Source organism: Triturus cristatus, chromosome 5_2 (genome assembly GCF_964204655.1).
Source record: "Triturus cristatus chromosome 5_2, aTriCri1.1, whole genome shotgun sequence".
NCBI lineage: Eukaryota > Metazoa > Chordata > Amphibia > Caudata > Salamandridae > Triturus > Triturus cristatus.
Window position 1 is genome coordinate 611,961,929 of NC_140588.1, and position 72,089 is coordinate 612,034,017.

The window sequence follows — 72,089 nt, forward strand, 5'->3', positions numbered from 1 at the left end:
TGATTGGATCCTGCCATCGCCTGGTGTTCTGCTCCTTACTGGTCTGGGGGTGCGCCTCCTTCCCCTGTTAGCCCTGCTGCCCCTGTCGTGCCCGGGCCGGTGAGGGCTGAGGGGCGACCATGGGCAAGCCAGACAAGGCTCAAGCGCGGCTCACGTTTGAGACGCGCAAGGGAGGCAAGTCGTCGCACTCGTTGGCTTCGGACTCGGAGTTGGAGTCTACCACGCCGGCCCCCACTGCCTTGGAGAAAACGCTGTCGGCAATTCAGGCCAGCCTGCAATCCATAGATGGCAAGATAGAGGCCCTCAGTGGACGCATGGACTCCATTTCCGCCAAGTTGGACAGGCAGGGGGTGCGCTTGGGCGAGGCGGAACAGCGCATCTCGGATAACGAGGATGGCCTCAGGCAGGTTTCCGACAAGACCGCGGACATTGCGAAGCTGCTGGCAGTGATACAGGCCAAGAACGAGGATATTGAGGCGCGTTCTCGGCGCAACAACGTACGGATTTTGGGTCTGCCGGAATCTACAAATGTAGGCAGGTTTGAGGATTACATCGAGACCATGATACGGGACGTCTGTGAGCCCACGAATCTCTCAGCCATGTTTGCCATTGAGCGCGCCCATAGATCCCTGAATGCGCGTCCGCCACCGGGCGCTCCACCGCGCCCCATCATAGCTAGACTGTTGAACTTCAGGGACAGGGACACACTGCTCCGTATCACTCGCCAGAAAGGCACGATCAACTACCAAGGCAATGTCCTCTCCTTTTTCCCTGACTTCACTGCTGCAGTCCAGGCGGCCCGCAAAGAATTTCTAGGGGTTAAAAAACTGCTCATGAAAGACCATGTCCCTTATGCGATGCTGTATCCGGCGCGTCTCCGTATAGGCAATGATGACGCGGCTAAAATATTCACTAGCCCGAAATCGGCTATGGACCATGCTAGATCACTGAGGAAAAGGCAACAGCACTCCGCTCCTACCTCCGAGATTGATGATTGACTGAGATTTCATCTCTCCGCTGCTAGATCCGCGTTGAGGCCTGCTCGGCTTGCACACTATGTGGTTGCCTTGGGTCGCATGTCTGCTGACTTCTATCTGCTGTTTGCTGCACTGCTGTGCTGTGCTCGTGCTAGCTCTCCTGTGACTTCCTGACGACTATTGCTATGTGCTGTTGCTCAGGCATGTGGCCGTGGCTGGTTCAGGGGCCGGCTAGGTGTCACCTGCATGTACTTTCAGCCCTTGGCTATCATGGTGCGGGATGCGCCACTGGGTCTCGTTGACTGCCACACACGTGGCGATGCTGTTGTGCTGCGGCTGGGGAATCTGAGCCGCACGCTGGGCGGACATATGGTGCCTCGGGTGGTGGGCTAATCACTGGGAGCATTAGACACAGAACGGCGGCCCCCTCCCCAAAAGACTGGGAGGTGTTTGCGGCCGCTACGTTCCCCCAATGGGTGCTCCCCACTTTTCTTTCTCACTGTTGAGCAATGGGCTTGTTTTTGGTTTTGTTTTTATATTATGTTGTGTAGGGGTGGGGATTATCTTTGGCAAAGTTGGGCTGCTGAAGTGGGTGGTGGGCGGGGGTTCAATACAGTTCCGGATGCAAGAGGAGTACGAGCCTGGAGCGTGGGCTTGGATGATGAGGCGTGGTACGAGTGGTGATGCGATGTGGAGGATGACAGCTGGGGTTGCAGTGGGACCACTACTTGGAGACAATAGGTGAAGACTACAGATGCTTAACCTGGAATGTCCGCGGACTTAACACCCCAAAGAAAATCAGACAGGTCCTGCACTACTTAGGCACAATGTCCAGGTGGCGTTGCTGCAAGAGACGCACCTCACTAAACACACAGAGGCCGCGATGGCGTGTAGGTGGGCAGGGTTTCGGCTCGCTTCCTCGTACTCAGCTTATGCGCGAGGGGTGGTCATACTGGTCAAAAAAGGTGTCCCTTTCCAACCGGTGCGTACGTCTACTGACTCAGAAAGGCGCTGGGCGGCGGTACAGGGCAGACTAGGCATGACCTATGTTACGATTCTAAACATGTATGGCCCTGTGGTGGATGATCCCTCCCCCTTTGCGCAGATGCTCGCTGCGGTGCGCTCCTGGCCGGATGCTGCGATACTCTGGGGGGGAGACCTCAACACACATCTCAATCCACAGGTTGATAAATCAAACCCGACGGGTGCTCGCACGCTTAGAGTGGCTCAGTGTGTTCGGGAGGCAATGGGGGAGTTGGGATTGGTGGATGTTTGGAGGTTGAGGAATGAACGGACTTGCATAGGCACACACATCACACCGGCCCACAATAGCTGGTCCCGACTGGACTATTGGTTGTTGGGAGAGGAGACTAACAGATGGGTGCTCGATGTCCGCAACCTACCACGCACACTGTCAGATCACAGCCCCGTATATCTGCACCTGCGGATTCCGGCATGCCCCCACCGCCCCTTCACATGGCGCTTTCGCGCGGAGGCACTGCAGGACCCGCTATACGCAGATACTATTAGGGAGGCCATAGTCAACTATTTCGCTGAAAACACGGGCTCCATGGCTAGCCAGGCGTCTCTCTGGGAGGCGTTCAAAGTGACGATCCGGGGGGTCTGCATTGGCACCACCGCAGGCATTCTGAAGGACATACGGGGGCAACTTGCTAAAATTGAGACTGCTCTTGCTGGGTTGGAGAAGGACTACTACGCGGCGCCGTCTACTGCCACGTTGGCATGTATACAGGAGCTGCTTGTGGAATATGATAAATGGGCGGACACAGAAGTAAAATACAAGGGGAAGCGACATGTGGCTAGAGCGTATGGAGAGGGTGGGCGACCTGGCAGAAATCTGGCCGCTAAATTACAATTTCGAGCAAATCATCAACAAATAGACAAGATTGTGGATGCTGCTGGAACGGAGCATTTCACGCCGCAGGCCATTGTAGACCAATTTAAAGATTGTTATCAGACACTTTACACGACGCAGGGGGAGGTGGACGGATCGGCTCTGTCGGACTATTTGTCGGACATAGCATGTGCGTGGCTCTGCGACTCCCATCGGGAATATCTATCACTGCCAATAGATGTACATGATGTCCGAGAAGCTATTATTTCTCTTCCCAACAAAAAGGCCTCAGGGCCTGACGGCCTGTCGGCCGAATTCTACAAGACTTACGTCGACCTACTTGCCCCACATCTACTGGAACTTTATGCTGAGGCGCATGAGGCTGGCGTCTTGCCTCCGTCTCTGCGCCAGGCCATGATCATCACTCTCCTTAAAAAGGATAAGCCGCCCTCCAGTTGCGACTCCTATCGTCCCCTATCACTGATGAATCTGGACGCAAAAATATTTGCTAAAATTCTGGCCACAAAACTGCAGCCGCTAATGACCCGACTGGTGCTCCCCGATCAATCCGGGTTTATACCGGAGCGATCCACCTCTCACAATCTGCGGACTATTTTCTCCATGTTCCATATCTTTAATCCTGAGTTGCCGGCGGCTGCTGTCATGCTGGACGCGGCTAAAGCCTTTGACTCCGTTGAATGGCACTATATGTTTTACATACTATGTAAGATGGGTTTCCCAGAGGTCATGCTGCAGTGGATTCGGCTTTTGTACACGGACATATCGGCGGTGGTGCGCGTGGGTAACCACACGTCTGGGCCTTTCCGAATTGCAAGGGGTACGAGGCAGGGGTGCCCGCTGTCCCCTTTGCTGTTCGCCCTTGTTCTTGAACCGCTGGCTTGTAAGATTCGGCAATGTCACAGGGCGTCTGCCCTCAATTTTAACCATCGGCCAGTTGGAATATCAATGTACGCGGACGATATGGTCTTGTTCATCAGACATCCCCAAACACACTTAGCCCCGGTCCTCCGGGAATACATTAAATTTGGTCTGTACTCAGGGCTCACGATAAACTGGGACAAGTCGGTCGTCATTCCACTTACGGCGATTACGTCCCAGCCCCACCTGGAATACCCTTTGATTTGGACGTCAGACCCCGTAAAATACCTCGGAGTGTGGGTCCATCGTGATCCCGAGGTAGTGATCAGGGAAAATTACGGTAGGGCTTATGACACGCTGGTGCGGCAGGTGGACGGCTGGCTGCGTCTCCCCTTGTCCCTGGCAGACCGCATCGCTGTGATAAAAATGGTTGTCCTTCCGCGCTTTCTATACTTATATTGCAATATACCGATTAAACTGGCTCAGCAATTTTTCGCACTGCTGCGTGCCCAACTACTGCGCTTAATTTGGGGGGGACGACACCCTAGAATTAGCTGGAAAACACTGACCTTGTCATACGACAGAGGGGGATTCGCGGCGCCAGACTTCTACGTGTATTATCTCTGCGCACAGGCGCAATATGCGTACTATTGGTATGAACCACACAACTTCATTCCGCATGTGGCGGTGGAGGATGGGGACGCCCATCCCACCCCACTTCGAGGTATGCTCACGCACACTACCCGACACACGCCAGGCGCTGAAATTAACACGCTGGACATGACAATTGCGGCCTGGCAGGCGATAGGCCGTAGGACGCAGAGGCTGCCGCTGTATGCGCCGGCCCTGCCATTGGCGCACCACGCTGCCTTGTCGGTCACGCGGGAGGCGGGTCCTCTAACATCGCTTAAAGAAGCTGGTATCACTCATATGCAAGACTTGTACCCGCAGGGACACTATCTAGAGCAGAATGATCTAGCCTACATACAAAACCCCACGCCTTTGTTTGTGTATACTTGTCACCGTCTCAAAAAGGCCATGAAAGCTCACTACCCCTGTTTCCCAGCTGAGCCCCCCACACTCAAGGCACTGCAATTGCTGTTGGTAGCTCCATCTAAGAAGAAACTACTTACTAAATTGTACAGAGCTGTACAGGAGGAGACGGTTAGCGGCCCCGATGCTAGTCTCGCAAAATGGAATGCTATTCTAGATCCCCAGCTCACGGATGCGGATTGGGAGCGGATTTGTCAGCTGACGGGCCGCCTGACCCCCAATGGCAACCTGCGAATTATCCACTTTAAATTCCTACATCAAGTATACTATACCCCAGCCCGACTGCACAGAATGGGGTTGAGGGAGTCGGCTCAGTGTAGACGATGTGGGCAGGAAGATGCGGATTTTCTGCACCTCGCTTGGAGCTGTGTGCCAGTGTTTGAGTACTGGGGAGAGGTGCTGACTCACATTCATAAAATGACGGGGGCTCTGCTTCCATGTGTGCCTGCGGTGTGTCTGTTGGCTCATGTACCTCAGCTGAAGGGCGTGGTGGGCAGATTTGCGAGGATCGCTCTTCTGCTGGCTAAACGGCGCACTCTGTTTACGTGGGACGGTGTGGCCAAACCAAAATTAAGTAAGTGGCTGTCGGACATGGTATATTGCAGGGAAAACTTGGAACTGTATGCAGAGGAGTTGCCCGCCTCATCCCAACCGAAAGATATTTGGGGGCCGCTCAGACATTTCCTTGCTGAGACAACACTGGCTGATGCTGAATGATTGCGGTTATGTCACGTATATTGATAGGGGTACTGCTGCGCTGTTGTTATTAAGGCGGGCCCGCAGCGGGGCGCGCGCCGTGTTTCCAAAGTGCACACTGTGATTTATGACTCTGTCCGGAACTGTACTGTTGTTATAACGTTTTGTTCTTCTGTATGCTGCTCACAGATGACTGTGAAATGTACTTTATTTTACCTAATAAACAGATTTAAAAAAAAAAAAAAAGTTTGTTGAAGCCATGGTTTTCAGCAACTGAGGAGGAGCGAGACAGAGACAGAGGAAGAAAGAAGGGGGCAGGGGGATCGGCAGAGCAGGAAAAGTGAACACTGACCGATCTTCAAATAAAAAAAGAAGACAAAACGAAAGAGAGGGATGCCATCTTAACCCAATGAAGTTCACAGCCCTCGGTTGCAACACACCGTTATTTTCAAGCACATATTTTAATAACAAACAGCTGTGATATTTAGGGTAATATAAAAACCAGAATGGGCAAGAAATCCTGCAAGTTCAGGGAGACTTCAGCTTTCCTTGTGGCTAGGAATAGGACAAACGAGACCCTTCCCTCATTAGCAGTCACCCACCACTACCCCAGGACCAGCCTGTCTTTCGTTATAGAAGCACTGCCTGTTTTGAGACGATTCTGCTGATAACATCAATTTTGCAAAGATGCTGTAAGCCTCATAATAACATTCCCATGGACAGACCAACTCTGCGGTCCCCGGACACCTGCCCAGGTGGAAATGATTCTAGCAAAGAGCTCATCCTGCCAGTGGGAGCATCTTTCGTAATCTATGGCACGTCCCGTAAACCTGGAATCATCTGGAGTGGGTGATGTTTTATGTTAGACTTGGCATCTTGTGGCGTGTTTTACCTGAGTTTTTGCTTTCATACCTCCCGGTTTTGACTCTGTTTGTGCTGGCTCAGTGTTTCTGCGCACTTTTCTCACTGCTGATCAGTGGTAAAGAGCAAGTGCTCCTGTGGTAAAATGTGTTCTGGATTGTTGTTTCCATGATTGGCCTATTTGATTTATGTGTCAGTCCCTAGTAAAGTGCACTGAGTGTGACAAGGCCTGTAAATCATATGCTGTTGGTGGGCTGCAGCACTGGATTGTGCCACCCATACAAACAGCCCGTAAATGTAACTCGGGCCTGCCATTGCAGAGCCTGTGTGCAGTCTGGTACTGCCATGTCGACTTGGCATGTGCACCCGCTTGCCAGGCCCTAACCTTCCCTTTTCTTACATGTCAGTCACCCCTAAGGTAGGCCCAAGGTACCCCTGTGGGCAGGGTACAGTGTATGTGAAAGGTAGGACATGCCCTGGTGTGTGAGCATGCCATGATAGTGAATTACTGCCAATTTCGTTTTTCACTATTGCAAGGCTGCCTGTTCCCCATAGGACAGAATTGGAAGTATGTTTATAACATCTTAAAACACATGACTGGCCCTAGGAAACAGGTAGGAAAATAAAGTTTAGTATGCCTGAACTCAGAATCTAAAGATGCATCTTTTAGTGAAGGTGATTTTTGCGTCTGGGTTTGAAAATACCACTTTTAGAAAGTAGATATTTTCTTGCTCAGCCATCCAGCAGGCCTCTACTGGATTTGTGGGTTGACTGTCTGGGTTTTGCATGACAGGGGCTGGGGAGCAGCAGTGGCTCCGGATAGTCTAGGTGGGTTAGGAAAGGGCTAAATGGACCTGGGTCGTATTTAGAGTAGGGGGAGGAGATTTCCTTGCACCTGAATGGGCCAGGTCTGCCTCTGACAATGCCGTCTTCACCTCCTGCCAGGAAGCCACACCGGAGAAGGCAGAACTGGTTCTGGCTGGGCACAGACACTCTATGCCTGAGGACAAAGGATTTTGGGCTATAAAACTTTAGAACTCTTTTGGACCAAGAAGACTGCCAAGAAGAAGAATTGGAGAAGCGGTGAGGAGGAACTACCACTTTGCTGAGTGCTTTGCTGTGTTGGCCTGCAGTGGCTGCTTCTGTCTTGGGCAGTGAAAAGACTGGACTGAACTTTCTGCAATCTACTTTTGTGAGTTTCTCCAAGGACTTGATGTAGAGCTTGCCCCCTGTTCAAGAAGTCTCAGGAACAGCAAAGACTTCAAGCTCTTCTGCCCTCAGCACTGAGAACTGTATGTTTTGTGCTGCAACAGAAGAAAAAGTAACACGACGCCGCTGCCAACTCCATGTCCTGAAGGCACCGCAGAGGGCACCGCCGCAACGCGACCCTAATCTCACCAACGACGCCTGCTGACGCTGCCACCAAGCCGCCGCTCGCATCACTACCTGTGGGCACCACACTCTGCATCGCTTCACTTAACGACTCCACCTTGGTATCCCCGATGACACTGCTCCATGCCGAACTCGACGCCACTGCTTGCACAGTGTTTCAAGGGCACTGCTTGTAAAGTTACATGACGCACCGCCCTCATCCTGCACCGCAGCCTTGGCCTACCGGCGCCATCAATGCCATTCGTCAGCAGAAGACAGCGCTTCAGCAACGACGATTCCGCTGCTTGCACCATGACCTGCCAGCACCATGACCTGCCAGCACAGTTACAAGCACCGCATCACTTCGCACCATGACCCTGGTCTCACTGAAAAGGCCATCTGGCGCCGCCAACGAGCCACTGCTCGCACCGCGACCTGAGGGCATTGCACGTCGCACCGCTGCACTTCTCACCGCAGCACCCGACGCCTGCTGACGCCAGCGATCCTGACTTCAACCGCGAGGAGTTCGATCTGCAACACGTGCGACTTCAAGGGCCCGACGACTCCTGCACCGACTTCGGGAACCGACGCCTGCGGACGCCGTGCTTGCGGAAGCTCAATGAGAGGTTGCTGATGCCCTGCATTTCTAAAGGTACTGTTTTGCTGGTCTTCCCGATGCCGTAGCTGGCCTGCGATGTCGCGGTCAGCCAGAACTGTTTACATTTGTTAGTTCACGACGCCGTGATGGCCCCAGAGGGAGCAATTGACTTCAAGGAACTGTTTTGCAAGGTTATTGTGATAATTGAAGATTTCTAAGTACTGTATTGTGGATTTTTATAGTTTTTGGTCTTGTTTTAAGTATCTAAAAATATTGGATATTTTTCTAAACTGGTGTGGTGTCCTTTTGTAGTGCTTACACTGTATTACTGTTGGTTATGTGCAAATGCTTTACACACTGCCTCTAAGATAAGCCTGACTGCTCGTGTCAAGATACCAAGGGGGTGAGCAGGGGTTATTTTAGGAGTATAACCCCCTTATCCTGACTAGAAGTAAGGGTCCCTACTTGGACAGGGTGGAAATCATTGCCAACTGGAGACCCACATTTCTAACATTTCACAGTTGCAGCACCCAGACACTCGGGGCCCGATTCACAGAACTAACTTAAGACAAAATCCTAAACTTACTACCATTTTGGTATTCACAGAAGGCACTTACTCATTTTGGTATTCACAGAAGGCACTTACTCATTTCGGTATTCACAGAAGTTAGGAGTCCTAACTTTAGGACTCCTAAATGCCTTCTGTGAATACCGAAAGTCTTAAAATTAGGATTTTTCGCAGTTTAGTAGTAGTATAGTTAGGACTCCTAACTTTAGGACTCCTAAATGCCTTCTGTGAATATCGAAAGTCTTAAAATTAGGATTTTTCTCAATTTAGTAGTCCTAAATTTAGATTTAGGACTACTAAATTGAGAAAAATCCTAATTTTAAGACTTTCGGTATTCACAGAAGGCATTTAGGATTCCTAAAGTTAGGAGTCCTAACTATACTACTACTAAACTGAGAAAAATCCTAATTTTAAGGCTTTCGGTAGTCACAGAAGGCATTTAGGAGTCCTAAAGTTAGGAGTCCTAAATTTAGGACTACTAAATTGAGAAAAATCCTAATTTTAAGAATTTCGGTATTCACAGAAGGCATTTAGGAGTCCTAAAGTTAGGAGTCCTAACTATACTACTACTAAACTGAGAAAAATCCTAATTTTAAGACTTTCGGTATTCACAGAAGGCATTTAGGAGTCCTAAAGTTAGGACTCCTAACTTCTGTGAATACCGAAATGAGTAAGTGCCTTCTGTGAATACCAAAATGAGTAAGTGCCTTCTGTGAATACCAAAATGGTAGTAAGTTTAGGATTTTGTCTTAAATTAGTTCTGTGAATCGGGCCCACAGGCTTTAAAATAATTGACAACCTCTTAGAGATGAGATATAACATCTCCCCCAGAGCCCTAGCCTGCTCGCGAGTGTCGGTATTGACTCAACTTTGTATGGGGTGTTCACTGAAGAGAAACCAGAGGGAGAGTATGTGGTTCAGCTGTCAGAACTGCCGACTCAGAAGCTGGGGACCAGTGTTTGACCAGTGTTCAAGCCTCGGCTCAATATTCTGTAATTATTAGAAAATCACTTTATCTCCTGCCTGGGATCTAAGCAATTCAAATTAAACATAAAAAATAAACCGCGATCTAGGAGGGGTATCAAGCAGTTATGGGGGGGTGCAGAGAGACAAAAATAAAAAAAACACGTTTGCAGCAGGCAAGCAGTGAAGCATCTGAAACACATGGTGCGGAGAATCATTCCAGATCAATTCAAAGTAAATAAGCTGGCCAAAAAGTAAATATAACATGGTAGAGGGAAGTGCATGAACAGACACCCTTAGAACGCGTCTGATGACTGGCACCTTTGTTTTCTGGTAAGGGGAGGCTGGAGCCTACAACCCGAGCAATGCCCGCGAAGGACTCTGCCAATCCGCACCCGAAGGCGCTCTTTAAATGGCCTGGGTCTCCTGCTGTGCGGGGAAGACCGACACCTTTGTTTTCTGGTGAATGGAAGCTGGAGCCTACAACCCCCACCAACTCCCGCGCAGAATTCTGCCATTCTGCGCTCTGAGGTGCTTTTTAAAGAGCACGGGTCTCCCGCTGCGCTGGATGCACACATGCACACCCGGGCAAAGCCCAGGCCAAGGGCAGGCCTTCCACGCCTGTCAGACCCCGAAGGAGACTGGGGCTGGGCCCCACTCTAACATGTGCGATTTCAGATGCCCAAGTGTCCAATCTGCAGATGGGGAAACAAAAGTCTACAACAACTATGCTAGGAGGTGAGCCCGTCAACACCTTAGACTCCTTTTTAGGTCTCGCTGAGCCAAAAGCTCAAAGAGACATTTTGTATGTGGGATTTTCAAAGTGCTACCCACAGTCTTTTGGCTGGCCTAAACCTTGAGTGCACGATCACATGCACGTGCACAGCTGCTCCCACTCCCCCCTCCCTTCTCTATAGCTTTGGCTCCTTTGTTTTTTATTACACCCTCCCTTCTCTCTCCGCTCTTTTCACACTACCCCCTCCCTTCTAATCAGTTTCCTTTCTGCTCCTTGGATTGACCTTCCCCCTCCCTTCTCTCCCCACCTCATCGCAGCTTGTTTATTCGCGCGGTCGTGTCACTTTTCAGCTTTAATCAGGCTCCTCTGATGGTGGCATTCCCCCCTCCCTTCTCGCCCAGCCTTTCGGCCACGCATCTGTTTTCGGTCACCGGTAGTCAGACCAAGTTTCAGGTTCGATGCAGCCTTTTGCCTGACGGCTCAGTTTCCACTGATGCAAGCTGCATGTTCGCTGCGTTGTACAGAGCACAGATCTATTGAGGCTATGGTGTAAAAGGAAACAACATTTACAAAATCGCCCATGTGTTCACCAAGGCATGCCATCAATATCCACAATCAGGAATGCTGATGCCTTTTTGTTCCGGAGCTGCAGCCGACAATGCTTTTTATCGACATTCACACCTGAAATAAATTAGCTCAACTTGCTGGTAACTAGCTGCACATTAATTGCGCTCCAAATTCTGTACATGTGACATCGTAATTGCCAACCGCTTTTTACCATCGAGTCAGCTTGTTTCTGAGAGATCCCAAATATGTTTAAAAATGTTCACAATCAAATAGCAAATTGCTTATAAAAATCTCATTCGTGATAAAATACAGAAGCACTTTTTTTCTTATGATTTTATTCTTCCTCTTTATCCAGTAAGGTGCCTGTAAAGAGATTCCCGTAGGGGTGTAGCCTATTTCAACATAACAACCACGTATTCCGATGTTCTCTCTCAAAATGAGCACAACATGCGTTTTTTTGTTGTAGCATTTGAGAGCTTGTTGCACCAAAATCTACGCAGTGCGGCATTTACCGGGCATTCTCTCTCCATTAAATATCAGCAGGTTTAAAGTGGCGAAATTTATCCAGGGGTTTGAGGGGAGCAGACTTTTCACCCCGTCCCTCATTATGAATGGCATGTTTTTTTTGTTCTGTTTTTTTTGTCATTGAGCAAACGAGTTTGCACAAGACCGGAAGCACGACTTTAGCAATAAATATGGCCATCAGCCGCCATTTTACCTCGGTGAATGTCGGCGGGTTATAAACTATCAAAATTATAGAGAGCAAATGCCCGTGCAGACAGGCGCATGCGGATTTTGGTGCGGAAAGGACCAAACCACACTTAGGGGCATATTAACAAGCCAGGCGATACAATTCCAATTGAAACCCATGTTAAATGTGAAGGACGTCTAACATGGGCTTCAATTGGAATTCCATAGAGCATATTATCAAGCCCATTATCGCCGCTTCTAAAGCGGCGATAATTTTATCGCCTGGCTTGTTAATATGCCCCTTTGTTCCCCTTTTTGGTAGAAAAAAAATCACACATGCAGTTATTTATTAGCTTTAATAAATACGGATCATCTGGTATTGTTTTCATCTTTAAAAACCCCTCACAACCACTGAGCCACAGGGCCTCAGTAATTAGTTACTGAGTGCCATAACAAACACTTCGCACCACTTGTAACGGCTCTCCCTGCTGCTGGGGAGAGATTGTAAAGTGCAGGGCACACAAAATCGATGTTTGAAATGTTCATAGTAGCACTAAGGTCACAGTGACAAATATATACGCCTTTTAATACATGAATATATGTGAGTGTAGAATGCAATCCGTGCCTCGTATCTCTAGCACTTACAGATGACCTCTCACAGAGCAGATTGTGGTGCAAGTGTAGTGTTCCATGTACACTGGCATTCTTCAACACTACGCTGTTACAGGCCATAACTACCTCAGGCCTTCTCAGTTCACACAACGGTAATTTGACAGAAGCTTTTTTAGTGCATTTTACTCGTTTTTTGAACGTGACGTGCACAAAGAAATCAGAAGTGGTCATTTTTTACATAAAAGTAACAAAGATGAATGTAGTTCTGGTTTCCCTATTTTGGGGGCATGCACCTCTTAGCAGTACATTGGTCTGTGGTGATGACCTGTAGAGAGGAGGGTTATCACATCCTGGTATGGTGGGGAGATGGTGTGATTTGTTCCTAATATACCCTAGTGTATACATTATGTATTGTATGTTCGTGACTCTACCTGGTTGTCGAAGGTCAAGAATCTTATCCATGTACTTAACCCCCACCACATGCAAAACCTCACACATCACCAACCAGGTACTATACTCTGGCATTAATTCTCAAACCTTGGTGGCCACCGAGAGAGAGAGTGAACAAGTGAGGAATACATTCCAGTTACTCATCCCTCAATCTGGCCCATATAGTTTTCTCATAAAGTCTGAAGCATCTTACTGATCTTACTCATTTTTGCCTAGGAGAACCGCCACCAGCTGTCATAGTCAGGGCCGGCATTAGTGCTGTTGGCACTCGGTGCGACAACCAATTTTGTCGCCCTGCATCCTATGACCGCCTCCTCAGATTCTGTCACTACAAACAGGACAAGCATTTGCAATGCAATAGGTTTCGCATTACGCAAGTATGCGCTATTGACATTGCAAATAACAATGCCTTTTATTTTTGTTTTCATTTTCGTTTCTAAAACAAATAAAAGGCATTGTCATTTACAATGCCAATAGCTTAAACTCGCGTAAATGCGAGACCTATTGCATTGCAAATGCTTGTTATTAAGAGCTACTGATGTATTGGCCAAGGAGATTCAATCCGTTGAGCGTATACTCTCCATGGGGGACTTGGGGTTACCGGGACAACTAAGCAAACCTGTAAGTGAGCCTTTAGCTGTGACCGTAGCTGACCCATTGCTATCTATGCCAAAGCCAGTCATGTCTCGCTCAAAACGCCTGGTTGCCTGCACAGAAAGTATCATACTCTCACCCCCGGTACCCATAGAACCACCCACGAAAAAGAAAAAGGGGGGGGGGGGGGAACCAACTTCAGCTGCTCTCCATGATCCCATTGCGACCTCTGTTCCTATTTCGGACATTTTGATTTAAAAAATCGAACAGTGAATTACAGTCTTACTCCAGTCGCTTGCAGACAGACTAACTAGAATCGGGGCTAATATAGCGACTCTTTGTTTAGCAGGGAAAGGTCCACTCTCTTCCAATTCATCGGCCGAAGTAGTAGAGGCAATCATTCCTAATGGTCCAAACTCTGCATTCTTGTGCCCCTCCACTAACCGAATGGATTACCTGGTCCATGGGAGAGTGGACACTAGTAGAAGGCCTAAATGTTCTTATCCAGGAGGTATGACAGCAGGGTACCACATAACTCCGGCCCAACCTTCAATGCAGCAACTCAAACATTTGCAGCCACCCTTTGCTAATCCTGATGCCTCACAGGGGATATTTAAGGGGCTGTCATCGGCACCAAGAAAATATGATGGAGAGAACGCATTGAAAAGAGGTGGCGAAATAGAATGCCATACAAGCCTGGCCCTTCCTCCAGCAGCCTGTCCTTATGTTGTAATTCTGGCAAATGTCCCCAAACTATATAGTAACCAAAAGGAAACCACAGACCAATTGATGTCTAAAGCATGCCATTGGATTACTAAACATATGGGAGGGTGGGGGGAGATATTGTCTCGAATTTTATTGGCAAGAAGGGTGGGCTGGGTAGGGGACACGAAGAAATCCATTGTGGGGGATTGTGTGTTGGTTCATTTCAACTCGTACCAACTGGTTCAGAAATTGTTTTATTGGCTTACGACCAGGCCATCATCGTTCACTCAAATATTTGTGCTGCCGCTGGGCATTTCTTTTATAAACCAGTTAGGGCCAGCCCTTGGAGACAAGAGCCCGCGGCCTCTCTCAGTCTTCCCCACCCTGAGCCTCAATGCCTTCTGTCAGGACAATCCTTAATCTCTCTCCCCACCCACAATCAATTCAATGACTTAGAGGATTGTGACTGACAGAGGATGAACAGGAGAACTCCTACTCCTGTTTAAAGCTGCACAACATCAGGACCAGAACGTCCCAAGCCACTGATCGCATTACGTGATCAGATGGATAATGTTAAATTAATTATTTGGAATATTGCTGGTTTGAGCTCCAAACTATCTGATCCTGATTGGCTAAAAATAGTCACCTCCTATGACCTGATCTGTCCTCAAGAAATCTGGTAAACTGGACCAATTAATTTAAATGGTTCCCGCTCTTTTTATACCGCCGCCCTTCCATCAAAATCAGGTCATGCTAGGGGACGGAACGTGATTCTGCTGAAAAATACCCTCAGTCTGGTAGTCCAGTCATATCATAATGATTCACCTTATCATTTATTGTATCTGAAAGGCCCAGGCGGTAATACAGTGTTATTAACCGATTTCTATAATAACAACTTCACCGGTGATATGAGGAAGGTTGTTGGCCAGTTGGAAGGGGAAATGAATGTATTTTTAATACGTTAAAACAGACTTCGAATATCTTATGGGTGGGTGATTTTAATGCGCATTGTTGTCATTTTTCAAATTTAACAACCTGTGGCTTAATCGATGAGGCAGGTGAATCTTTATTTCATTTTACCCATAACCACTCTGGAGACGCTTTGAATAGATTCCTCGTGATTAACAATGCAGAGATGCAGAATCCTATAGATTTAAACACAGTTATGTTACAAAATACGTTTGGCACACCAACTCAGGGTTCAACCATCGATTGCTTATTAATATCAGACCCCTTAAAAAATGTCATTTGCAACATAGAAATAAGTATTTTTATTTTAGTGATCATGCTGCTATTATTGGCGAGTTGGAATGGGTAGGAATCCATCCAGAGCAAAACCCACGATCTCCAGGAACAAAGGGATCATTCTTAAATGGGACACAATAGATAAAGCATACATTGTTCCCGCCATGGTCACAAATAGGCAAAATGATATTATGACCTGCCTAAAAGCAGAGCCTGATCCCATCTAGGTAACTATGGCCTTTGAATTGATGCTATTTGAGAATAAAAGCCTCCTTACTAGAAAAAATCCCACTGCCAAACTCTCAGGCCCTAGATGGTTCGACCACGCTTGTACCAAGTCCCTATCAGTCTTACACCAGGCTCTTAGAGCCACGCCTAGAGATTTGGAATTAGTCAAACTTCTCTGCCTCCGGTACAAAGAGGCCATGACTATTAGAATGAACAACCTAAAGGAAGAAGCATAGGAACAACTGCATTCAGCTGCCATCTCTAATGATGTGAGGGACATTTGGAGAGTTATCAACGCTCCCTTTCTTAAACTATCTACAGCCGCAAATCTGGATTGTCATGTGGATGAGGAATCTTAGGTTGTCATTTTCCATCAATATTTGACCCTAAAGCTGAGGAATTGACTACCTAGCAGGCATTTACTTCTCCCTCCATTAAACCTCTCCTCACTTTTAACCATCGTGAGATCAGAGCAGCCCTCATACAATGTTCCAGTAATAGAGCCACCGGCCCGGATGGTACTCCGATAGATTTCTTAACTGAGCAGCCAGACTTATGGGGTCCGGCGCTGACAAACGTTTTTAACGTAGTCGCTAGAATGGGTCCACCAGACTCATGGACGAAATCTATTTTAATACCCATCTACAAGAAAGGAGATAAATCTGAGCCCAAAAACTACAGACCAATTTCTCTTCTGGACAATACTGCAAAGCTTATGGTTCGGGTTTCATTGAACAGACTTGTGGAATGGGCCACCTATGACAATGTTCTGATTTTGGTCCAATACGGTTTCAAACAGGGGATGGGCACTCAAGATCAGTGCCTCAATTTATGTCTGTTAATCGCTAAGTATACCAGAGCCAAGCAGGGGAAGTTATACTTCGCTTTTACGGACTTATCTGCAGAATTTTACTGCACGGCACATCAACATCTATGGAGGATAATAAAGGAAATAGGTATCGATGAGGCAATCATCCTCTTTATAAGGCAGCTTTACTCCTCTGCCTGTGTCCGTTATGGGAGGCAGGGAGAGTGCGTTGGCGCGTTTACAATCAATAGTGGCGTTTGACAGCGCTGCGTACTCACCCCATTTCTCTTTTCCATCGATACTAATGGGGTAGAAGCTTCCCTGGCGGACTCAACATCAGATGTCCTCAAGATCCATAAAGTATGCACTCCAATCCTCCTCTATGTAGATGATGCTGTGTTAATTTCCTCCACGGGCCTAGCCCTACAAAAGTTATTAGAGGTCTATGTGAAATTTATGCGTAATTTGGATTTAAATACCACAAGGCCAAGTCCTTTATTTTAATCACCGGACAGAAAGATAGGAAGGCCCCAAGCTTTTGGCCATATAGATGGCCAAAAGGTAGCCCAACTTTATGCTTTTTCTTACTTAGGGGTGACTTTTGATAGACAACTAACTTGGGCCAATATGATTACTACAAGAGGTTAATTGCTAGAAAAGAGTATAACCACCCTACACTCTTAAAAAAAAAACTAGGGGTGAAACCCATTGATATGGTCAAAAAAGTCTACATTGCTAAATCCGTTTCAGTAGCAATTTATGGGGCAGGTATCTGGGGTTACTCGAACTGCTCAGCTCTGCAGATTATGGAGGATATCTTCTGGAAAAAACTAGTAGGCCTCCCAGTAAGCTGCTCAAAGTTTATATGTCACGCAGAAATCGATGTTCCATATATAAATGACACAATAAGCCTGGCGCCAATCATTTTATGGCATTCTATCTGGAGAAGAGAATCTGTTCCCATTACTCAGAAGTTAATAGAAGATTGTCTCTCTCTGGAACATGCCTATAGGAGTCCATGGACAACATATATCAAAAATAGTCTCTCTTCCCTTGGCCTAGCGCACCTATTTGTTTCGCCAAGTGATTGATCTGAAATTTCAAAACAGGAGATCAAAACCTGTTTTCTCACATACAGGGCAAATGAAAGATGTAAAACTAACTGTCTAAAAGTATCAGTACAATCTTACTTAGAGGGACTGATTGTCCAGGAAGGAAAATCCTCATATTTATTCACAGTGACAAATTTATGTCACCTATTTCTCTTACTTAGGTTTTGACTCAATCTTATCCCTTGTATGCTGGCCCATCAGCAGGAATCTTTTCTAGTCATGATCTTCCATTCTGTCCCTAGAACGGTGTCTCCACTCAATCAAACTTCCGCTTTTTTTTCTTTTGTAAATTTTATGTGGTACACCACAAAAAATTCATATTGCCCGTTATGCACAAATATAATTTCACACAGTGTTGCATAGGAATGTATTTTTTTACAATCACTGCCCGATCCCCTCGTCTGTCACACCGTGGCGTCTTTTCTATCCTTATCATGGAAAACTAGGCGACTGTATAATACCAAAGAATGAATTATATGCTATGTTTTTATTAATTGTTTTTAACCGATTGTTCAGTCATCATGAATGCTTTCAGGGCCGTACTGGCCGTAGCGGGCACCGGGAATTTCCCTGGTGGTCCGCCAGGGTTGAGGGCGGTTTTGGAAACCCTGGTGGGCCGACTTTGTTACAGGGCCGTTTTTGCAGCATAACTGCAATATCGGCCGCTGTAACAAAATCGTCCGAAACCGGCTCTGGCAAACAGCTCAGCCGCACCCCCAACCTCCCGGTAGGTGGGGGGGCAGCTGAAGACTTTGCCAGGGCCGGTTTTGTTTCCCAGTCCGGCCCTGAATGCTTTGTATGTTTTCAATGTATACTTTTAGATGATTTTTTTTTTAAAATGTTGTACTTGGATGGATGTTTTTATCTTTTCACATTTGTACTTTTATGATCTTATAAGTATTGAATGATATGAATTGACTGACTGATGAGTAGGAATCCCAGAAATGCAAATGCCAATTCTGTTAGGCGGGAAGCAGCTGCCATTGCTGAAGCTATCACTTGAGTGCTGTGTACATTAATTAAGTAAAAGGTTTTCCAAACTGCTAATAAAAGCTCCTGAGTAAGGACACAAGTAAGAGGGCCAGTCCTCATGGGAGGTAAGTAACAACAGAGTAAAGGGAGCTTCTAAGGAGGGAGTAATAAGCCTATTAAAAAATCAGAAGCAAACATTTACAAAGGATAGTGATACAAGCCAATTAAAAATATGGGCAGAGAGTGGGTGGAGATTTAAGTCCATACCTGAATACAGTATGTCTCAATGAGACAGCGCAAGCACTGCCTAGGTGCGACCTAAAAAAGCGGGGCTTTACAAAAAGTTGAAATTCGCTAATCTGGGCCACTTATTTTCGGGCTGCTCGGGTCTGTTTTTGGTCCCAATCCGGCCCTTTACTCAGTGGATTTGCTGAGTGTCGCGATAACCTTCCATGTCCAGCAGTAAGCAAGGGCTGGTTCCATCAACGTGGTGCGCACTGGACGTTCTGCTGAACATATGCATGTAAAAGATGGAAGGAGACGGTGGAAATAGTTTTAGAGTAATACATTATATGTTAATACGTTTTTAAACGAACTCCTATTTCTAAAATGAATGATTGTGACTGCGTTCCCCCGCAGCTGGCGCTGAGAGGGACTCTCGTCACAGAGACACACAGCGCTGGCGGAGCCGATGGATACATAACCCGCTAGAAGATGCTTCGTCCCTGGGCGAGGACACGTCAAGATTCATCGAGGCAGGCAAGCGCGCCTGTGACCAGGACCTGCTCTAGGGCGGTGCGATCAGTGCCACCGCACCGGGCGCTGACTTGGGGTGGGGGTGCCATGTTTGTTTTAAAAGCACCAGATGCAACGTTCCTTGTCCCAGCAATTTTCAAGCATCAATAAAAATGTCTCGATAACTCCGATGATTAATGTTCTTCCTCTAGAGAGACTGGAGCTTTTTGACTCATCAAAGCGCAGAAGGTTAATATGCTGGCTGCAAAGAAGGTGTCCCATTCAGATCACAAAGTGCATAAGCTATAAATAGGTCAATGGGTCATCCTTTAGTAAGGGAGATCCTTTTGTTACTTGCAATTTAAAAGTTAATATCCTAATATAGAGCAGTGAGCTATTAACTGTCGTTAAAGAGCTGCATGCAAACTGCAAGGAATACATTACAGCTGCATGTTTTTCGCCCAGTCTTTCCTTATCCTAATATTGCAAAAAGAGTTCATTTGGGTAGAAATCAATTCTTATTATAAAAGAAAACCCCCTAACCATGGTGTTACATTTTAAATTCTGAATTTGTGCTTTTCCAGACCAAGGACTCTAACTATACATACGATGACATGTGACTCCTACACCTGGTAGAACTCTGTCTTATATAATTTTTCCTATACACTAATTTACACATGTAGATTGTCTCTGTGCAAGGTGTGTGTGATGTAAAGTGTTCTGACACCTTAAACAGGTATGAGTGGCGCTATAAAACTAAATGAATCTAAGAGACAGTGGTTATGGAGACTTGGGGGGGCATTGTCAAATGGTGGTAGTGAGGGAATCCGTGGTGAGGTGGTCGGGGCGCCAACAAACCTTGTCGCACAGAGCGCCTTCAGTACTAAAGGCGACCCTGCCTGTGACATACAGAACACTGCGCAGGGACTTCCCTGACCTCCCAGCATCCGGGTCACGCACCCTCGCTTTGCTATTAGCCTACGCACTGGAGCTGAGAAATGACAGAAATACCCCCGAACTGTGTTTTTAAATGAGCGCTGCGGTTTCCGGAGCTCGGAAGTGATACTGTCCACACCGCTGCCTCGGTTTGTGACGAGGCGGAGGCAGGCAGCATCTCTGCAAGCTAGCCTCATGGACCGTAACGTTTGATTTTGTAACATGTCACTTGTAATTTTTCTCCTTATGTATCATTTCTGCTCCTATTGTGAAGCGCTCTGACACCTTCGGGTAAAGTCCGCGCTATATAAAAACGCATTAAATAAATAAATAAATAAAAACTCTAAGGTGTGCAGGGCAGCCCTTCAGCATCCATCAGTCTGCGGAGGACCCGCGAGGGCGAGTCAGCCAATCCCGGCACGGTCGATGGGCGAGGCCTCTGCCTGTGCCGATGCGAAGCGCAGGGTGTGGGGCCAGCAGCACTACAGCGGACCCCGTTATTTCCGGCAGCTACACACCATGCACCTCGCGCTATCACGGAGCCGACAGACTGCAGCCTTCCCTCGCAGGGCTGCCGTTTTATAGCATCGCCGTGGCGAGGACCACAAAGGAGGAGTGAGAAGCGAAACCTCCGCCAACAATACACGGTAACAATGGCTGGCCGTGCTGCCTTCTCTCTATCAACGACTGCCAGTTCGGCACTGAATCACTGTTCATTGAATGCATTGTGTTATCTGCCATAGAGAGTTCATTGCTTCCTTCCCACTTCATGTTGATGTACACAATGCAAGCTATATTTCGGTGTTCTGGTTTAATTGACGCATGTGGAGCACTGGGAGGGGATTCTGGATATCTCGGATAACTGTGCCAAATAGACAATATAGTTTGACTTTATTGGAATCACATTAGGGCTAACATAATATGTCTTATTTATAAACTGTCTGCAGTGCTGGTGTTTCCTGTCAATTGTGTAGCGGGCAAATAGTTCAAGGGTCTGATTGCTTCACACCTAAAATGAGAATGCACCAGTTTGCACACCCCTCCAAGGCGTAGTGACGGAGAGCTTTCTTTACACCCCACTGTGCTACACCTGCCTATGACCTATGCACCCTTTAAAATATTCCCTTTGTTGGTTTTAAAAAATTAGCTCGGTAGGTTTGTGTTCGAACACCTTGCCAAAAAGGATTTTATTGGATCAAGTCAACAATGCATAAATAGATTCTTGATACTTAACAGGGCAGATGGGTTAAGTAAGGAGTAATTTATTGCTTCATCCTGGTTCTGCTCAGTTCAGGCCCTTATATGTTCTTTCTTGTGGACCCATCTGGTTCTGTGTATAGCGTTTCGTGAATTTGATGGGTGTTTGACAGCAGCCGACGTACAGATTTATTACTGGGCCTCCCACCTGGTGGTCTTGAATGACTGGCTCCACAGGGGACGAAAAGATCCAGTGTATCGCGTGGAACTTTCCATCATGTCGTGGGAAAAGATAACTGACTGCTTACATGGGTCACCATACCCTCACGCTTTACTGGACCCTAATGGGGTAGTGTTACGGATTTGGCGGGTCACTGCGAGATGGACTGGTCGGGGGGAGGTGGTAGGAATACATTGCAGACTGCCACTCTGGAGGAACAAGCTGCTTCGACATGTGGCGGGTCTACGTGGGTTCGTATGATGGGACCTGAATGACATCTCTCAGTTGGGAGATGTATGGCAGGGATCCACTGCATGCCCATTTTCCGACTTACAAGAAGATTTTCACTTGCACCACACTTAGTTCTTTCTGTTTCTTTCAGATTTGACATGTCTTATCTTATCATACGCTCACTTTGGTGTAGGTCCCTGAATATAGCCCCACAGAGGTTAAGATCCATAAGTCCCCCATGGCTCAAGGGGAAGTTTTGCAGATTTATCGGTCCCTGGTCATTAACTCCCCGGACTTGATCCTACCTCTACGCATGCATTGGGATGCCTGGTTGGGGGCCCTGGATTATGGGCAATGGAGGGAGGCACTTATGGCGCCACAGGAGCTAGCCATCTCCTCCTGGCTCCATGTGATCCAAGTTAATGTTCTTCATGTGACCTACCTGATGCCGGAAGCAGCTGTGAAGGGTGATGAAGCTTCTGGCACCGCAGATTTCTATCATATGATTTGGCTGTGCCCCCTAATACAGCGGCATCGGTCCCAGCTTTTAGGGGTCTTCGCTGATGTGTTTGGGTTGACCGCCTGATCGTTCTCCTCAGATCGTGGTTCTGGGGCTGCTGGAGGAGCTGGAAGGCAGGAGGTCTGAGAGGTATTTGGTGGGCCTGTGAACCTTGCCTGGAAAACTTGAGATTGGATTTCTGCATCTGCCCCTGACCTGCTTGCATGGCAGAGAGTCATGGACTGGTATTTAAAATAGAGAAGCCTGTGTATGCTGCACGTGGCTGCCCACAGAAGCATCATCAAATATGGGTGGTTTGGTAGGACCATATTGGGCTTCTGGGATTGTGATGTAAATCCTTATGCTGTTTTATGCACAGAGATCGCTGATGATTGTATGTATTTGGTGGTGTTTATTTTGTTTATGGCTGTACCTTATATTTTGAAAAATCTCCATAAAAATACTTTATAAAAAAAATAAAAAAGCTAGGAGTACTGTAGGTTTACTCCTGGCTGGCTTCTGGAATTCAAAAGTAAGGCAGGACTACTACAAGAGTAAGTCACAGTAAACTATTTGTGGTCAGGGCTCTATGTGCCTTCTCTGTTTACTCTCTTCGCATACGGCTAAATAATAAACAATTATCCATATGGATTGTCAAACATAGTCTTATTTTCCAAGGCCAAAGTTATTTTTTAACATTACTGATAGACAAATATATGTTGATTATTGGAGAATTTGTGGGTTATGAGATCCCCAATTGTTGCATCTGCTGAAGGCAATATCGTCAATTCACAAGAGAATTGCAAAGCTATTTGTACATCTGATTGGATTTCAGAATTTCATGCATGATAAGTGGGAGAGTTGGATGGGAAACTTATATCGATGAACCCTTCTTCCAGTCTGGTGGGCCTACCTCTCAGAAAGTAAAACATGTTAATTGAAAACAGCGCAATCCAATCTCTTCAGCCCATCATATTACATTACTTTGGGTCAGATGTACGTAGCAACTGCTTCAAAAAAGCAGTCACAAATTATGCACCAACTTTCCGCAACCAGTATTTTATTTTGTGAACCAGACTATGTACTAATAAGTCAGTCCACAAAATACGAGTTGCAGGGGGATACAAAATGACCAGCCTAATTAATATTCACTAGGCAGGTTTCAATTTGCAACCCACTGTGAATGTCTACAATCACAGGACTGTTTTAATGGCTCTGATGTTCTATGAACAGCTTGTTATTGTTGAGTTCAAAAAGTGAGTTTATTGAGAGAAATTAAAGTAATAATACAGAGGATAATATAACAACAAAAAATACATAATATAAAGCAAACTACAACTGAGAAATAAGATAATTAAATGTAAAAGTCGGCTTAGCATAGCCTATAGAGAGAAATAACAGCAATATGCAGATTTATCGGTGTGAATAAAAAAGAATTACAATTTATATCAAGATTATAATACAGAATGAAAAATGACCAAATAATATAATATTAACATGAGGGAAGTCAAGGAGGTTTAGAAACTTTTTGTTGCTCAGGATTCATGGACAGGGAGCGTCTAGCACTAGCATCAATAAACAGCGTAACAGGTAACCATAAGTTTGAAAGTTTCGTTGCCATATGAATAGGATATACAAAAGTTGTATCCGGCCTATGATTATAAGAGACAGTGTACCACCAAGCTTGATAAGACAGTTTGGTAAAGTATTTCTAATTCTTGGTTATCTGTTGAAAAGCAACATCGAACAGCAAATCGATTATGTTAGTGTAACAAATTGTTATTGAGTGTTCTCTTGCTAGTAGTAGTGATGTCAGGAGCGAATTCCCAGCTCTATTGGTTATCTGGATTTAGCACTTTCTTTTCCTAGTTTGGCCTTTTATATTTTATTATTAATTTTGTATCAGTGGTATCGAAACAGCCACCAGGTCCTAGAGCTTCATGTAAAAGGGAGCCCTTTTCCTTGATATTGACTTGTGATCATGGTCATTGCGAAGCTAGATTACATTAACAAACGTAGGGATTTTCGTCCAGTTCTTGAAGCAGAATTCAATTTGTTCTTTCCCTTGCGATTTGTATTCTAGTTGAAAGAGGTGTTTTACATTTTCACTTATTGTTTCTCGTCTCATTATAGGGGCAGAAAGGGGTAGTTAAAAGGTTTTATATGATCTCAAGCCATAATAGCAGTGAGCTGCCTTGAGGAGATGGTGCAGTATCATTTCTCATCAAAGTTGTTTTATGTGCTTTATCTGAAGTGTTGAATAGGGGAGATTGTGTATTGCTATGTCAGGTGCATATCGGTTTTGACCCTGAGTATGTTAATGGAACTGTTCAGTCTGTTTGTTTTGGCTTAATTTGTTATTGTTTTTTCCTACTCCAGGTCCCTTTTTGGGTTGTTCCATCATTTTATTGACTATTGAGCTTTACTTCATTTGAATTTATGCAGAGGGAGATTCCTTGTGGTCCAATGTATTAATGCAGATTGAGTCCCTTTTAAATGTGATTCTGCTGATCATAATTCAGAAACTCATTAGATAAATTTGTTTCACAGTGTAACATAAATTGGGAAGGACTTTATAAGAGAAGATTGATTCTTCCCTTGCCATGGTATTGATGTTTACATATTCTTGTTTTGGTTTTCAGTCTGCTTTTTTGTTTTTTCTAGTTTTCCATAGTTAAAATTGGCAATTACAAAATGGGATTAGCTTCGTCTTTCAACGCTAGATGCAATGAGTTTTTATACTTCAGAATGACTTGGCAGTTGTGCCCTTGTTTGGGTTAATTATGCTACTCTATTAAAGTGTTCTATTAATGAACTCATCTCCTCCAGAACTGATGTCAGCTAATCTATTAAAGAGGTGCAAGTACAGTTTCCTTCTACTTTCACAGCTTCCTTTTTGGCACAGTCCATTAAGTTGTTTAACTTTCCTAGTTTCATATCAATCGGTGACGTATACACTGCTAAGGTCTGCAACAGATCTACTTGGATTTCCAAACAAGCAGCATAGCAGAGTCAGCAGTCCCCCTGCACCTCAGAGCCTCACCATCACTCCAGCAGTTCAGGAAGGACCTCAAGACCTGGATGTTCAATCAATAGGAACAGATAACGTGATCCCGCAGCCTCATCCCACAGCGCCTCGAGACCCTCACGGGTGAAGCAGCCGCGCTTTACAAATCCTGATTGATTTATTGATTGATTGATTCATGAACGGCACTGTGACAATGGAAGCCTGAGCATAAAACAGGTACATGGCTATGAATGGTCTGGGAGAATATTGGTGATCTGGCACTGCACAAAACTCCTAAATAAATATACTGACCACTACCACGCGGACAAATTCTTTCCTGATACTTTCCTGATGGTCCAGTAACCCATGCCTGATCTTATGGGTGGGGTATTTGTGAGTAAGAAGATTCTGCACAGTTTACGTTGAATTGGATTTAGTAAATACGGCTGCTTTTGATGTAAAATAAAAACAATTCCATGAGTTATAGAGATGTGGTTGAAGTACAATGATTTTAATCTTTGAGAAAAACTAAACTGGGATAAAGCATTGTTGACCAGTTTCTTAGTATTAGAAATGGGGGTCTGTAGTTAGCAGAGGTGTGCATGTTTGTCCAAGTAGGGACCCTTCCCTCTAGTCAGGGTAAGGGATGACACACTTTAGATAACCCCTGCTCACCCCCTTGGTAGCTTGGCACGAGCAGACAGGCTTATCCCAAGGGCAAGGTGTAAAGTATTTGTACTCAAAACACACAGTAACACCGTGAAAACACCACAAATGGACACCACATCAGTTTAGAAAAATAAAGTATCTTTATCTGAACCAAACAAAACCAAAATGACAAAAATCCAAAATATATGTATCAAAATATCACTTTTTAGAACAGTTACTTTAAAAATAGCACTTGTAGAAACAAATAGCTCCACCTGGGCCTATACCAACCTCGTGACAGGCATAAATCCAAAGTACGGCACCGACCGCAAGGTGCGCAGTGCCGGGCACAGAGTCACATGGACCCCCAAACAACAGTACCCTGGAAAACGAAGTCTATGGACGATGCACGGCGTTGTGGAGGTGAGGCTTCGGTGTCAAGGTTGGTTCCCTGGTTTCCATGTGGTAGGCAGTGCATTGAGTCCATGAGGCGAGGCGTCAAATCCAGGACTGGGGAAGTTAGGTGGTGTCGGCGGTGAGGTGGCGCTTAGGATCCGCAGTCGAAGAGTTTGTGAAGTCACCCTCGTTGGTTATCGGATTCGCAATAACGGGATGCTGGCAGTGATGGCGTTGGTGCGAGCACTGGTGTCGGGAAGGCCGATAATTGCAGGCATCGGTAGGCAGGCGGGGTGGTGCGTCATGCACTTCACAAGCGCGGCCTCGGTGTAGGTCTCATTGTAAGTGGCAACAACGCTGGCGGTGTCAAAGTTGTTTTTCTTGCTTTGCAGCACCAACCACACAATTCTCAGGGCCCAGGAACTGGAATTGGTGCCCTTTTGAACACAGGAGTTCACAGACGAGTGCATGTTCTTGTCAGTGGGTTGCATGTCTTTGTGGCCCTGAGACTTCAGAACAGGAGGCCAGCACACACAGGCCCTTTGAGATTCTTCTTCAAACAGGTTCACAGCAAAGTTCTAGTCTTTGTCCCCTCCTTTGCAGAAGCAGCAGCTGCAGGTCAACCTAGAAAGCACACACAGGAAAGGGGCAGTGCTCCTCCTTACAGCTATCCAGCTCTTCTCCTTGGCAGAGGTTCCTCTTGAGTCCAGAAGTGATCTAATTCTCTGGGGTTTAGGGTCCAATACTTATACCCCATTTTCTCTATGTTTTCTTTGTGGCAAGGGTCTCTGAGCCCAGTCCAAACCAGTTCCGTCCTCTCTGGTGCAGCAGGACCACAGGAGGTGGACACAGCATTGTGCAAAGGAGACACAGCCTATTCAGGTGCAAGTGAAACTCCTCCCACCATTCTAAATGCAGCCAAGGTCTATTCAGCTCAGCTGTGAGTCACCCTGGAAATGCAGGACACACCTTGACCCCCCTTGTGGCTGTCTAGAGTGAATGCACATCCCTGGCTCCAGTCACTCCAAAACCAGACAGTCAATACACAAACAGCAGAGGCACACAGAATGGTTAAAGAAGAAAATGCCTACTTTCTAAAAGTGGCATTTTCAAACACACAGTTTAAAAAACATCTTCCTAAAAAGATGTGTTATTAAATTGTGAGTTCAGATAGCCTAAACTAAATTTCTCGATCTTGTCCCAATGGAAAGTTATACTTGTAAGATGTTACAAAGTAACTCCCATGTTAGCCTATGGGACAGATAACCTTTCCAATCGTGAAAAACAAAATTGAGAGTATTTTACAATCAGGACATGTAAAATACACCGGTACATGTCCTACCATTCACAAAACACTGCACCCTGTCCACGGGGGTACCTTGGGCCTACCTGAGGGGTGCCTTACATGTAAGAAAATGGAAGGTTGGGGCCTGGCAAGTGGGTCCACTTGCCAGGTCGACATGGCAGTTTTAAAACTGCACACAGACACTACAGTGGCACATCTGAGTTACACTTACAGGGCTACTCATGTGGATAGTGCTGCAGGCTCACTAGTAGCATTTGATGTATAGGCCCTGGCACACTTAGTGCACTTTACTAGGGACTTACCAGTAAATCAAATGTGCCAATTACTAACCAATCACAATTACAATTTATACAGGGAACACTTGCAATTTGACACTGATCAACAGTGGCAAAGTGCCCAAAGTGTCTAAGCCAGCAAAAACGAAATCCAGCATACCATAAAAAATCCAGGAGGTAGAGGCAAAAATTCAGGGGAAACCACGCCAAGGATGCCAAGTTTAACACTCCGCTTGATAAACAGTTAAAATATTGTAAAAGTCCAAGAATGGAAGCAGCAACTTTAATGTTCTTTGAAAGTGTATGTTCCTTTGGTACAAAAATCGATTTATGTGCGGATTAGATCTCCTAGAGAGCCAACACAGGCCTACAGAATATATGCTAATCCCAGCTCTGAGTGGTGCAGAGATCTCTCGCACCCCACTAGTCAGTTCTGCTTCCAACGGAATTGCTTGTATGGGGGAGATTGAGCTACTCAGAAAGCATATTTTAATACTTTCCCCTCTGTCCTATGTCCAATAGGACAGAGGGGAAAATATTAAAATATGCTTTTCATGCGCGAAGCACTCAGCTTTAACAGTTTAGCAGAAACTTTGACTTCATAGATCTTTAACAGGAGATCAAGGTGGCGCCCCCCAGCGGAACTGTAAAAACTGCGGATCCCTATTCGGTCGGCTCTGGCTTTGCACTGTAAATGTTTTATATGAAGAGATTTTGAATTATTTTGGACTATAGTTACCCCAAGAAGTTGTAACTTTTTACTCTAGAGCTGGTTGCAGCCGATTGACCATGTAAACAGCACATTTTTTTATTGAATTTTGAAAAACGCATCATTTTACCTTTATTTACATTTATTTTCAAGAATTGATTATTTGTGTAGTCCGATAATATTGCAGTTGCTGTTGAAGATGACATGATCCTCAGCATAAAGCAGGGTGTGAATCTTATATTTGCGTTCAGTTTTTTTCTGGGGTAGGCGTGCTTACTTTCTGGAGTGTAGATGGAAAAGCATGCTGGTATAACAAAATAATGAGGGGGGACAATATCCATTCTTCCTTAAGGCCATGTTGTTTGATATTTGAGTACTCAGCACCCTGTCAGTCTCTAACAAAATTTTGAGCCAGTTGTCGGTATGATGAGCTGTGAGCAGTTTGAAAAGGGCTTTAGCGATGCCTAAAGCAATTAACTTATGCCATATTACTGTATGGCTGATCTTGTCAAAGGCGGCAGAGAATTCTATAAATGGCGCAAAAATAGGTTTTAATCGGGTGTATTGTTTCGACGATTAGGTTTAGCATCATGATGTTGGCAAACGTTTTTTCGTGAGTAGGCTTGCTCCTTAGGTAGGATTCTGTTGTCATTTACCCAGTTTAGTAGGAGCTCTAGTAGGCATTGGTGACTATATTTCCAGAGGGAAAAGGAGGGCAATTTGGCAATAGTTTTGTGGGCTATCTCTAGCCCTTTTCTTACAGATTGGGAGGAGGGTGCTTTCTCTTTAAGAAGAGGGAATCACCCCGGTGCAGAAGCATTCACTAAATGGCAGGAAGGGGAACCTGCCACATTTGGATCCCTTTCCAAAAGGGGTATTGTGGTGCCATCCTGGCCCTGTGCTGGGGAAAGGGGTGAGAGTTTGACGTATTTTACTATATAGGAATTTCTTGGGAGGTCGATACTGTTTGGTAAAGTTGATAAGTCCATTCGATATGCTGGCATTAGCGGCATACAGGTGAGTGGCATAATGCTGCCATGCAGGGCCTGCTTTAGCGCTGGTAGCGCCTAGTGCCCCAAACGTTGCTGGCACCCCCACATCCCAAAACCTCCTCCGGAAATTCATTCACTACCACGCTCCACTAGCCCCTCTCTCACATGCATTTTCTTTTGTTTTATAACGCTACTGATACCAGCATAGGGAGTCAGAGCACTTTACATCACATACACATTATATAGAGCCAATGAGTCAGACTTATGTAAATCAGTCCATAGGAAATGCTACAGAAGACAATGAATACTACAAGGTGCAGGAGTGACAGATACTAGTATATTTTAAGAAGTTTGTGCCTGGAGAAGCACAAACTCAGGATTTAAAATGTACCACAGTGATTGGCTTTACCCTTTTTAGCAACATTAGGATAATGAAAGACTGGGAGGCATGGAGGGGCAATCAGCTCAAAAGAGATCACTCTGAGAAATACTGGTGCCCCCCCATCTATTACTAGACTTTTCACTAATCTTAAAAATGTACCTACCCCGACCCCCATCGTTTGGACTGGCCCAATCGAGGTTTCCTTAGAACAAGGAGCCATATCTACTCCCCCGCAATTAACCCAAAATGCCATAATTGAACTTGCTGGAGAGGCTTCTACTAAAGAAATCGCCCAGGCATCAGAGCTTAATCTTGGCATTCGAGACACCCCTACCGCTATTACTGCTGTTGCTGCTACGAATATTACCACCCCCTACACAGCCACCATCGCTACCACCGCTATTACTACTCCCATTGTTACTGCTGGTGATCCCTCTAGCTGTGAAGTCGGAAAAATCACCCTCGGGCTGAATAAAGTGACCGATGAAAGTGGTCTGGAAAATTTGAACCCCAGATTAATAGACTTACAGACCCCAGACCTAGTAAATGAAAATGGCTTTTCTGTCTCAGACGGTTACCCTATCCGGGTCTGATAATGAGCTAGTAAGCTCTACAGAAACCACCCAATCTGAAGAGGAGGTAAATGACTCTGTTCCCAGAACTATAAAACAAAAAAAAGCTCGAGGTAAAAAACGCAGCCAGTCGAAATGGGCTCACACAGACCCGCATGGATCTTTGCCTGATGGCAAGAACAGCCGACCAGCTCTAATCTTTAGTAGATTTATAGGTACGTATTAAATCACTCTACCCTATATGTAACTATCACAGTCGTGCCACCCATGTCAGTGGCCCCCACATATTCTTACCAAAATATCGACTTTTATACCGGGAACCCTTTGAAGCAAGTAACCTTTACATTAAACCCTCGAAGAGGAGTACCGGATTCGTTAATGTTGTGTATTCTATAATATACAAATAGACTTATACAGCGCTTAAAACCCTCCCCGTTCTAGAGACACACAAATCTCTAAACCTCGTTCTCACTAGCACAGTTACTTACCGGGACTGCAAAAGTCTCCTGGCGTGCTCCAACTTCCTCCAATTAGTTCAGAAAATGTCGGTGAATGGGCGACTCCGCATTTAAATACGCCTGTCATCCCTTTCCTTGAATCAAGATCATAAAAATAGAAAGTGGACTATGGAATTTAATAGTAACCGCCATCTTAAAATAAACGTAAAATAAAAGTTGCTCATAACTTTGCTATAGTATTCAGTTTTAAGGGACTCCCTTGCATTTAATCGGGTAAAATAAAAATAGAAAGTGGACTGCGGAATTTAATAGTAACCACCATCTTTGAGTAGACTTAAAGCAAAACTGCTCGTAATTTTCCTATAATATTCAGTTTTAAGGGGTTCCCTTGCATTTGATCGTGTGTTTACGAAGTGAGTTATTCTTCAGTATAATCGTAAAATTCTCAGCTCATCATTATACAGCGTGAACTTACTTAAACGTTGAAAGAATCTTGCTGTCTTCAATGTCATGTTTAGTATATATAACAAAGATGATTTCTAATTCGCCAAAAATGTTATAAGGCCCTAATATTATTCTTACTATAATATCAAAGAGACTATGAAGAGTTGCATATAAGTATAACCTATTTCTAAACAGATGCTTTTTTTAAAATATATATACACACATTATTCACTCTCCCTTTCTTTACAGTTTATTTTATAAGTTTCTCCCATTCCTCTCATGAATTTAATCCTTGCTTAATAGTATTGAGGATAGAAATGTACCACTGTTCCCTAGCCTTCCTTTTTTCCTCCATGTTGCCACCTCTTCTATTCATAGTCACCTTCTCTAAGATATCCCATTTGAAATCAGTTTCTTTGTGTCCCTGTTCTGTAAAATGTGTTACCAACGGGGTATTCAATTTTTTGGTTTTAATGGAAGATCTGTGTTTTAGAAGACGTATCCTAAGCTCTCGACCAGTCTCGCCCACATATGCATATCCACACGGGCATCTTAGCAGATAAATAATATTTTTGCTCCAACAGTTGTTTAAGGTATGAGCAACTCTAGTTCTGCCATTATGTTTCAATTCCTTCGCCACTATGCATTGAGGGCACAAGGAACAATTTTCACACTTAGTGTTGCCTCTCACTGTGGAGTTGTAAATCGTTTTCTGTTTGTGGACTGGTTCTTCCCTATATGTGTGAACCAATTGGTTGAGTAAGTTTGTATTTCTTTTGTAAGCAAACCGAGGTTTCTCTAATTTCACATTGTCTTCATCGTTTAGTATACACCAGTATCTGTTTATCACGTTTTTAATTTTTTTTCTAATCTCATAGAACTGGCTGACAAACACTACTTTGGACATCTTATTATTCTTAGGTCCCTCAAACATTGCTTCCCTGTTGTAGAATCGCGCTCTTTTAAAAGAATGAGATATCAGCTTTCTAGGGTATCCCCGGTCTCTTAATTTAGTTTTTAAAACCTCAGAGTGTTTATAGAAGTTCTCCAGCTTTGTACAATTTGTCCTAAGGTGGAGAAATTGACTAAATGGTATATCATCCTTCTGAGACCTGGGGTGGAAACTGGAAAAATGGAGCAAAGTGTTTTTATCCATAGGTCTGGTGTATAATTCTACTTCCAGTCTTCCACCCTCAGATCTAATGGTAATATCCAAATAGTCAACACTGTCCTTACTGTAATGGGCGGTAAATCTGAGGTTGTCATCCCCTAGATTCAAAAAGCTGAGGAATTCCTCTAGTAATTCTAAGGGGCCGCTCCAAATAAAGAAAACATCATCAATAAAGCGATGCCATTCGCAAATATTTTAATAAAAGGGGGCAAATTCGTTACAAATATGATGTTTCTCGAACTCCCCAACATACAAGCACGCTAGACTTGGAGCGCAGGTAGCGCCCATACTGGTCCCTTTCTTTTGGCGAAATAGCTGATCCTTAAATAGGAAGATGTTGTTTTTCAACACCATATCCGTGCACTCTACAGTGGACTCTTTGTTGGCTTCCTCCATCTCTGTATTCTCAAGGATTTCCTGTATTACCTCCACGGTGGATTACTGCGGGATGTTAGTATATAAAGCCTCAATGTCTAGAGTTACTAGACATTGGGTATCCTTGCAGAAAGGTTTGTTTTCCACCATGCTGATAATGTGTGTAGAGTCCCTTACATAAGATTTGAGTTGAGTCACTAGAGGTTTGAGGAAAAAATCAATGTATTTGCTTAATGGTTGTAATAGTGAACCCAAGCAGCTGACAATCGGTCGCATAGGAGGATCAGTGTGATCCTTATGGACCTTAGATAAGCCATATATTGTGGGAATTCTGGGGTTGCTGTTGTGGAGTAATCTAAATTCCTCCTCACAAATCCAATCTCTCTCTTTTGCTTCCTCCAGGAGGTCATTACACTTTGTAGCTAACACTGACAGCTCCCTTTCATGCACCTTGTTAGACCTGGCACCTTGGCGTGAGTTTCCCTTCCACTTTTTGATGGTGTGCCTCGATTGTTTTGCTGGTGTTGTCCGCTCAGGGCACTGCGCCACGGCTAATCCGTGCCGCAGTGCAAGTGCTCCCTAAGTAAAGTGTACCTGTAATTGATGTCCATGATTGGTTGATTGGATTCACTGTCAGTCCCCAGTAGAGTGCACCAGGGGTGCCAGGGCTTGTGAATGCCAATGCTGCTGGTGGGCTTGCAGCGCTGGTTGCGCCACCCACGGAAGCGGCCTTGTAAAATGTGTCTAGGGTCTGCCACCGCAGACCCTGTGCGCGGTCCGGGACCGTCGCGCTGACTGCGCAAGTGCCCCCACTTGCCAGTCCCTAAACCTTCCCTTACCTACATATTAGCCACCCCTCTGGGAGGCCCAAGGGCAGGGTGCATTGTAGGCATAAGGTAAGACATGCCCTGGTGTGTGTGGCATGTCTTAGTAGTGAATTACAGCCCTTGTCGTTTTTCACTATTGAAGGCTACCTGCTCTCCATAGGCCAGAATGGGCTGCTGGGATCACGCCAACGCTGTGACCCCAGTGGACTCAGAGAGCATGGTAGAAGTGTCAAGTTTAGTATGCCTGAACTCAGGATGATAAAATACTTCTTGTAGTCAAGTTTATTTTAGTATCCTGGGTTTGTAAATACTACTTTTAGAAAGTTAGTATTTACTGACCTGACCATCTCAGTCCGCCTCTGCTGTATGTGTGTGTGTTCTGCCCAGCAACAGTAAGGAGCAGGGTTGGGGAATCCCCAGAGACAGGTTGGCTGCCAGGTGGTGGGTAGAGAGATTACACCTGGATGGGTGGGAGGAGTACACCTTGACTCTTGAATAGACCTGTGCTCTGCCACCACAAAGCCGGCGCCACCCCCTGTGGGGCGGCTGATGTCTCTGCCCTGCTGCTGAAAGGAAAGAGCAGACTCACCATAACAAAGTGCTCCAGAACTGGACTGAGCCAGGCCTAGGCCCCCTGGCGCTAAAGAACAAAAGAATCATGGTATAAAAGTAGGAGCCTGGCTCCTAAGAAATCAGAATCCTGTTTACCACAAAGAACCTCTGCCCGACTAGAAGGAGAAGAAGACGCCGGAGGAGCTGGCCTGCTGCTTGCCTTGCTGAGAGAGGAGAGGAAGAGACTTACTGAAAAGACTTTGCTACTTTGTGCTTGAACATTCTCCAAGGGCTTGATCTGAGCTTGCCCCCTGAACTGAACCCCAGGAACAGTGGGTTCTCTGTGCTTCTTGCTCGTCCTCCAATTCGAGCCGTGTGTGCATCCCGCTGGAAAAGAGACTGCGCCCCTCATCGCCCCTCCTAGGGCCGTGACACTCAGAAGCTTGCCTGCCTCCAACCCGTGAGAGCCCCGCTCCGTCCGGAGCCGCTCTCTGTTCCCGGGCCAGGCCGCCTGCATCCCTGTCACCGCCTGCCATTGGAGTGCGCTGAACGCGCTATCACCCCTCCTGCCGGAAGCCGTCCGACGACTGTGATCTACGCTGGGTCACCCAGCTGCACTAACCGTGCCCTGCGACCCCGCTTCGCTATCCCCGGACTTCTCAGGCCGCGCCGCCCCCGCTGTGGAGACCCTCCTGCACCGCCGTGCTAAAGGGTCGCTGGCCGCGCCTGCCTACGTGCCCACACCTGCTGATTGAGGACCCAAGAACACTTCCCAAGCTGAGAGTCGCACCGACCTGTGCCGACTCTCCTAATCACGAAAGAAGTCCAGTATCGGGCTCGGGGCCCGCAACGCCTTATTTCCCCGTTCGCAGGAACCGATCTCTGTGAGTACTGGAACTACGAGTAAAGAGACTACGAAGTATCCATTTGAAACTACGAACCAAGAACATTTGCCTGCTGTATAACCTGGTGGCCTAGCGACAACGTTATTGGTCTTGTGATAAGTCTGTTGAGATATATATACCTTATTTTTACATAAAGAATCGTATTTTTATATATATCCAAGTCTGGTGTCCGTTTCTGGGGGGATTGATGTATTTACTGTGTGTACGATTGTAAGTGCTTAACCAACAACGCCTGAGGAATCGCCTTGGCTGCTCACGCCACGCACCTAGAGGGTGAGCAAGGGTCATTCGCGAGGGGTTATCCTGTGCCCTGACGTGGAGGAGAAGGTTCCTGCTTGACACAAGGGCAACCTTGCGCCAACCAGAGATCCCCGACTCTAACATTGTTGGCAGCGGGTGGGATTTCGGATTTGCACTTGTGATTTGCATACAGTGAATTATTAATCACCAGATAGTGAGAGCAGACCAAATAACGCAGCCACAGGTTTGTAATTGTTGAACTTTGTTGAGACATCTGCCATTACTGCAACCATGCCTGGCTCACACTCCGCTGGGAGAGCACTCTCTGTGATTTCTGGAATCGATGAGGTGGATTGGGAGAGACTGGAAGGCTACACGATGGAGCAATTGAAAGGCTACAGTGTACAATTCAGAGTCCCCCATGCTGGATGCAAGAGGAAGCCCCAGTACACCAAGGCGTTGAGAGCCTGGAAGGAGTCACGAGACCTACGGAATGCGGGGGACATCGTTCCACCCGACAACCTTGAGGAGCCCAGCAGAGTCCGGTCGCCAGAGGAGCTGGCAGACAGGGCAGCAGACAGGGCGCATGCAATGGAGATGGCAAAGTTGGCAGGACAGATGGAAATTGAAAAGCAGAAGTTGGCCCTGGAGGCACAACAACGCCAAATGGATCATGATATCAGATTGAAGGAGTTGGAGCTGAAGGCGAAAAGTTTGGACACCGCTCCTTCTGGTGGCAGCACTCCACCAGCGCAGGTAGAGTCCAAGGTGTACATCCCCAAAGATGTAGTAAAGGAGTATTTCAGAAAGGATGACATAGGGCAGTGGTTTAGGGCCTACGAGGTGGCCATGTCCTCACACCGGGTCCCTGAGAAAGACTGGGGAGCGGGGTTGTGGGGAAGGTTCCTTGCTGAAGGGCGTGACACACTGTTAGATTTACCCTTAGATCTCCAAACCTCATACCCCCATATGAAGGAAGCTTTAATGACCAGGTATGGGTTAACTCCGGAGCTATATAGACAGCGGTTCAGGGAGACGAAGAAGATCCCTGAGAGTACGTATGTGGAATATGTGACCTTTTTCTGCAGAGCGCTGGATGGTTGGGTGAAGGGTAGCAAAGCGAATGATTATCAAGGGCTGCTTGATTTAATTGCATGGGAGCACTTGTCCAGTCAATGTTTTCCTGAGCTACGCCAGCACCTGATTGATAGCAAGCTGTCCAACCCGAGGAAGCTTGCTGAGGAGGCGGACCGCTGGCTCAGCACCAGGGTCCACAAGGGTCAAGTGGGAGACTCCGCCAAAGGTGGGCAGGGTCCCCAGCAGAAGAGTGGGGGGGACAAGGGTAAACAGAAGGGGTTCCAAAAAGGCCCCCAAAGTAATTCCCAAGGGAACCAGCAGAAGGGTTCTCAGCCTCCCCCACCCCCGCAGCAGAACGGGGCCCCGACAGGTAGACCTGTTCCAAAGGGGCCCTTCAATTGTTATAAGTGTGGTGATCCGGGTCACATTGCCTCTGATCCTAAGTGTCGCCTGTTTGGTAAGACCGCACCCACTGGTGCTCCACCCCGGCAAGTAGCTAGTGTTAACTTTGGGGAGGAAGTAGCAGTCCAGGAGGGTGGGGGTCCCGGGCAGATGACCCTAGTCTCGCTAGGAGACAGTGAGATGGTCCCTGTAACCTACCTGCCCTCTAACACTAAGAAATATGGGCAAGTGGTGACCATCAATGGAAGGAAGGTGGAGGCTCTTAGAGATACAGGAGCCAGCGTGACCTCGGTGAGGCAACACCTGGTGTCTCAAGAGCAGATTGTACCCAATGCCTACTGTAGGGTTGTCAATGCTGACAACGTAGAGAGTCGTTGTCCAATGGCTCAAGTTCCCTTTGAGTGGGGGGAGGTCTCTGGTACTCTACAGGTCGCTGTGAGAACTGACATGCCTGTAGATTGTCTGCTAGGGAATGACCTGGAGAGCTCCCCTTGGGAAAAGGTGGAGAAGACCACGCATCTGAGGATGGTGGGTCTACCCGACTGGGCGTGCGTGACCACCCGGTCCATGGCAGCCAGTAGGGGTGTTGAGAGGGTCCTGGAGCCTGAGGGAGAGGTCCAGGAACCGGCCTTAGGGAGAAGGCGCAGGAGGCGCGGGAAACCGGCCCCCGAAGTTCCCACGGCCCAGGAGGAAGTAGACCCTGAGGGGGATGCTCTGGAGCCTACCGGGGAACAGATTGCCGAACTGGGAGATCTGCCTGAGCTGACCCATTGGCAGCAAGAAGGAGGTCCCTCCAGGGAGGAATTCTGCAGGGAGCAGAAAGAATGCCCTTCTCTCGTAGGTATGCGGCAACAGGCTGCAGACCAGGCCAATGGTGTTCAGGCCAAAACACACTACGTGTACTGGGAGAGTGACCTCCTGTATTCCGAGCCTAAGGCTGCTGAACCTGGGTCAGCCCGTGTGCTGGTGGTACCCCAGAAGTTCAGAACCTTCCTACTGGGGCTGGCTCATGATGTGCCGTTAGCAGGACATTTGGGGATGGACAAGACCTATGACAGGCTTGTCACCCACTTTTACTGGCCCCAAATGCATAAGAATTCAGATTCCTACTGCAGAACCTGTCAGACTTGCCAGGCAAGTGGTAAGAGCGGAGGGAAGCACAAGGCTCCTCTGCAACCTTTCCCTGTGGTCGGTACGCCATTCCAACGAGTGGGTATTGATATTGTGGGGCCTCTGGACCCCAAGACAGCCCTGGGCAACAGGTTCATCCTGGTCTTGGTGGACCATGCCACCCGGTACCCTGAAGCCATCCCTCTGAGGACAGTGACGGCCCCCGTGGTGGGACGGGCACTGATGGGAATTTTCTCCCGAGTGGGATTCCCTCTAGAGGTGGTGAGCGACAGGGGGACCAATTTCATATCCACATATATGAAATCCCTGTGGAAGGAGTGTGGGGTAACTTACAAGTTCACCACTCCTTACCATCCCCAAGGAAATGGGTTGGTTGAGAGATTCAACCGAACCCTCAAAGGCATGATCATGGGCCTGGACGGTCCAATGAGGCGTAAGTGGGACGTCCTCTTGCCATGCCTGCTCTTCGCTTACCGAGAGGTGCCACAGAAGTCTCTAGGGTTCAGCCCCTTTGAGCTTCTGTATGGTCACCCGGTAAGAGGACCTCTGAGTTTGGTAAAGGAAGGCTGGGAGCAATCTCCCAGGAAACCTCCCCAGAATGTATATAGTTACATGCTGGCCTTCCGAAACCAGACTCGGCGTTTCAGGCAACTTGCTGAGGCAAATCTGGAAGCCAGCCAGGAGGAGATGAAGCGGTGGTACGACCGGAATGCCACTCTGGTAGAGCTTCAACCTGGACAAAAGGTGTGGGTCTTGGCCCCAGTGGAGCCGTGTGCACTTCAGGATAAGTGGACCGGTCCATTTGAGGTTGTGGAGCGCAAAAGTCCTATCACCTACTTGGTGGACATGCAGACTCCCAGGAACCCTTTGAGGGTCCTACATGTTAACCGCCTTAAGCCCCACTTAGAGAGGACCGAAGTGGGCATGCTGCTGGCCACTGATGATGGAATGGAAGAGGAGACCGAGCCTCTTCCTGACCTCTTAGTGGCCTCTGAGAAAGATGGGTCAGTGGATGGAGTTAACCTCTCACCCACCCTGACGCCCGAACAACAGGAAGATTGCCGCCACTTGCTGGGACAGTTTTCCGACCGATTCTCCCTGGTTCCTGGTGTCACAGATTGGTGCGTCCATGATGTGGACACAGGAGACAGCTTACCTGTAAAGCACAAGGCTTACAGGGTAACTGACAGGGTCAGAGCTTGCATTAAGGAGGAGGTCTCCAAAATGCTTGCGCTAGGGGTGGTTGAGTCCTCCAGCAGTCCTTGGTCCAGCCCCGTGGTCTTGGTCCCAAAGGCTGCTGCGCCGGGAGCCACACCTGAACTCCGGTTCTGTGTGGACTACAGAGGACTCAATTCAGTCACGAAGACTGACGCGCACCCCATCCCCAGAGCTGATGAGCTCATTGATCGGCTGGGGGCTGCCCGGTTCCTCAGTACGTTTGATTTAACGTCTGGGTACTGGCAGATCGCCTTGACCGATGGGGCCAAAGAGAGGTCCGCATTCTCTACACCAGATGGGCCCTTCCAGTTCCGAGTCATGCCATTTGGGATGAAGAATGCCCCTGCCACCTTTCAGAGGTTGGTCAACCAGGTACTGGTTGGGCTGGATGCGTTCAGTGCCGCCTACCTGGATGACATCGCAGTGTTCAGTGCCACCTGGCCTGAACACCTGCGCCACCTCTGGGAAGTGTTGATGGCGCTGCGCCGAGCAGGCCTCACGATCAAGGCAAGCAAGTGCCAGATCGGGCAGGGTTCCGTGGTGTACTTGGGACACCAAGTGGGGAGTGGCAAGGTGGCACCCTTGCAACCCAAAATTGAGACCATCCTGGCTTGGGAACCCCCCAAGACGCAGACCGCAGTGAGGGCCTTCCTGGGGCTCACTGGGTACTACAGGAGGTTTGTCAAGGGCTATGGAACGATTGTTGCCCCCTTGACAGAGCTGACTTCCAAGAAGCAGCCCAGGAACGTGATTTGGACTGACACCTGTCAGAAAGCTTTCGACACCCTGAAGACTGCCATGTGCACGGCGCCCGTGCTCTTGGCCCCTGACTTCTCCAAGGAATTCCTAGTACAGACAGACGCTTCAGAGCATGGTGTAGGGGCTGTTCTCTCACAGATGACTGAGGAGGGCTGGGACCAACCCGTAGCCTTCATCAGTAGGAGGTTACTTCCACGGGAAAGTAGGTGGAGTGCAATTGAGCGAGAAGCATTTGCTGTGGTCTGGGCGCTGAAGAAGCTAAGACCCTACTTGTTTGGGTCTCACTTCCGGGTTCAGACGGACCACAGGCCCCTCAGATGGTTGATGCAAATGAGGGGTGAAAACCCGAAGCTGTTGAGGTGGTCCATCTCCCTACAGGGTATGGACTTGACGGTGGAACACCGTCCTGGTACAGATCACGCCAACGCTGACGGTCTGTCCAGGTATTTCCGCCTTAGTGACGAGGAACCCCCTGGGCAAGGGTAGTTCTCCCCACATTTCAGCTGGAGGGGACACGTGTTAGACCTGGCACCTTGGCGTGAGTTTCCCTTCCACTTTTTGATGGTGTGCCTCGATTGTTTTGCTGGTGTTGTCCGCTCAGGGCACTGCGCCACGGCTAATCCGTGCCGCAGTGCAAGTGCTCCCTAAGTAAAGTGTACCTGTAATTGATGTCCATGATTGGTTGATTGGATTCACTGTCAGTCCCCAGTAGAGTGCACCAGGGGTGCCAGGGCTTGTGAATGCCAATGCTGCTGGTGGGCTTGCAGCGCTGGTTGCGCCACCCACGGAAGCGGCCTTGTAAAATGTGTCTAGGGTCTGCCACCGCAGACCCTGTGCGCGGTCCGGGACCGTCGCGCTGACTGCGCAAGTGCCCCCACTTGCCAGTCCCTAAACCTTCCCTTACCTACATATTAGCCACCCCTCTGGGAGGCCCAAGGGCAGGGTGCATTGTAGGCATAAGGTAAGACATGCCCTGGTGTGTGTGGCATGTGTTAGTAGTGAATTACAGCCCTTGTCGTTTTTCACTATTGAAGGCTACCTGCTCTCCATAGGCCAGAATGGGCTGCTGGGATCACGCCAACGCTGTGACCCCAGTGGACTCAGAGAGCATGGTAGAAGTGTCAAGTTTAGTATGCCTGAACTCAGGATGATAAAATACTTCTTGTAGTCAAGTTTATTTTAGTATCCTGGGTTTGTAAATACTACTTTTAGAAAGTTAGTATTTACTGACCTGACCATCTCAGTCCGCCTCTGCTGTATGTGTGTGTGTTCTGCCCAGCAACAGTAAGGAGCAGGGTTGGGGAATCCCCAGAGACAGGTTGGCTGCCAGGTGGTGGGTAGAGAGATTACACCTGGATGGGTGGGAGGAGTACACCTTGACTCTTGAATAGACCTGTGCTCTGCCACCACAAAGCCGGCGCCACCCCCTGTGGGGCGGCTGATGTCTCTGCCCTGCTGCTGAAAGGAAAGAGCAGACTCACCATAACAAAGTGCTCCAGAACTGGACTGAGCCAGGCCTAGGCCCCCTGGCGCTAAAGAACAAAAGAATCATGGTATAAAAGTAGGAGCCTGGCTCCTAAGAAATCAGAATCCTGTTTACCACAAAGAACCTCTGCCCGACTAGAAGGAGAAGAAGACGCCGGAGGAGCTGGCCTGCTGCTTGCCTTGCTGAGAGAGGAGAGGAAGAGACTTACTGAAATGACTTTGCTACTTTGTGCTTGAACATTCTCCAAGGGCTTGATCTGAGCTTGCCCCCTGAACTGAACCCCAGGAACAGTGGGTTCTCTGTGCTTCTTGCTCATCCTCCAATTCGAGCCGTGTGTGCATCCCGCTGGAAAAGAGACTGCGCCCCTCATCGCCCCTCCTAGGGCCGTGACACTCAGAAGCTCGCCTGCCTCCAACCCGTGAGAGCCCCGCTCCGTCCGGAGCCGCTCTCTGTTCCCGGGCCAGGCCGCCTGCATCCCTGTCACCGCCTGCCATTGGAGTGCGCTGAACGCGCTATCACCCCTCCTGCCGGAAGCCGTCCGACGACTGTGATCTACGCCGGGTCACCCAGCTGCACTAACCGTGCCCTGCGACCCCGCTTCGCTATCCCCGGACTTCTCAGGCCGCGCCGCCCCCGCTGTGGAGACCCTCCTGCACCGCCGTGCTAAAGGGTCGCTGGCCGCGCCTGCCTACGTGCCCACACCTGCTGATTGAGGACCCAAGAACACTTCCCAAGCTGAGAGTCGCACCGACCTGTGCCGACTCTCCTAATCACGAAAGAAGTCCAGTATCGGGCTCGGGGCCCGCAACGCCTTATTTCCCCGTTCGCAGGAACCGATCTCTGTGAGTACTGGAACTACGAGTAAAGAGACTACGAAGTATCCATTTGAAACTACGAACCAAGAACATTTGCCTGCTGTATAACCTGGTGGCCTAGCGACAACGTTATTGGTCTTGTGATAAGTCTGTTGAGATATATATACCTTATTTTTACATAAAGAATCGTATTTTTATATATATCCAAGTCTGGTGTCCGTTTCTGGGGGGATTGATGTATTTACTGTGTGTACGATTGTAAGTGCTTAACCAACAACGCCTGAGGATTCGCCTTGGCTGCTCACGCCACGCACCTAGAGGGTGAGCAAGGGTCATTCGCGAGGGGTTATCCTGCGCCCTGACGTGGAGGAGAGGGTTCCTGCTTGACACAAGGGCAACCTTGCGCCAACCAGAGATCCCCGACTCTAACACACCTTCTCATAGTGTGCTTGAACATTTAAAAGCTTTAACATTCTATTTTCATAATCTTGAGTATCAAACAACACCACGCCCTCGCCCTTGTCGGCGGTCTTGCTAGATTGTGATGTTTCAGAGAACTTTATTTGCTTCCTGCCTCCCCGTGTGTATCTGGGTCTTCTATAAGAGTTTTTCTCCCAGCCCTGATTGTTTTTTTGTTCATAATAGTTCTCTTTAAGATATGGGTAGGCAAGCTCTTGACTGAATCTATTGATGTCTTTCTTAATTTGTATTTGTTGTTAAATATTCTCTTTATCCATCTGCATCCTTATTAATCTCTTCCAACTTAAGTTTGGCATCCTCAAAGCCTGTTTTGTCTTTTAGTTCCAGTTCTAGTTTTTCTATTGCCTCCCTTTCTATCATGATTATTTCTTGGGCTGTTTCTATTATGAGAAGCATCCAGTCCCGGCTGCAGCGATTTGATATTTGAGTCCAAATTTCTAAAAACATTTTATTTTCAATAAACAAACCTGGTTCATTATGTATCTGTAACCCAATTGGTATCACTCCGGATTTTACATATTCAAAAAAAAATTCAGCATGGGCCTCTGTTCTTATCAATTTTTTCTTAAGGTTATCAAAGTACCCCATTTTTCTCCCTTGCCGGCAATCACTGTACATTTTTTGCGCTTCTTGGCGTTAATTATTCCATTATATCGATCTTCGCTAAAACCAAAGGTTTTAAATGGTCCATTCGCCTAAGCAAGCTGGGACTAATAGAGACAAAAATGTCAAGATACACAATATAGATAGGACTGCGCCCAAAGCTCTCCGGTCCACCCGGACCGTGCACAAATTCTAAAATTAGGGAGAGGGGTCCTACTCACCAAAGGGACAGGACAACAAAAATAGACACTTCTGTCAAAGATAAGATCCCTTTGGGCTCCTTTTTAAGCATACAGGTACACAATACTATCATGCATACACATTACTATCATACATACACTGTTCAAATCACCAACACTAAGTAGAAACCAAAAGAATAATATAAAAATGTAATATATTTTATTATTTAGGATCCAGATAGGATTCAAAATATACAAAGATTTTTTTATGGTTTACCTAAGGTCCATAAGGATCACACTAATCCTCCTATGCGACCGAATGTCAGCTGCTTGGGTTCACTATTAGAACCATTAAGCAAATACATTGTAGAACCAAACTCAGTGATAGTCGCTCAACTTCATTTGGAGTTTGGACTCTTGGAGCCATCACTGGCACAAAGTTCTTCTCTGCTACAACTTTGGCAAGGCACTTCGTGGTTAGGTCAAGGGCAGTAAAGTGAGTGATTGTGATGGGCTGTATAATATAATTTTGAGAGAGCGCATGTTGAATAGTAGCTTTACAGAGCTGCACCAACACCTGATTGATAGCACCTGGTAGATAGCACCTGATTGATAGTGCACTTCACCCAGAGAGCTTGCAAAGAAGGCAGACCTCTGGTTCAGCACCACAGTGTCCAAAAAGGCACCTGGGGGGATTACCAAAAGGTTGAACAGGGTCCCCACCAGAACAAATAGGGGGAGACAAAAATAAAGAGTTCTTAAAGGGCCCCTAAAACAGTTCACAGGGGAAGGATTCCCAGTCCCACCCTGACCAGAAGAAAAGTAGTTATCCTGAGAAGAAATCCTTAGGATGTTTCCCCCCTAAATGCTCCAAGTGCTACAGGTATGGGCAAATCACGGGGGACCCATACTGCCCTTAACAGCAGCAGCCCCCACTGGTAGGCAGCTGCTGGGGATGACCAATGTTGCACATTGGAAGGAAGTTGTCCCAGTTAGTACAGGGGGGAAGGGTAGAGGTTAGTTTAAATTCCCTGGGTGACCGGGATATGGTGCCAAAGGCTCATATGTCTAACAATACAAAAAAATATAGGCAGTGGGTCACCATCAATGGGCAATGGGTTGAGGCTCTGAGGGACACAGAAGCCAGCATGACTATTGTCTAGATTCTTCTGGTGTCCTCAGAGCAGGTAATTCCCAACATATTCCACCAGGTTGTTGTACCTGACAACCACAGAATCACTATCCTGCGGCCCTGGTTCGTTTGAATGGTTGGGTGTTCCAGTTTCCTGAGGGTAGCTTGAGTCCAGCCATCCCTGTGGATTGTCTGCTTGGTAATGACATGGAGCACACTATCTAGACGGAGCCTGAGTTCCGGTCCCACTTGGAGATGTTAGGGTTGCCTGAGTGGGTGCGCCTAAATGCACAATCCATGGCAGCCCGAGAGGGAAGTTGAAAGGACCTGAAGCCTAGAAAAATGGTCCAGGTACCTGCCAAAAAGAGGAAGGGCAGGGGGCATGGGAAACCCACTCATAAAACTCCCATGGTCCAGAGGAGTCTGAACATAAGGGTGAGACCCCAGAACCTACATGGTGGGGGTGGCATTGCTACCCTGGTGGACCTACCCAAGCAGGTCGGCTGGCAAGCAGACGGGGGGACCATCCTGGACAGAGTTCTGCCTAGCACACAAAGAGTGACACACTCTTGAAGGCCCTACGGCGCAGGCCAAGGCCCAGGCATCTGGTGACACCTCTGAGAATCACCTGATTTTAAGGGGAGAATGATCCTGTGTATAGCGAGCCTAAGATTGCTGAGCCTGAGCCAACCCAATGTGTTAGTGGCCCCCCAGTGCTACAGGGTCTTCCTACTCGGAATGACTCAAAATATACACCTGGCAGGACATCTGGGGCAAAACAAGACCTTTGTGTGTCTTGTCCCCCACTTCTATTGGCCCTGGATGAGATTTTTCTCAGATGCATTCGGCAGGTTTTGTCCTACCATCCAGGCCAGTGGGAAGACCGGTTCATCCTGGTCTTGGTGGACCATGCCACCCAGTACCCGGAGTAAATACCTCTGAGGACAGTGACTGCACCCGAAGTGGCCAGGGCACTGATGGGGATCTTTACTCAAGTGGGCTTCCTCAAGGAAGAGGTGTCTGATTGGGGCACAAGTTTCTTATCAGCATACATGAAGTCTATGTGGGACTAATGGGCATGTTGAAAGGTTCAAAAAGGCACTTAAAAGGCATGATCATGGGCTTGCCATAGCCCTTGAGGCAGAAGTGGGACAACCTCTTGCCATACCTGTTGTTTGTTTACAGGGAGGTGCTTCAGAAATGAGTAGGGTTCAGTCCTTTTGAACTTCTGTATGGCCACCCTGCCAGAGAGCCTCTCAGCCCTGTGAAGGCAAGGTGGGAGCAGGCTCCCAAGAACGCCCCCCCCCCATGTTGTCTGCTGCATGCTGGCTCGGAGTACTCAAATGACATGGTTCTGGAAAACCGCTATTGAGAACCTGGAAGCTAACTAGGAAGTTATAATACTCTGGTATGATCAGAAGACTACTTTGGTTGAGTTTCAGCCTGATCAGAAAGTATGGTTGATGGGACCAGTGGAGCATTAGGCCTTGCAGAAGTGATTAAATTGGCCCTATCAGGTGAAGGAGTGCAAAGGGGAGGTCACGTACCTGGTAGATCCCAAGACCCCTAGAAACCCCTTGAGGGTCCTGCATGTCAATCACTTCAAACGTCACTTTGAGAGGTATGAGATAACCATGCTCCTATCCACATGATAGGGTGGAAGAGGAGAGTGAACCTCTCCCCGACCTCCTATCGTCCAAGAAATAGGGTGGGTCAGTGGAAGGAATTGTCCTTTCACAAGCCCTTCTGCCAGGTTCCTGAAAACATTTGTCTTAACTTCTGGGTACTGACAGATTACCTTCACCGAGGGGCTATGGAGAGGTCAGCATTCTGCACCCAAGAGGAACACCTAAGTTTGAAAGAATGCTCCTGCCACCCTCCAACGGTTGGTCAACTGGGTCCTGGCTGGGATGGAGGCTTTCAGTGGCGGATTTCAGTGGCTTATACCTAAATTATATTCCGGTCTTCAGCTCCAGCTGGGAAGACGACATGTTCCACTGCCAGGAACTGCTTCAGGTCCTGCAGAAGGCAAGCCTGGCTATCAAGGCCTGTAAGTGCCCGATAGGGCAGGGATCTGTGGTCTACTTGGGCTACCAGGTTGGTGGGGGCAAGGTGCAGCCAGGCCAAAAATTCAGACCATCTGGTCTTAGGAACCTCCAAGACCCAGGCTGAGGTGAGGGCCTTCTTAGGCCTCATTGATTACTACAGGACATTTATCAAGGGGGATGGCACCATTGTTGCCCCCTTGACAGTGCTGACCTCTAAGAAGCAGCCCAAGAAGGAGATCTGGACGGAGGCTAGCCAGAACGCTTTTGACACTTTGAATGAGACAATGTGCACAGCACCAGTGGTCAAGGCCCCTGACTTATCTAATGAATGTATTGTCCAGACTGAAGCCTTAGAGCATGGCATACTGCTTGTGCTCTCACAGCTGAAAGAAGAGGGCCTTGACCAAACTGTAGCCTTCATGCACCCGAGCGAACTTCCCAGGGAACAGAAGAGAAGTGCTATAGAAAAGGGAAGCCTATACAATGGTTTGGGCACTGATGTTGAGACCATACCTGTTTGGGACTCATGTTTTGGGTCAGACAGATCACAGGCTCCTCAGATGGCTAATGCAGACAAGGGGTGAGAATTTCAAACTGTTGAGGTGGCCCATCTCCCTACAGGAAGTGGACGTTATGGTAGAACATCGCCCTTGAACTGACCATGCCAATGCTGATGGTCTTTCCAGGTTCTTGTGCATTATCGAACTCCCATGAGGGTGGGCAGTTCCCCCCTTCAGCTGCTAGGGGCTTGGGGGAGGCACATTAGCCCTGACATCCTTGGTGTGGTATTCTCCCAAACGTCTTCGCTCCACCCTCCTGTTTTGCTCAATTTGTTTGTGTTTGCTATAGGACTCTCTGCAATTTACCACTGCTTACCAGTGCTAAAGAGCTTGTGCTCTCTACTTAAAATATGGCCAAATCGGCCTACGCCCAATTGGCACATTTTTTTCACTTGTAAGTCCCTAGTAAATACTACATGTAACTACGGATGGGAAATTGAATGCTACTAGGAGGCCTGCGTTGTTTGGACAAAATAGCGAGTTAAAAATATCGGGAGACAGAAATATCGGAAATTAGATATTGTCACACACAAATGTCATGATGCACAAACATTGTTGACAAAAATATCAGTTTTTGAGGTAAGTAATGTTGTTTTAAATCATATCAATGTTTTTAATATTGTTTTCAATAATATAGCTGGTAAAAATATTGCATATTTAATTATTTGAATATGTTTTAGTTGATATATTATTATGTGTTACTATTGTTTATATAAATATTATGAATTAAAAAAATATAGCTTGTATTTGTAAGTGAGTTATTGGGTTTGTAGGGCAATAGGATGGGAAGATAATTAGGTAATAATAATTATGAATTATTTAATACATTTTATTTAATTCTATGATTGATATTTATTATGCAAATTATGTAATACTGATTTATTTTTATTATATGTTATTTATGGGCTGTAAGGTTTGTTGGAGCAAAGGATGGGAAGTTATATAGGTACTAATTAATTAACAATTGATTATTATTGTTAATTGCTTATTTAATTGACTTTTAGCTATGGTAACTATGAAATTGTGAATTTTACTTATATTTTATTTGCAGAATAGGTATGTAGAGGTATAGAGTAGGATGTTAATTAAGGAATAGTTAACTATTATTAGTTGTAAATTATTAATTTGCATTTTAAATCTATAAATTATGGAAAACCGATTTATTTTATTTATATTTTAGTTGCAGGCTGCTAGGTTTCTAGGGATCTAGGCTGGGAGGTTAATAAAGTAATAATGAATTGACAATTATGAATTAATTGTTAATTATGTAATTGATTTTAAATATTTAAATTATGGAATACTTATTTTTTAGTTATAGTTTAGGTGAGGGCTGCTTGGTTTGTAGGGGTATGGGGGAGGTAATTCCATTGATTATTAAAAAAACAATGATTTATTAACTTATAGTTGATTGTTTTATTGAATAGTAATGATGTAAATTGATTAAGTGTGTTTAGTTTTTTTAATACATATAAATATATATACTTGCCATGTTAATTCATAATTTTTATATTGCGTTTAATATTTTTCTACATTCATGGTGTTGCTAATAGCTTCAATGTGTTTGAAGTGAAGTACTTTCCCTGCACTAGTTAAGACGGTAGTAGGAATAGTAAATTTAATCACTTTGCAGTTCAACACTCTTTTGTTACTGGTTGCCTGGGGTATGAGCCCTGGTCAAGCAGCAACCACAATCCTAGTCAGGGTAAGGCCTCAAACCCCTTAATTAACCTGTGCTCAACTCCCTGGTAGCCTGGCACAGAGCAGTCAGGCTTAGCGTAAAAGCAATGTATAAAGTATTTGTGCAACACTCCAAACAGTAGAACTGTAAAAAAAAAAAAAGATTATAACCCACACCAGGTTTAAAGAATAGAGCACAATGTAATACATAAAACAAGACCAAAACAATAAAAATCCAATTAGTAGAAGTGGAGTTATGACTTTTTAAAGGATCAAGTAAAAAATAGCACCTAAAAGCATAAAGTGCCAACTGGGGATATCTGGTCGCGCTGGACCAGCTTAAAGTCAAATGTTCAGGCAGACCGTGATGAAGCACGGGTCGGATACAGTCCCAGATTAGTTCCACTGAAGGTTTACCTTCTCAAGTTTTGTGCTGAGAGTCCTGTTCCCATTCGCGTTGGAGTGAATCATGAGGAGCACAGAGAGGGTTGTGGGCGGTAGTCGGTGTAGTGCGAAGAGCAGGCCAGGCGTCATGGATGGGGTGCTGGAGCTTAGCATTGGCGGTCCCCCATGGGCTGTCGGTGGTGCTGTGCGAAGAGATGGGCTGGCAGCATCTTGTTATGATTTTCAGAGCAAGCGGCGCGGTTCCTGTGCGAACCTGACCTATTGCGGTTCAAGGTAGCCTGGCTGAATAAGGGTGATACCCTGAAACTGGTCCCGGGATGCTTGTTTCTGGTCCAGGTAGGACCTAGATTGGAATTTCGGGCTGAACTGTTCCTATGGGGAGCAGGGTCAAGGTTGATTTGGCTGGGTCTAAACTGGGGTGGGGTGGTGAGAAAAGAAACAATGGATTAAATCCAGATCTGTGACTGGGGGTGAATTTTTCACAATTTGCTTTTTAACTTTATAAAAGAGGCACTTTCAGAACTGTAATTTAAAATCCGACATCACCATAAATGAGGATTTCAAATAGGGAACCCAGAGACACCAAACATAAACCAGTTATCTTTTCCCAATTGCACATTACATTTATAACTTCTACAATGTAATAAGGCAGCTCCAATGTTATTCCATGGGAGTGAAAGGCCTTGTAGTAGTGAAAAACAAATTCAGGAGTTTGTCACTACCTGGGCATGTCAAACTTAAAAGTAAATGTCCCATTTTTTAAATACATTGCAACCTGCCGTTTGGGCTTTTGAGGGCCTATCCTAGGGGTGACATATATATATTATAAAGGAAGGTTGGGGCCTGGCAAAAAATGTGTGGTCCTAAGGCCAGCAAAAATGAAGTCAGCAAAAAAAGGTCATCTGAAGGCAAAAGGTTCGGGGGAAATGATGCCAAGGATGTCAGGTCTAACATGTGTCCTCTGCCAGCTGAAGGCGGGGAGAACTACCCAAACACTTTAGGAGTTCTCTTCACTAAGGCGGACAAACCTGGAGAGACCATCAGCATTGGTGTGGTCTGCTCCAGGATGGTGTTCCACCGTAAATTTAATATGGACTAGCTCAACAGTTTGGGATTCTCAACCCTCCTCTACAATAACCATCTTAGGGGGTCTTTGCTCTGTCTGAAACAGGAAGTGAGCACCAAACAGGTATGGTCTCAGCTTCTTCAGTGCCAAGACCACAGCAAAGGGTATTCAACTCTGTTCCCTGGGAAGTAACAGGTTGATCCAGGCCCTCTTCGTTTAGCTGTGAGAGCACGGCCCCTATGCCATGCTCTGAGAACTCTGTGTGCACATTTAATTCTTAGGAGAAGTCAGGATCCTTGATCATGGGGGCTGTGCACATGGCCTCCTTCAGGGTGTCAAAAGTTTTCTGGCACGCCCCCGTCCAGATCACCTGACATGGCTGCTTCTTAGAATTCAGCTCTGTCAAGGGGACAACAATGGTGCCATACCCTTTGACAAATCTCCTGTAGTAGCTAGTGAAGACTCTCACCTCGGGGGTCCTGGGGGGTTCTCAAGCCAGAATGGTTTCAATCTTGGCCTGGAGGGGATGCACCTGGCCTCCTCCCACTTGATGACCCAAGTAGACCACTGATCCCTTACTGGCCTTGATAGTCAGGAATGCCCTCTGCAGAGCCTGAAGGACTTCACTGGGGTGGCACAGATGGTGCTCCCAGTTAGAACTGAAGACCCCAGTTTTGTCCAAATGGGTAGCACTGAATTACTCCAACCCAGTCAGGACCTGCTTGACCAACCTCTGGCAGGTGGCAGGGGCTTTCTTCAACCCAAAGGGCATTACGTGGAACTGGATGTGCCCTTCTGTGGAAGAGAACATAGAACTCTCTTTAGTCCCCTCATTCAAGGCAATCTGCCAGTGCCCAGGCATTAAATCAAATGTGCTGAGGAATTTGGCAGCTCCCAGCTGATCTTTGAGCACTTCAACTCTGGGGATGGGGTGTGCGTCAGACTTAGTTACTGCAGTGAGCCTCGGTAATCCACATGGAACCTAAATTCTGGAGTGAAACCAGGAGGGGCAACCTTTAGGACCAGCAACACTGGACTGGACCAAGGGCTGCTTGAGGTTTCAATAGCCCCTAACACCAGCATCTTGGAGACCTCCTCTTTAATGCTGGCTCTCACCTTATCCAGACAACCTGTACATTTTGCTCTTCACAGGTGTGCTGTCCCCAGTATCAAAATAATGGGTACACCATGTCATGAGTCCTAGGCTAAGGGAGAAACAAAAGCTAGCTGCAGTCTCTCTTTTTTTCTATGGTCAGGTTAGGGGAGAGGCTGACGCCCTCCACTAACCTATCCTGCTCCTTAGAAAGAAAAGAGGTTGGGGAGAGGTTAACTCTCCTCTTTCACCTCATCCTCCATGACCCATGACTAGGAGCTTTGAAGTGGGGTTTGAGGTGATTGACATGTAGGACCCTTAAAAAGTTACTGGGAGTCTGGAGGTCCACCAAGTAGGTAACATCACTGTTGCGCTCTTACACCTCATAAGGCCCAGACCAGTGGTCTTTAAGGCTCTGTGCTCCACAGGCTTCATTACCCACACTTTTTAGCCAGACTGAAACTCAACCAGAGTGATGTTCTGGTCATACTGCCATTGCATGTCCTCCTGGCTGCCTTGTAGATTTTTCTGCGCTTTCTTCCAGAAGTGTTTCATCTAGTTACGGAGTGCCAGCATGTGGTTGCCCATGTCCTAGGGGCCTTCCAGGGAGCTTATTCCCAGCCCTTCCTCTAAGCACTGAAAGCATCACATGCGGTAGTTGGCGTGGTGCGAAGAACTGTTTGGGCATCGCAGATGGCCAAGCTGGAGCTTTGCGTTGGCGGTCCCTCATGGGGTATCGATGCTACTGTGCAAAGAGATGGCTAGCAGCAGCACATGCTAATTTTCCGAGGGAGCGGCATGGTTCCGGTGCAAACAGGCCCGTTCGTGGTCGCGAAGAGCTCAAATGCTTGACTTCAAGAGCTCGAGAGCCACAGCAAGAGTCCAGGAGTTGAGAGGCACCACTTGGGGGTCAGGATCTCACTGAAGACGGATATAGGGGCTGTTGTGGAGCCTTTTGTGTCCCTGAGGCTCAGACCAGGAGGCCAGCAGATTAGCCCTTTGAGTCACTCTGAGGTCCTGGGTTCAAAATAAAGTTACAGGCCCAGTTCTTCTTACCCAGGCAAGAATGCAGCAGGCAGCAGGTGAGCACAGCAGGACAGCAGTTCCTTTGGAGCAGCAGTCCAGTAGAGAGGCAGTCCTTCTAGTAGCACAGCAGTCCTTCTTTCTGGTAGAGTATCCACAGGTCCAGAAGTGTACTGAAGTGGTGGAGTCTGAGGTCCTTCTTTCATACACAGTTGTGACTTTGAAGTGGGAAGACGTTTCTAGAGGCATGCTTTTGAAGTGCACAGATTCCCTGCCTTCCCAGCCCTGGCTCCAGACCAACTACAGGGGGTTCATAGCCTTGTGTGTGGAGACAGGACACAGCCTATTCAAGTGTAAGTGGGGCTGTGCCCAGCTCCTCCCTCCCATCCTGCCAGGGATGGCCCATCCAGTCACACTTAAACTTCCATTGTGTGTGTCTGTCTAGGAGGAATACACAAAGCCCAACTGTCACCCATACTCAGTGATGTGACCCAGAGACAGGCTGCAGGCACCAAATGGCTAAGGCATGTAAATGCCAACTTTCTAAAAGTGGCATTTTCAGAATTGTAATTTAAAATCCGACTTCCCCATAAGTGATGATTTTAACTTAGAATTCCAGAAACACTAAATTTGAACAATTTATCTTTTACCATTTGGAAATTACACTCATAAAATGTAATAAGGCAACTCCAATGTTATGCTATGGGAGTGTTAGGCCTTGCAGTAGTGAAAAACAAATTAAGGAGTTTTTCACTACTAGGACATGTAAAACTTAAAAGTACACGTCCCACTTTTTAAATACATTGCACCCTGGCCTCTTAGCGGTCCAGGGCCTATTCTAGGGATGACATGTGTATTAAAAGGAAAGTTTGGGCATTGCAAAAGGTTTATTTTGGCAAGTCGAAATGGTAGTTTAAACTACACACGCAGGACCTGCAATGGCAGGCCCGAGACATGTTTAAAGGGCTACTTAAGTGGGTGGCACAATCAGTGCTGCAGACCCACTAGTAACATTTAATTACAGGCCCTGGGCACATGTATCGCCATTCTACTAGGGACTTATAAGTACATTAAATATGCCAATTGGGTATAAGTCAATGTTACCATGTTGCTAGGGAAAGAGCACAAGCACTTTAGCACTGGTTAGCAGTGATTTTGTTTCCAGAGTCCTAAGGCCAGCAAAAACACAGTATGCCAAAATAGGTCTGAAGGCAAAATGCTTGGAGGAAACCATGCCAAGCATGTCAGGTCCACCAAACACTTTCCCTCTGTTGCCCTTTTTGGAGTGGAAATAGTAAATTTCACCCCTCTGAAATCCAAAGCTTTCCCTACCATTGCACAGACTGGAGTGTAAATAGTACATTTTACCCCTCCAAAATCCAACACTTTCCCTACTGTTGCACTGTTTGGAATGAGAATAGTACATTTCCCCCTCCGAAATCCAAAGCTTTCCCTACTTTTGTACTGTTCGGAGTGAGAATAGTAAATGGGGAGAGGTTGTGATCTAACGGCTAGGTAGGTTGATATCAATTCTGGGGAACCGGGTTCAAGTCTCGGGAATGACGCTCAACATCCTGTGATTCTGGGCAAATCACTTAATCTCCCCGTGCCTAACAAAAATGAATGTGTCCTTGTGTAACGCAACTGGTGCTCTTGTAAAGCACTCTGATACCTTTGGGTCAAGTTTGCGCTGTATTAAACTCTAGAATTATTTTTTTCATCCACTCCAAACTTCAATGTTTCCCCTTCTGTAGCGTCGACGACTGTCCGTGACACTCAGCCTGCCCCTTACAGCCTCCTCCACCTTGAAAGGAACTCTACGTGCTGGACTTTTTATTTATAAAAGTTTAATTGGGATTTTCCTTGTATTGTGTTTTCACGTTAATACCAGTTGTGTGTTGCATAAATACTTTACACGTTGCCTGACTGATTTGTGGCCAGCTAGCAGAGGGTTAAGCACAGATTAATTTAGTGAGATTTGTGGTTCACCTTGACAAGGATTGTGGTTGTTGCCTGAGTGGGGCTTCCAACCCCCTCAACCAATAACCCAATTTATTACATTTCTATTACACCAGAGTGGAGTAATATTACTCATGAGTTAAAGGCTTTATGAATGTGTCTATATTATGAACTATTCACGCCATTTGTGTATGTAAAGAAGGTTTACAAAGGAAAATGGCTTTTGGTATAAAGCTCCAAATGAATATTTCACATTGGTTGCTTAATTAGATTTTAGGAGCCCTGCCATATTTATATTTGTTAATTAAACTAAATGGAAAGAGATCTAATGACGTTCGATGGGTCAAAAACTGTTCCTGACCATTATTTGTTTTATGGTGTTTAACCCCTTGTGTGCCCCGCCCTTTCCCCGCCCTGTGCCGGGCGTTGAATTAGCGGGCGGGGTTCATGACGAGATAGTCTCGTCATGGGCACAGCGCAACCGCGGCCCATGACGAGACCATCTCGTCATGGGCACTCAAGGGGTTAAATGGTGGGCTAATTCTATAACTGAAATATTTATAAAGGTGAAAGATAGATAATTCTTTGTTAGTCTAAAACTGTGTGTTTAATTAGTTAAAATATGTTTTTGAAAACTTGGAAACTGTTTTATACATTCATATTTTTTTTATTTCAGACTCAGGCTGTATAAAGAATGAAGGCAGATGTAAGTGGTAACTCCAACAGGACGAATTTGACATGGAGCAAAAGGAGCTACACTATTGGAGCTGTCTCCAGCTTCTTGTCAACCATTGTGACCTTTCCCATCTACAAAACCATCTTTCGACAGCAGATTCATGCATTTGCCATGAGGGCGGCCATGCGACAGCTCCGTCAGGAAGGCCTTCGCAATTTCTACAGGGGGGTATACCCACCACTAGTGGCAAAGACAATCCAAGGGACCTTGCTGTTTGGCACACATGATAGCTTTCTAATCTTGTTCTCAGGAAATCCCTCTGGGCCTTACACACTCAAAGACCGTTGGACGGCAGGCTTCTTTTCTGGGTCTGTCGAGGCTTTTGTCCTCAGCCCTTTTGAACGAGTCCAAAATATTATGCAAGATGGGAGGAAGGTTACCAGTTTTCCAAATATCCACAGTATTTTACGAGAATTTAATTCCTATGGTCTGAAAGAAAGCTTGACCATGGGCTACTATCGCGGGCTATTTCCAGTTTTTCTAAGAAATGGTCTGGGAAGCGCCCTGTATTTCTCTTTCAAGGACCCATTGCGTGATAGCCTATCAGAGAGAGGCTTACCCAGCTGGCTGCCTGCATTTGTGTCTGGCAGCATCAATGGTATGGTGACCTGTTTGATGCTATATCCTCTCAGCGTGCTCATTGCTAACATGCAATCACAGACTGGGCAGTACTCCGTCAGCCTACGCCAGTGTATGAGGACCATTTGTGAGTCAAGAGGAAGGAAGATATCACTCCTTTACCAGGGGGGCTCCCTCATAATCCTGAGATCATGCGTGACATGGGGTCTTACAACAGCCATTCATGACTTCCTAAAAGCAAACAAAGATCAAAAGAATACAAAACAGTGAGGAAAATCGACGCTTCACTGTTTGATGAACTATTATGAGCCTCTGTTGAACCGAATTTGTGGTCAGAGGTCAAACTTCAGGGTTATCAACTCTTGAAATGTCTCTCTAATATATCTTCTGGGATGTCGCATGCCCGCGGATGCAGCTATTTAATTTATGAATATACTTCTCAAACTGATATGTGATAAATAATATATTAATGCTGACAACATTAATTTAGACTTTAACTAGCAAACTATGGATTTTATCCCATGTCGGACAACAATATTGTTTTTAGGAGTTACTGTGCATAGCTTGACTTCTTGCTGCTGACTGTTCCCCATTCCTAACCACAATATTGATTACGATGGCCAGTGAGGGAGTGAACATAACACCCGTCATTCGTCAACTTAGATACCAAATCGTTACAAAACATTATATTCTGAATCTGTGGACTACATTTTCATATTTTTACAGTATGGCTGTGTGGAGCTCACACCGTAGGAACATCAATGTGGAAAGCCTAACAAAATAAGACTCAAGGAGGTGGGTCACAGAAGACAGTTGTTTTTAAAGTAAAATATATATAATCAAGCACAATGGTGCATTTTAAAACATAGTAAACTATCAAATAAGAAAACCAAGACACTTAGGTTAAAAAGAGTAGTTAAAAATTCTTAACTACATAAATTCACAAAAATAATCATTAATGTTAATAGGAGCAGTTAAGGATTCTTGACTTAACTAAGTCACAAAAATTATCATTAATTTTCTTGAAGAAAAAGCATTCCATCAAATATAAATATAATGGGGGTTGAGACTATATTCCATTTACATGTAATGAACACCATAAGGGATTGTAAAGCTCAGTTTTTTTGATATAATAGGCTACATATTTAACAAACTCTGAAAGTTAGGTGGACAAGAGAAGGAGAATCTCTCTAAGCAGTATTACTGAGAATACTTTGAGACCCATTTAATTTTTTGAAGAGGATATTTAGAGGAAACAAACACACAGTGGAATGGGCATTGATCCCCATTATACTTACAAAAATGTGGGCTGTATTTGGCTTCAGTGTGGGCCCCTACATTGCCTACACTGTAGGAGGTCCAGCAAAAATATATCTCCACGCCATTGCAAATTCAGCCATGGACAGTTGTGTATTTCTAGGGTGGCTTTACTGAATTCTTAGTGTTAGTACTTGGTCTACTGCACCTCAGCTCTATCACAAGTTTTTGTATTTGGGTTCCAACAACACATTTTCAATGAGGACGCCATCATTTGGTACTCAATGTCAAGTAGCTTTGCTAAAAGTGACAACATGTTTCTCCTATAGAGCACTTGCATATGGGAAAGTAAGTTATAAAAATACTGTCAAAAAGCAGAAACAGAATGAAATGTTTCCCTTGGAGCAATGACATTACCATTAGATGACTGGGTAATTGTTCGCACACACATACAATAGTGTGCCCTCACACCAATCAGCATGACATTTCCGTGAAAGCCTCATTTTCTTTTCAAAGATATTGGTCTGGTTAACACTTGGCTTAAATCTGAATGCCTTGATGACTACATGAGTAAGTCAAAGCAAAATGTTTGTGAATTGGGCCCAACATATTTAGTATCAACATTCATTCTTTAATGGTCGATATCAGACCTTTCCAAAATCTGAAAATTTAGGAAGAACGATTTTGAAATACTTCACGCAAGGATAACGTTTCTCATTAGAAAAGTGTTGGGGATTGTTCAGATCCTTCTCCTGAAATTAAGTGCTTTAAAGTTTACCTGAGTGCACGGAATCATCAATGCCAAACTTTCTCCCTAATTCTAGAAGTGGATCTTACTACTTCTACAATGCTCCTATAGAAGGAGTTTGAAATTGGGATTATTGTTCCATAATCATCATGAAGCCTAATCCACACAATACTTCTGGTTTGATATGTATTTGCCATTCTTCTTTGAGCCGAAAAAAAGAAAGATTGCATTTTACTGCTACCCAGTCTCTCTTCCCATAACTACCAGGCGAGAAGCAGTGCAGATTGACAGAAAAGAGAGAATAAAAGGTAGGAGAGAGTATGACGTTTATATAGCGGAAGCTTTGTGTCTATTTTTTAATCATGCTTGTAGTATTGTTACACTATGCTTTTAGCATTTAAACCCTACAGACATAGAAGAACAAGTGTACCTGTATCACTTAAATTAATTGGGAAATATACTAGCTACAACTTCTGCTTTTCACAGTTCGCAAAATAAATAAACATAAATATATATAAGTGCAGACAATGCAAAACTAAACACAACAATAGATTGAGACTTCATTATAACGTCAGGTGGTATTAGGAAGAAAGGGTATCTACAGTATTAACATTTTGGATGGCGTCATGTAGGGGCAGGTTTCAGGTGTAGGCGATGACGACCAGATCCATTTCCAATCAGGACGAACCTAGGATCAACAAAACATGGGGCACGCCTTCATCCATCAACAGAGGTGAGCTCGCGTTTCTAGACCAGTTCCAAGCTGGAGATGGCCCTTGCAGGATGGGTAAGTCTGTGAGCTTCAATGGCTAGGAGATTTGGAAACAGTGTCTGTTTTGTATGAAGCACTGCAGACCCTGAAGGTTATATTTGATTACACTATGCACTGTACATTGGAATAATCCACATAAAAGGTATAGCTCTCTCAACCTTAAACACAATTGCTCTACGTTGGACTAAAAGCCGCTGCTTACAAAGCTGCCGTGGGTTGAAGTAGAAGATACAGTTGGTGAAAAGGCTGGCACTCAACTCGTCGGTGTTTTCTCTGTGTCCTAGTTGTGCTGCCATCTCTTTCTACTCCATCTCTTCGTGTATGTATGCCTCCCTGGTGGCCTACGGTGGGCGCAATGGCAGCAAGTGGTGCTTCTTACAAGAAATAAAGGAATCCATACAGACTACAGATGGCCAACACTATGCTGCCAGCTAGTCTGCAAAATAATCCATTCATCTTCATGGTCAGTGCCAGAGCTTCCAAAACCTTTAGATAAAAGTGTTCTTAAACGTTTGAGTTTTTATATAAATAATATATGCATTCCTATTTCTTGTAGAGACATTGAAAAGTTTTTATTGCACTAATTAAGCTCAGGGCAGTGTGCTAAGGATATCTGAAGCACAATATGGATTTTTGGCTTCTCGTTTTGAACTTATGTTTTTTTTATTACAAAAGGAAAATGCATGACTTAGATGTCATTGCAAATGTGAATTATGTTTGTTTCCCTTTAAGCATGCCTTTCTTTCATGCAGATTTTCATGAATTAACTGCAAGTACGAAAAAGGCATAAAATAAAATAAAATGAAACTTCTGGCTACATCAAAATGCCTATACGTTTTTCGTTTTTGTTTTTACATCTGCATTCAGTGAAAATTCATTTGACGTGGGGTAAATGGCATGCTCAGAAAGGTATAGTAAAGAGTTCCACTAAACGGGTGACAAGTTGGAGCATATGACTGAGCCTAAGACATTTTTCCTAACCAGTTCTCTCATAAAACTGAATAAGCAACAAGCAGATATGCTTTCAAAACGTGCTTTCGGATGAAACAAAGTGAGCAAATATATGTCAAGGGAGAAGTTTCTACAGAGGTCCAGGAGAAACGATAGAATTCCCTTTTGTCGTAAGTGAAGAACCTTTTTAAATATGGTACTTTCAAATGTGGGAAGTTTCTCAACTATGCAGTCTTTCACCCTGGTCAAAGAAACTAGTGCCGGGCTGTGTGGATACTAGAGATGCTTGATGCTGATGATTGACTAATGAGTGTTAGCATAAGGTGTCCATGGCCTCTTGCCTCTGAGACATTATCATTTTTTTCCCAGAGGTGATTTTCTAAAGACTTGAGTTGCATTGTCTTCTGGGGGCAGGACATAGCAGACCCCAAAGGGATGCCTAACGCTTCAGTTGCATTCTCAGATTAGGAGAACCAGCACGTGGCTGCACATTTGTCAGTTAGGGTTGGGTGGAACCTCTGTAAGGGTAAGTAGAGAACCTGCTCAAGATATGTGTTGTATCTACATTTCTTGCTGCTTAGCCAGTATGCATGGGTATGTGAATGGAATGATGGAATGCATGATGATTGTATGGAATGTTGGTGTGTCTGGCTGACTGGGAGGTATGACAGTTGGAGAGAGTGGGCTGAGCAGCAGAGATGCAGTTCCTGGTGGGACCATATATCTACCTGATCTAACTCATCTACTATGTAACTATCATCCTGAAATCAACTAATAAACATCAACTTGGATCTACCACTTCGATAACATCATTTACATTGCAACATTGGCGACGATCTGGATAAAAAAAAACCCTGCGTGTACTGTTTCCTGCATACCTGAAGTGAAGATTTTGAATTTACAAGCAAAAGACTAATTGTAAAGAAATTTGAAGGAAATTACACTTGAAAAAGAGGAGAAGAACACCCAATTTTGTCCCACCAGTGTCCTCCATCAACCGGACAGCCTATTTTGGGTGCTTCACACTCCTTAAGGAAAATCATCTCAACAGTTGAAATAATTATTTGACATATGCTGGAAAGACACAGCATTAACAACAGTAAGCTACGAGCAACATACAAGGAAGACAGCCTACATAAGTAAGTTATATTTTGGGCATTAGATGTTATGTGACTTGTTTAATTTGAACCTTCAAAAGTATGTCGAAGTCTGAAATCTGCGTAGCCTACTCGAAGAAATTAATTTGCCTGGTGCCAACCTTTTTGTGACTGATATTGAGATCACTTGTTTTGTTTGGAAAGCGCTGCCTGCTGTGAACTTTTTAGGATTCTACTGTTTGCAACCCACTTGAGAGGAACCGGGACCCTTGAACTTTGCCAAACTAAATGAATACTATCTGGATACTTTGGCAGTCATTGACAGTCATAAATCTAGCAGTTAAGTGCACTGCTACGATCGTCAGCACAGATTGTTGAGTGTACATTAATTTCATTCATGCCACGGGAATCGCTGAGTGCTTATTTCCTTTGTTAGGCATTTTGACAGCTCACACCTTTGATAGGGTGCCTGTGAGTGTTGGTGAATATGAAACTTATTAATTACCGTTCCTAAGAGTTTAAAAGGAAGTAAGAACAAACTGTCACTCACCAACATATTCTGCTCGTGCCTTCGATCTTTCTGCCAGCGCGAGTCCTCTCATCAACTCGTGAGTCCTCTCATCAACTCGCGCAGCCTCCGGTTTGCTTTGTGGAGAGCTGCTGAAGTGTGCCGTGAGCCACCCGTCTAGACGTCACGTACGTGCTGCCATTTTGGGGCATCTGGTCACTTACTGTCACTGCACCGACGTTGCCAAGCAAAATGTGCTCCCGTCATTGTCTCTTCATTGCACCACAGCAAATTATGCAGGTGAGAGAAGTACTTCAACTTGCACGTGACTTGTCTCAACAAAGGCATGGAAGTACAAGACGGATGTTTCTGAGGATATCGTCTGGGACCTACAGTCATTCGATTTCATTGGTGAGAGGGGACAACATGACTCACCTGTACTTGCTAATCTATGATGACTGTGACTGTGGCATTTCAACGTTCGGACTACGGTGACTACTTTTGTTGTTTTAATTTCTTATTTTGAAAACTTTGTAATCTGCTTTGCTATTTGTATCGACTAATTTGCTTATTGCATTGTTGATGACATAATTTACATTTATGCTACCTTTACGTCTTTTCACATGTAACCGATTTATGGTATTGTCATTCATTGGCGGTTATTGCATCTTAGTCAGTTTTTGGAGTTCAGTGATGTGCTGGGTTAACTTACTTTTATTGGATTGAGCCACTTAGGTGCTCAACTTATGTTGGGGTGCTCAATTTTATTTATTTATAGAGATTATTTGATGCGCAATGGGCAGTGTTCCCTATATTTGAAATTTTGATGCGCAATGGGCAGTGTTCCCTATATTTGAAGTTTGATGCGCAATGGGCAGTGTTCCCTATATTTGAAGGTTTGATGCGCAATGGGCAGTGTTCCCTATATTTGAAGGTTTTATCCGCAATGGGCAGTGTTCCCTATCTTTGAAGTTTGATGCGCAATGGGCAGTGTTCCCTATATTTGAAGGTTTGATGCGCAATGGGCAGTGTTCCCTATATTTGAAGGTTTGATCCGCAATGGGCAGTGTTCCCTATATTTGAAGTTTTGATGCGCAATGGGCAGTGTTCCCTATATTTGAAGTTTTGATGCGCAATGGGCAGTGTTCCCTATATTTGAAGTTTTGATGCGCAATGGGCAGTGTTCCCTATATTTGAAGTTTTGATGCGCAATGGGCAGTGTTCCCTATATTTGAAGGTTTGATCCGCAATGGGCAGTGTTCCCTATATTTGAAGTTTTGATGCGCAATGGGCAGTGTTCCCGATACTTAAATTATAATTGAAATTGTTGAAATATTGAAGTGTTGAATGCATAATGGCAATTTATTATTGAATGGTCGAATTGTCAAAATTTTGAGTGCTTAATGGACATGTATTATTTTATTTAATTTAATATGGTGGTTTTGTCATATTCTCATTTTCAGGGTGAAATTTTTCTTTCCATGTGAATTTCTTTCTTTTCCTCAATTCTTCGTATCATATTTTTCCATTCTTACCTTTTCTAATTTTCTGTATTCTTCTTGAGGTTATTTTTTCCAAGGAAAGGGGATGGGTGCTGTGTAAAATTGTTATATTCTCTTTTGCACTCAATTCTTTTCTATATATATCTTCACTCACTTCGCATTCTCACTATCTTTAATTCTTTTCTATATGTATCTTCACTCACTTCGCATTCTCACTATCTTTTGTCATTATACATAATTTCTTCAATTATGATGTATATTTTGAATGTAATGTTTTAACGAGCTTTCTGCATATTGAGGCTACTCTCATTTAGGCTTGTTTATATTAGTTTTGTTTTTGATTTCGTAAAGGAAGAGGATGTGTTGTATCTACATTTCTTGCTGCTTAGCCAGTATGCATGGGTATGTGAATGGAATGATGGAATGCATGATGATTGTATGGAATGTTGGTGTGTCTGGCTGACTGGGAGGTATGACAGTTGGAGAGAGTGGGCTGAGCAGCAGAGATGCAGTTCCTGGTGGGACCATATATCTACCTGATCTAACTCATCTACTATGTAACTATCATCCTGAAATCAACTAATAAACATCAACTTGGATCTACCACTTCGATAACATCATTTACATTGCAACAATATCACTAAGAGGAAATATGTCTGGGATAATAAGCCACAACAGAATGTACCCTCTAGCATCATTGTAAAGCTTAGGAGGAGGTAAGCATTTTACAATCCACCTTAAAGGAGCATGAAGATGAGGAGGAAAATGAACATAATATTGAGGCGGCTTCAGTGCCAACGTAGTGTGTGTCCCAAAAAGTAGCCTCACCTGCATTGCTCGGAGCAGGGAGCAGATTGTCAGTCCATAGTTTGCCCTAATCAGAACTGAGGGACACACAGGCAAAGGGGGCTCTGAAATTGCTGTTGGCATCTCTTGCCATGAAGGATAAAATGGCAGCAGGAGCCCTGGGCCAGCGACAGCAAAGGACTTAGGGGAGGTAAAACAGTCCGCATCCCCAAAGACCCGGTGCCTAGCTATGTGGTGAGGGCGACTTTGATGAGAGTTTTATGTCATACGAGGTGCCATATGTATGCATATAATCCCAGAGGCGGGCTGGAGGGGAGGGTGGGGCCGTCATTGGAAGCACGTGGCAGCAAAGTAAACAATTGTGATGGGCTCTACAGTTTGGTTATAAAGGAGCACATTTTAAGTAATTGTTTTACAGTGTTGTGTCAGCACTTGATAGACGTGAGTCCCTTGCTCACTTTGCCACTGGATTCAAGCAAGCCTGGCTGAAGACGGCTGAAATGCCAGAAACCGGTCCTAGGAAGCTTGTTTCTGGTCCAGGGAAGGCATGGCTTGGCAGTTCGGGCTGGACTGTTCCCATGAGGCACAGGGTCAGACTGATTTGCATATGGCCATGTCTGAACTGGGGTGGCAGAGTGGGCTAAAGAACGGTGATGGATCAAACCCAGATCTGTTGACTGGGTGTGAGGGTTCTGATGCTCCGTCCATCACCACCCCCTTTTGTACCGCTTTGTTCGCCATAAGTTGGCAGGGTATGCTCAGACGTGAGTCCCTTGCTCACTTTGCCACTGGATTCAAGCAAGCCTGGCTGAAGACGGCTGAAATGCCAGAAACCGGTCCTAGGAAGCTTGTTTCCGGTCCAGGGAAGGCATGGCTTGGCAGTTCGGGCTGGACTGTTCCCATGAGGCACAGGGTCAGACTGATTTGCATATGGCCATGTCTGAACTGGGGTGGCAGAGTGGGCTAAAGAACGGTGATGGATCAAACCCAGATCTGTTGACTGGGTGTGAGGGTTCTGATGCTCCGTCCATCACCACCCCCTTTTGTACAGCACTTGATAGATGCCAAGGGGCATATTTACAAGGGGATATCGCCACCCGATCGTCACTTTTAGCGACGTGCTGGTGGTGATATCCCCTTCTCCTTATTTACAAAGCAGTGTTAAGCCACTTATCGTGGCTTAATGCCACCTTGTAAATAAGGCCCCTTTTCACACTTCACTTAGCGTGAAAGGGGAGTGCAATGGGGATTGCAGTTGGGCGTTTCGCAGTAACACCGATTGCTTTTTGTGCTGCCCCATATATACAAGGCTGGGGCAGCGCCAAAAATGAAGACCAGAGAATACTTGGTCTTAAACTGGTGATATCAGTTGAAATTATTCATTTCTCCTCGTGTTTTGGTCTGTACATGTGTGCTGCATTTCGTAGCACACATGGAAAGAGCAAATCGCCTTTCCTTTCCCTTCCTGCACACAAACAACCACCCCTGCAGCGCAGGCACCCTTGCAACATGGCGCAAGAGTGCCTCCATGCGCTGGCACTAGACAGCTTTATTAGCGCCAGCACTAGGGGATACGCAAGGGTGCGCCGTATTTTTGTAAATACGGCGCATCCCTGCATTTTAAAAATGTCGGAGCTCGGTGTTACCAATTTTGGCATAACACCATACTCCGACATTTTGTTGTAAATATCCTCCCAAGTTCACTGTGCCCATAGACCTTGGGGAGGAAGCTGAACTCTGGATCTGCACTAGAGTGTCCAAGAAGTTACCTGGGAGTGACCACAGAGGGCGTGTCTTAAGTTTCCTTCCACAGAGGGAAGGGCAAGGCCCTAATGGGTTCTGAAGGGACGGATACCCATTCCTCTTCAAAGCAAAGGATGAATGGCCTCATTTATGAAAACTGTTGCATCGCTGCGATAAAACAGTGATGCAACAGTTTTCACTGTACCCTCCTTGCGACACGATGCATGCGCCATATTTAATGTACGGTGCTCCATGCCACAAGGAATGACAGATTCGTCAGGAATCCTGACGTTCTGGTCGGCGCAAAAGTCTCGCATAACTGGAGTCGTGTCGCATGCATGACGCAACTCCAGCAATGCATGGCGTAGGCCTGTGCCTATAGCACTGCGTCACCCTCATGCCAGCCATGAGGGAGCCATAAGGTTTTAACACAGTGGCATCCTAGAAGTGTTGCAGTGAAATTTCATAGATTTCACTGTGACACTTCTATGACCCTTTTTACGTGGGAATGCCCACCCTGCATACATTATACCTGATACAGGTATAATGTGGCCCAGGGCTTAACAAGATGGCTCATCTGCCTAGATGGGTTACCTTGTAAATATGGCACAATGTGGCACATTGTTTACACCAGCGCTGCGTCACGAAAAGTGACACAACGGTGGCGCAAAAGTGTTGCAAGGCCTTCATCAATAAGGCCAGAAAGGTTTTAATGAGCCGAAGCCCAGGCACCCGTTCACCAGCCCTTTTGTTATGACAGTTGGAGCACAAGAAAGTGGACTCTGTATGTCCCAGAAAGCCACCATAGCTACCAGGGATTGAACTCAGCTTAATTTCATTTGAGGGTTCACCCTGACAAGAGTTGTGATTATTTCTCCATCCCAAAAAATAATCTAATTTCTTACGCTGGTGGACTATGACGGAGCAAGGGTCACAGACACCAAGGGGTCGCCCTTTACCATCAGACATAATCTCTGAAATGGAGGTCCCTCTACGTTGTATACATTGTCTTCGAGTTCTTGCTGAAGCTTAGGGTTTGTCACCAGAAGCTATGAGCATGACAAAGCTGAATTTCATGCCTACCAAGGGTACTTACAGGAGTCTTTGAGTCAATGAGTGAGACCTCTTTTTCCAGCAGTGATCAGAGACCTTCTTCACGCAGGGCCGTCTTCTTCAGGTGGAGAATGCCCAGGTCAGGAATGTTGGTTGTGGTTCCAGATTTATCCTGTGCACTAGCCGGTGACTGGAGAAATTCTTAAACTCAATCCGAACTATTTCCTTACAGCCCCCCCACCTCCTTCTGCAGCACTTCCTCTTTTCCGTACAATAAAGATGCCTAGGGGCTCCAGTTTCAAAACTACAGAACCCTTCTGCTACTAGGCAGGTCTAGCTTGTTGGCAACTCCCATTTTTACAATGAACTCTTCTCCCATTTGACAGTGTCGAAACAAATTATCTTGGCCACTGGGACTGGAGCCTGGCTGTCTAAGTGGCTCCTAGGAATTAATATGAGAAGCCATCCCTACCACCTCTAAGTCAAAAGAGGTAGTGCTAGGGTTGTCCTTTGTTCTGCCAACTCATCCTGTCCACTCCTAACTAGCGAATCCCTTCCAAGTTGTCAGCAGTTACCACCTCCCTGTCCTTCCTGGGCTCAGAGACAGGCCAGTGTCTTCTTAGCCATGATTGTAACCTACCCAGCTAATGAAGTGTATTATAGATCTGATGGTAAGATGTGTAGTAGAACTGTTTTTATAAATGTACTTTTCCACTCCAGTTATCAAACATCTGATTTCACCATCAAATCAGATTTTGAAAACGAAACTAAATTTACAGCACTTTACTAGCATTTTCCTAGTCAAAAATATAAAATGCAATAATTTTATCAAGCCTAGGCTGATCTTATAGAAAATATAGCTGGACTTACACAGTGAAATAACTTTTTCACCTTAAGTTACGGCGAGGTCCCACTTTTTACAATATGGAGTGACACTTTTTTAGATAATAGTTACCCTGCCTTCTGTGTTTGCAAGGTACAGTTTAGGGTTGATGTATTAATATATAAAAAGGTTTCCCTCCATGACAAAGACACTTTACCCTGCCATGCATTACTGCATTGCCTTTAAACTGCAGGCCAGTCAGAGTACAGTGGTCTTCCTAGCTTCCATATATTTTTGTCTTATATGTGAGGCGACTATATATTTTTGTCATATATGTGAGTTCTGTAAACACAAACTGCAGCCAGCATATGGCATTTAGCTCCCATGCCACTGGTGCTTTTGCTATGCATCTAACACAGGAAAGTTAAATGGATCACATAGATGAAACCAATTTTACCAATACCAATATTTGTGACACAGCACACACACTGTGGTACTGATTAGCTGTGTTGAACTGAGTCCAATACCAGCATAAATAGGGCCCATGAAAAGGCATACAAATCTGAGGTAACAATGCAGAAAAGGCAAATTTGCTAGATATACATATAGAGATTATGCCATCTAGAATTGGGGCTTCATGGAAAAATATAGGGGTGATTGATTAATGATTTCCGAACAAGTAAGAACCAGGAGAAGGGCCATTGATACACTACAGGCATAACAGCATTCAGGCACGTGCATATATTCCTTTGTACACCTGCTGGCGAATTATAAGATTAACATACTTTGCCAGAAAATTATATTTTCAAAAATGCTGAAAAGCAACCCTTTAACATATAATATAATCTCTAAATATGGATGGACCTCGGACAGTTAAAAGTTGCACTAAAATTAAAGATATTAGGATGCATCACAAAACACTTTGATTGGCACAGTTACATTTCCATGTTGGTGAGTGAGACAGTGCTTGGTTCAAACATCTATTGCCACTCATATGAAGCAGATTTGTGGTGGTGATAATGTTGATAAAAGTATTTATGCATACTTGTTTTGTTGCATTTTGATTTGGTGGTGGTGTGCTGCCTTGTTTTTGTGCTGATGTGTTTTTGTGACGCATTATTGGATTGTTTTACTGTAGTTGTTGGGTTCTGTCCTATTTTGACAGTTTTGTTGTTCACTTCCTGTTATGTTTTCATGCTGTTGTTATTTTGCTCTACGGTATATTATTGTGTTCTGTGACTTCCACACAATTTCGCTGACTACTCCGTCACAATTAAATCAGAAGCGTTAAATACTTGAACCATAGAAAAATGAGTGCAAACTGTTTTTTTAAATTCTACAATAAATTTGACTTATCATATGTCACATTACATGAAATAATCAGTTAAATAATACATAAAAAAAAAATAATGGTCTGCTGTTTTTTCACATGACATACAGTATGGCTTTGATTTGCACCAACCAAAATTCAAGATGAAACTGATAAATGGGACTTAAATACCTGCTTCCACGTTTCATGATCTTATAGTCCTTATGTGAAGGAAAGAACATACATAGGGGCTCAGGTATGTCTAGGCATGTCGCAAATGGTGGGTGCAAACAGCGCATCAACCTTTTGTAAGCTGCCAATAATTTTACTATCCATCGTATGTACTTATAATTCACATAGAATTGCAGATAACTATTTTCAATTCCCCATGTTTGGCTATGAACAACGGGATGTGGCTGACAAGGATCAACAGAACACCATTCCTGCATTTGCATTCCTAAACAGAACCCGTTTTTTCAAAGCAATCTTTGTACTAATAGATTGCATCACAACAGTCCCATTCACAGGGGATCACAGAGCGACCTGCCTAAATAATAGTAATTGGGCAGATCATTATTCTTTTCAACCCCCTGTGAATCAAATATCATATATATATTTAAAAAAAAGAATCTATTGTATATTCAGACACAAAACTGCAAAACTTCTGGCTCTAACACCGACAGGTCCTTGGTCATTTAGGAAATGTTTCACATACTGATTGGTTCCCAATTAAGAAAACTTAGTTTAAAAATAAGTAACCCTCTTTCTAGTACAGAATAAACTTCCCAATAATCGCAGTGTAACCATACACATTATAATATAGTGGAGAGATAACACACACTTACTTTAGGGGCATATTATCAAGCACCGCGTTAAAATTATCGTCGCTTTAGCGGCAGAAAACTGCCGCCAAAGCGGCGATAATGGACTTGATAATATGCCCTGGAGAATTCCAATAGAAGCTCATGTTGACACCAGAACATGGGCTTCCATGGGCATTCTCACGGGCATTATATCAAGCCCATTATTGCTGCGATAATTTTAACGCCGTTTCTTGATAATATGCCCCTTAGATGGCCACAGCTAGGAGGAAATAGCCACAAACAGGAAAACTCTCCTTTAGCAATTTTGTGATTCTTGAATGAAAATATCGATACAGTTTGTGATACTAGCAAGAACAAAACTCCTCATGAACATCAGGAAGGAGAAACAACAGATCCAGGGAAATGAGATCCACAATGAATTCCAACCACTTGATAAAAAGATAACCAGAGTGTAGAAAGCACCAAGCAGACAATTACATATTAAAAAAGAATAAATCGCAAAGGCAAAATTCAAACTGTCAAGAAAATACTGTGAGACAACAATGAACAAGTGGACATTGAGCACAATGACAAATCTGAGAATGAGTTGCATTGTGGCACATCATGCCTTTCAAAGTGATGACTTTTCTATGCTTGGAACAGGAACTGACCTCACAGGAAGAAACTCTGACACGTCTTGAAATACGATAATCCAATAAATTTTATTAGACTGATCACCATCTTGGAAAGGGCACTGTATAATGCCAAGGTTTGGCCTTTTTTGGGAACTCATGGGGCCTCAATTATGAGGTTTTACTGTAGGGCAGCGCTGCAGGCCTTCCTGCTGCGCTGCCCTACGGCAAAAGAAAAGGGCAGGAATGCACCGTATCTATCAGATACGGCGCATTCCTGTTCTAGGACCCATGCGCCAGCGCACAATGGGCTGCCGTGCGCCAACGCAGGCACCTTTGCACCATGGTGCAAGGGTGCCTACGTTGAGGGGATGATTGTTTTTGGGTAGGAAGGGAAACCTTTCTGCACGAAATTAATTACATTACAAGAGGCTTTCTCCTCTTTCTATGTGTGCTGCTGAATGGGCTAGAAAGAGGAAAAACGGGGAGAAATAAAGATATTTCTCCTCATTGTGCCTCCCTTACACCTTCCCTGGGGAGGCAAACGTTTTTGACACTGCCTCAGATTTATGATTTCTCATAAATCTGGGGCAGTGTCAAAAAGCCATGATTGTTGCTGAGAACGCCCCCAGCAACACCCATTGCACACCACTTTAACCCAGAAAGCTGCGTTAAATGGAGAAATATTTACGAGGCGGCAGTAAACCAAAAAATGTGGCTTAGCGCTGCCATGTAAATATGGAGCAGGCTCCTACACCACCAAACGTCACAAAAAGTGACGTTCCGGCAGCGCAGGTGTCTGCTCTGCCTCGAAAAAGAAGCCCAAGTTTGACATTAAGCATGCCATATGGTGTTCTGGAACTGCACTGTTGCCACCCACGCGCACCATTGCTCACATCTCACAAGAAACTTTTTTTGTGAGTGGGGCAACTCCAAGGGCAAGGAAGCCTCACATCAGAGAGGGCAGTAACCAGCTGATCGGAAGTTCACTGAGTCTTCTTCCTTATCTGAATCTGCATAATCCTGGTGTTAGAAATTGGGGGCCTCATTAACAAAAAGTGATACAGCGTGGCGCCGCAAGCTATTTTGATGCGCTGAGCTGCATCATTTTAAAAGCACCAGGATGCGACATATGAACAATAATACAATGCATCCGTGTGTTTTCCCCTGCGCTGCCACACAATTGGATGTCATGCGTCATCGCAGGCACCTTTGCTTCATGTTGCAAGAGTGCCTGCATTGCGAGGATGATTGTTTTTGTGCAGGAAAGAACAGGTTCCTGCACAAAATCAATCATTGATGTCACTTTCCTCACGCATATAAAGAAGAAAACACGAGAAGAAATAAAAGTATTTCTCCTCATTGCGCCACTCCTACACCTCCCCTGGTGAGGCGTAGAATTCTGACACATTCTCAGCTTTACAAACTTTGTAAATCTGGGAATGTGTCAGGTTCCATGGATGTTGCATGGGAACACCTGCAGCAACACAGATGGAATGCCCCTTTCACGCAGAGTAATGCGTGAAAGGGCCCATATTTACAAGGCTATGAAAAGTCATGCAGGGTGACTTTACGTGGCCTTGTAAATATGGGCAGGCACACTGAGCTCTGGTGCATCAAAAAAAGTGATGCACCAGTGGCGCAGTGGCCTTGTAAATGAGGCCCTGGGTTTCTGGTTGGCAAAGGCATGCACCCCGTCCAAGCAGACGCTACAATCCTAGTCATGGTAAGTTAGATTCACACTAAAAAATAGCCTGTGCTCACCCTCTGGTAGCTTGCCACAGAGCTGTCAGGCTTTTATAAAAAGGCAATGTGTATATTATTTGTGCAACACACACACACACAGTCACACAATGAATACACCACAGAAGGACTCCACATATGTTTATAAAAATAGATTATATTATTGTAAAGGAGAGAAAACTAAAATGACACAAATCCAATGTATATAAAGTGCTTAAAAGCAAGTAGTGTCAAAAAGGTTACATTAAGTCGAGCTGGACCTGGGCAAAGTCAAAGTTCAGGCTGACCTTGTGAAA

The 72,089-nt window shown here is 45.6% G+C and overlaps 1 protein-coding gene across 2 annotated transcripts; it reads left to right on the forward strand.

The window, feature by feature from the left end:
- Positions 1-8,104: 8,104 nt before the first annotated feature.
- On the forward strand, positions 8,105-59,647 carry SLC25A53 (solute carrier family 25 member 53). 2 transcript variants are annotated; one of them, XM_085607694.1, is made up of 2 exons: positions 8,105-8,344; positions 55,407-59,647. In XM_085607694.1, the coding sequence occupies exon 2, from the start codon at positions 55,425-55,427 to the stop codon at positions 56,313-56,315; it is 891 nt and encodes a 296-aa protein (XP_085463820.1). In that variant the 5' UTR covers positions 8,105-8,344; positions 55,407-55,424; the 3' UTR covers positions 56,316-59,647. The 2 variants fall into 2 exon arrangements, with proteins under 2 accessions (XP_085463820.1, XP_085463819.1); XM_085607693.1 differs by lacking the exon at positions 8,105-8,344 and adding an exon at positions 20,614-20,858.
- Positions 59,648-72,089: the final 12,442 nt, after the last annotated feature.

What these genes read in the sequence shown, in the direction of transcription:
- SLC25A53 (XM_085607694.1), top strand. Translation starts at nt 55,425, where the DNA reads ATGAAGGCAGATGTAAGTGGTAACTCCAACAGGACGAATTTGACATGG.